Below are 63,446 nucleotides of genomic sequence, written 5' to 3'. Positions count from 1 at the left end.
CAAAAAAAGAAGTAAACAAACAACCAATTCAAATTAGCAGTAGTAAACAGTCCCAACTTGAGACATTTGGTGTAGTGAGCAAAATTTATGCAAAAAAACAGGTCATGTAGCTTGATATACTTGACATAGACTGTGTAGAACTATATCATGTTGTGTGCATACAAAATATGCCATCAGGTACTGAGTCCACAGCAAAGACAGAAGTGAGGGAAGGATAGCACTGGGAACCTCTTCAGTAAGCAGGATCCCCATGAGGACTGGTAAGTACTAGTGCAAGATCACCACCACAGCCATCCTCTTTTTCCAAACCACAATATGAGAAAAAATGTCCTCAAACTCAGAGTAGCATGGTGGGAACCCAGCCAGGAACACTGGGAATACAACTATTTTCTAATCTTCTGCTCTTTAACCCGGGAAGTCTCCTTAGCGACCTCCTAGTAAAGCCTTTAAGCTGGGGAAATGTGGGGACACAGCACGTGGTGAGGCAGACACGGTCTCAGGCAAAGAGGAAGATTTGCCTGCATTTACTATTCAGATATCCAACTTGAGAATTGTGCTAGATTCTCAACTGCAGAACAGTGATATATAGTTATAGCACATAGGCATCGTTTTTAATCTCTTTCCATTCTCCTTGTGCCTGACCACGCTACTGCAGCACTTTACAGACCCTCCACCTCATAATTTTGTGATTACGTGGAGAGAAAGATTGCTGCTCTGGGTAGTTATGTAGGACACCAGCCCAGCAACACAAGACAGGTCAGTGAGCAAAGAGGTATTTCTTCAACACGGCATTCATGTACATTCTCTACTGATTCCATGAATTTAAGACATTCTTGACCAGCTACTAAGCCTAAATTCCTATTTCTAGAACCTGCCTTTTATTTCCAGGGCTGTACAACATCCCTCCCACCCAGTCCTGCCAGCAGGAGCAGAAGTCAGATCCTGGCTTGATTTGAGGATAGGCTTGCAGGAAAAGCAGTTTCCACAGTCCCTGGAGCAGACAACCTGGGGAGGAAGTAATGCAGGCACTCCCAGCAGCAACAGCAGCTCTCAGCTAGCTACAGCAGCAGGCACAGTGAAGCCCTGGCCTGTGCTCCGAGCAGCCACCAGTGTCAGATGCCTTGCTTTGCTTCTGCAGCTATATAACCATACCTAAGTTGAGACCAAAGCTACCAGTGATGTTTAGGGAGCCTCAGGTTAAACTGGTTCAGGCCATTCCCTGCAAAATCTGAGAAGGAACAGATTTTCTTAGATATGTCTTCTAAACAACCCAAGAAAAATACTGGGAAGCCACCTCCCTGCTACAGGCACCTGCAAAGACCACGCCTCCCTCTTACACTGACAGATACTTAAGAGAGGCCTAATGTTTGAAACAAGGATCTAGAACAGTTTAAGGTTTTAGCACGTGTCACTAATCAACTCTAAGTTTTGCAAATTTCTTAATATATGGAAGGTTATTGATTACACTATTAGTTTGACTTCAGTATAGAATTCTTTAGCCTAATAACTATGTGATTATGTTTAACGGGCCTACTCTCATAGTCCTTAGGCTGTATTTCCTCAATGCTAACGTTGTAACTATGTGTAAACGGTTAATCACGAGGAAAGCAGGCCTCATGAAAATTAAAACAAAGAAGAGGTAAGAGCAAGGACTGAGAGATTAAAGAGAACAGAGAAGATATCTTAACCTTGAGTGTAGGGACAGACTGGCAGGAATGCTCTAACAAGGATGATAAGAAGGAACCGCTTGGCTGGACAACAGACCGGGCAAACATCCAAGGAGAAGAAATTATCCTCGAGACCCGTGACCATAAACGGGAAAAAGGAGTAGGGGGCTAACTCCCCAAACGACCACCGATGACCACCCGAAACCCCCGTGCATGCGTAGTGTAGTTTTGCAATGCCAGCATTATGTAAATGTATCAGATAAGCAAGGAGGCAGTGATTTCTTGGAAAATGTGTGAATATTTGTGTCTTTAAGGTATATAAAGGATGAACTTTTGTTTCAGCGCACGCATGTTAGGAGGAGATATCCCCCACGCGTCCAGCGCTGCCATAAAGATGTCTGCTTAGTAACACTTTGATGTTATTGAGTTTAAATTTCTTAAGTTTGGATTTCTTTGAATCATGTTAAAATTCACTTAAAAAGCTTTAATTTTAAAAAAATGACTGTTTGGCACCATAGGCGGTGTCAGTTTTTCCTCTGCTCAGGGGGATCCACAACTCAGAGCATTTCCCGTGGTTGTGGCCAGCGGTTAGCTCCTGTCATGCCCCACACCCCACCTGTTAACCCGCTTCAGGGGCTATGGCTGCGGCCTTTCTAAAAAAGCCCCTTCATCATGAAACGCTGGGAAACTCAAAAATCTCGTGGCCAGCAGCACCGCGCCACGAATGCTGTGATTTTACTAAAGCTTAAGGGCAGGAGAAGAACAAAGCAGAAGCCACACCTGCTCAGCAGGCTAAAGCCCCTCAGACCCGTTCTCCTCGGGGGTGACTGGAAACCGGCATCGGTCTCCCTTGAGGCAAGCCGCCACCGACCGACCAACTGCTCCCCTCCTCTCAACGGCCGCTCCCAAAGGCCGCAACCGCTGCCAGCAACGCCCCGCCACGCGCGCGCAGCTCCCTCCCTCTCTTTCAGGGGCCGCCCCCGCCCGGCATGTTCCGGTCTGTGCCGGGGCGGGCAGCGGGAGTGGCGGTACCCGGCCATGTCGGGAGAGGGTGAGGAGGATCTACCGGCCTTCGTGGCCCTGCACGGGGCCGCGCTTCGCGCATCGAGGGTCCCGGCGCGTTACTGGGAGAGCTTGTGCCGCAAACTGCGTGGTGAGGTGGGTGGCCGTGGGCCGTTGCCGGGGGGAACGGCGCTGAGGGAAGCCCCTTCGGCGGGAAACACCGGGGTACCCCCACGCCCCCGGCCCCGCGCGGCGTTTCCCGACGAAGAGTCTTCCCTCAGCGAGGACACGGTGGCGAAGCGTGGGGTCCCTTCTTCTCCCTTCCCCAGCTGTGTATGAAGCAGCCCTTCCCCTCGCCCGCCCCGCGACTGTGGGGGGAGCGTGGGGGACAGGCTCTCCTCACGCGAGGCGTGGTGTGGGAGCGCGTCCCCCCCTTTCCCAGCCGGGGTGAAGAAGAGAGAGAGCCAAGAGGTTGCTCGGTAGGGGAGGGTGGGAAAAGTTTCGTGTCGGTTGTGTTACCGATGCTGCAGCTTGGGACTGTGAAAGAGATTCGGTATATTGTGCGTATCTGATTTCGTCTTATTGTTGTCAGCATAAAGCTTGGAAGTGTTTGGGGATCCTGGTAACTGGATATCCAGTGTTGGAGAGTGGTGATGAATACGTCTTAAAGTCTTCAGCCTGTTTTGCCGAAGAGGAATTTAGTAAAGCAGCAGTGGTATTATTAAACTCAGGACATTTATCATATGTTAATGCATTACGGTTTAGGTTGGCTTTTATCAGATTTTTTTTTTTTTTGTCCCATTTTGCTTCCACGCTGCTCTACCCTGGTCTCGGTCATTTATAACTGTGCAGAGCTACTCAGCTCGTCTTGTGTATGCATGAGTTACCTGTCTCGGGCTGTTTTCTGGAGTGGTTTTGGCTTGTTGGTTTGTTCATTTATTCCTGATCTGAGTCAAAGCTGTTCAGCTCTTGCAGAGAACAGGGATAGTGGTACAAGAATGTTCTGGCAATGGTTAAAACAATAACAATGCAAAAAACACTTTGTAGAGCACATCAGAGCTGTGTGACTTTTTATCAGGCCAAATTTTGGGCAAGTTGTAAGCCTTTGTAAAGTCGCCACTTGTAGATGCAATGACATAAATCTCGGGATGTTGCCCTTTTTGTGCCTTTTTGAGTCAGCATAGAGACCATCCCTTTGCAGGGGCTGGGTATGTTTCAGCTGAGGCTGAAAGGAGTTGATACCAGGAGTCTCTGGACCTGGCCCTGAACTAAAGGGAGTGTGGTCACACAAGCACACTCCATGACGAGGAATCCCTTTTCACCTATGTTTTTAACAACCATCCACTTACTCCCTGGAGCTTTGTGATGAGAAAGGGAAGAGAAACAAAGTCAAGAAAAAGAGCAAATTTGGGTAAAGAGCTTGTAAAGACACAGGTTGAATTCAGAAAACTTGTTTGTTTCTTACATATGCAGCCAGCCTCAGTGGCGAGGAAAGCTGTCTTGGATTTGTTGCAGTAAAGGAACAAGGAACTGAGGCAGGAAAGAGACACAACCTGAAACTAGTTGTCTGGAGACTTGAGAGCGCTCCAGGGAGTCTAGAGTCGTCTACCTGGAGAAGGAAGTAAGAATGAGGTGAACTTTCAGGCCTGGAGAGAGAAAGAGATCTCATGGGAACCTCAAGGTATGGGGAGAGAAGGGGACTAGCGGTGGGGCGCAGGAGGTCCTGATGAGCAGTGGAGAAACAAGCGAGATGGGAGGTGGTGTAGGGCAGTGGGGAAGGAGAGGGGACTGTAGTGTAACACACATGTGCAAGTGAACTAATTTCTAATTACTTGAACGCTTCTTTTCCCCATCTCAACTTTAAAGTTGGGACAGGAGGGAAGCATAGCATATCTTTATATAAACTGAGTGTTTATAGCACTTCTAGTCAGGAAGGATCTGAATATGTTCCTGCTGTTTTCTAACTGTTGTGTGTCTGGTACTGCTAATAACAAGAATACATGTGTATTACAGAGAAAATAAATCTGCATTAACTCAAGCATATGCCCAGTCACAAACTTCCTGTTGTATTCTACCTCTCTCAATAAGCATACATGCGAGTGACTTGGAGCAGGGAATATCTACTGCTGTGCTTAAAGAGGAAGGTATGAGAAGGAATGTACTGGAACAGGATTACATGGAAGGCAGTATAAAGCTGGTAAGGAAACCCAGAGCTGCAAGCTGTTGCATTGTCATATGCCAGTATTATGAAGCTGGAGGTAGCTGGCAGACTTTGGAATTGTGCTGTGGCATAAAACAGGCTTAAGACTTGTGTCTTGTGCCTGAAATCCTTGCATGTTACCAACTTTGGGGGTGTGTGAAATTTAGAAGATAAAAGAATAGAGTAAGGAGACCCGTAGTCCTGATCCTTTTACAGAGGCTGGGATGGAGAAAAGCAGGACAAAGAAAGCATATGCCCTAAGGTGGCAGGCTTCTCCTTCCGTTTCATTTTGCTTGCAGTGGTGTCTGAGCATGTTCTTTTGTACTAAGTGTTCGAGTGTGTGTGGAGAGAGGGATTTAATGATTTCAGTGTGCTTAGGAAGATAAATTAGGCTGCTGATGGTGCCTGACTCTACTGTTGCAGCTGCTGGGTTTTATACAGAAGAAGGGTAAGAGGATATGGAGAAGACTGGGATGTCCAAGGAAAATCACTACGAGGAGTGCTGTGGACGGGGATGAGCTTTTGAGGAGGTAGTGACAGAGCTACAATACCTTAGCTAGAACTGGATCATGCAGAGTGTCTGGAAGAGCAGCAGTAAAGAAAGCAAAGGAGGTGAAGGGAAAGGGTGAAAATGTTTTGTGAGTTCAGGTAATAAAGAATAACTGGGAAAAAAAAGTCAGTGCAACATGGAGCATAGGATGAGTTTCCTTGTTTCATGTGTGAAGGTGGGAGGAATTTTAAATTTGTCCTAACCTGTTGCAAAGATTAAAACTTTCTAGCATTGAACTTGGAAAATTTGCATCCATAACACAGATAAAAATCTCTTACATCAGTACCTCTAGAACCCAGCCCAGGCAGCCGTTTTCCAATACACACACGTGCTTCAACATACAGAGTGAATGCATCCTCCCTCTTATGTGTACATTAAAGCCTACAAAAGAAGTGGAGGGTTTTGTTTGGGGTTTTTTTTTTCATTTACTTTGAGATCTGCTGGAGCAGGTTTCCTTTTGAGAGTATTATGTAACTGTGAATTGAACTGGATTGCTCATTCAAAACATTGTATATCTGCTAGATCAAGAAACCTGCTTTTCTTTATTTATTTTGCATTTAGCATTCGGTGTCTGTTGGGAAGCAAACTTTTCTGTGTTTCTGGCAGAAACTTGAAAAACAAAACATATGCATATGTAATAATCTATTATAAACCCTAAAATTCTATTTCCAATATAGTGGTTATTTCTTATGGTACTGGAGAAACTGTGTATAGTCTGGTTATAAGCCTGGGAAATACAGTGCCTGCATCTAATTTTAGTCATAATTTTTTTTTTTTTCCTATTCCAACCATATGCTAAGTTATGTGGCAGACTTCTGTGTATTACACCCAGATTTTTCTGGCCTTGAGGTGTCGCTGGCAAAGGACTGCTTGGAGTTTCATCCCAGTTAGAAATGGAGGCTTTTAATTAATTACTAGGAGGAATGCAGCATGATCAATACTACTAGGCTTTATTTTCCAGAGCAGGGGAGGGCAGGCTGTTGCTCAGAGGCTACCTGTAGCCTTCAAAGCAGTTTGTGTTGTGCCTAAAAGGAATTTTCTGAAGGTGCCTGTGCATGGTAACTGTCACAACGTGCCTGCTTTGTTATCACATTCTCTGGTTCATTGGGTTTGTTAGGTTGGAACTGCACCTGAATATGAAGAGGGAGTAATTTTGCCTAAGCATGTTTTGCTTGTAAATAGTTGTGCCACCAAAATGTTTGGCTCCCCCTTTGCTGTCTTCTAGAGATTATTACTTTACTCTGGCAGAGTACTTCATGCGAGTTGTCCTTATTCTGCTTTGAGCATAAGGTTGTACTTTTCAAATTGGTGGCATGATCTTGACCAATTGTTTTTTGCTGAAGTAGCTTAAGATTCCTTTAATGGAACTGCTGTGTTAGTAGGTTCAGAGTGTGACAGACCCTCTGAAAGGGAAGGAGGAAGAGAGGACAGCAGTGTCGTCCACCCGCTCAACAGGCTGTGTGGCTGCACTGCCAACCAGGCACTTCTGCCAAACCAGTCAGTTCACTACTGAACTGTTTGCATTATCAATTATGAATTTAAAAAAATCAACAAAAACCTCACAAAAAGCCACTGATTAAGGTGGTCTTGAGCTGCTGCTCCAAGAAGTGTGAATTTATTCAGATGAGGAATACACCTAATTTGCTTTTTAAGGTTATAAATTCTCAAGGAGAAATGTTTTTTAAGTACAATTCTGCTGAAAAGGTATTAAAAGTGGAGAGTTTTTTCTAACTGCTACAATCTCACGCAACTGATGCTCTGTTGGAAGGAGAGGTCAAAACTTTGGCTTAGAAGATTTGGAGTCCCTTAATTTTTAAGTCTTGAGTTGATATTTAATAAAATACAAAGCCGATAGCTTCCCTTAGTTGTAAAAGGACTTGTTAACATTCATCATGGGTGTTTGGTGAATGGGTGGAGTCTGTGGCGAGCAAAGGCTAATCTCTGAGTCAGCAGCTGGCTCACCTCATGTCGCTGCTCTTACAAACTCCTTAAGACGAAATTTCAAGTGTAGAAAGCATACGTAGTGCCACACGGTAGCAGGTGTCAAGTGGACTCCAGTGAATGACACTTGCAGTTTTAATTTGTTAATGACTGCCAGTCATTTAGCTGCTGTTTCTTCCGCTAGCTAATTACCTTGGTGAGGACAGCTCTTGATCCAGCAGCAGGAGCAGCGAAGCATCACTTCAAGCAGGAGTGGAACATGTATGCCCTGGTGCACTTTTTTGCTGCCTGTCACGGGCCAGGGTTAGCACTTGTGCGGTGAGCCAGATAGGGGAGCTGATCCAGCTGGGGGGTAACCTGACAAAACTAAACTGTGAACACCATTGATGGCCACACAAGGAAGGACTCTTCCTTTTGCTCTGACCTGCCTGTGGTTACCTCAGCTTAGAATGGCTACAAATCGTACAGGCAACTGAGCAGAGACTTAATGAAACATTAGTGGCTACTATTGTGACAGCAAGAGGCCATGATATTGCTAACTACTGAGTAATGTTGTCCTCTTCTAGCAAAACTGGAAAGCTAGGAATAAATTAGAATTGCTAGCTGTTTTGATGCCTGCTGAAGCAGATGATACTAAGTCAGTTTCTAATTTTTAAAAAATAGATGTATTTTTAACCTCCAGTGACATTGTTGACAAAGTAATTTTCTTTACCTTAAGAAAAATGTGTGCATGGAGTTAGCCAACACATTGTTGGCTTCTTATTTTTCTTTCCCCCAGCCCAATGGAAAATGCCATCCCCTGATCTTCAGAAAGGAATTTCAGGTGCTCCACTTGTATCTGGTCTATGATACCATGCTGTGGCTTGCAATCTGAAGTAGGTGCTGTTTCCCCACTGCCTTCCTCCCTTGGTATCTGTCTTTGGACAGCTATCTGCTTTGTATAGGTAGCCTTGCTTTACAGGTGTGGAGTTGATTTCTTCCTCTCCTTATTGGGGTTTAGCAGAAATAATTATCCTAAAGGAACTCTTGAACAAATAAAAGCTTGTCACTGCCCCTGGAATTTTATAGCTAGTACATTATCAATGTCTAGAAGTAGCAACTTCTAATAATGTGGCATCAGAGGCTAGGTGTACCTGGGTTTGACATGTTAAACCAGTAACTCTAGAGGTCACACTTCTAGGTCTTTCTTGCTCCCTGCTACTTTCTAGTGAGACTAGATTGAGACAAATAATTTGCTCCTGCCTGGTTTGTTGTGAGTGACTTAACAAAATAACTGCCTCTGAAAGGATTTGAAAAGTCGTCTGAGATTTCACATGCTTTTTTTCTTTTTAAAAGCACATGTTCACTTTGAAATCATGAAAGTTGTCAGCAGAGTTGTGGTTCTGCAAAAGATATGCAAGCCCACCATTTGGCAAGATTTTCTCAGAAGGGAAACTTGTGCAGTGACCTGCTTAATTTATGTAGGTTCTAGATCAAGATGTTATGTCTGGAGTAGGCAAGAATGCAAACAAGGCCCTTTCAGCACATCAGCAGAGGTGAGTGTATAGACCTTAACTGGCAGCAGTACAAGGAATCTCCCAACTCATCCAGAGGTGAGTGAGCACAGGCAGTTCCTTGTGTAGGAAAAGAAGAGCGGGGGGGGAAACATGCTGAGATTCCTTAACTGGTTTAGAATACGAATGGTAAAAGCCCTTTTTCTTCAGGGCTGTTAATGCACTTTAGTGTGGTTGTGAGGCCTGCATAATACCTGGTTTTGCAGGTCTTAAATTGTTGATTTTAGCAAAGTTGAGAAAAAATAGTGTTTTCAGCTTCTAGAATTCTTTATGAGGAGATAAACTAATAGACAATCATCAGTAGACCTATTGGTAGCAAAGAAACCAACAAAGCTTCCTGCCAACGTTAACTAAAGAAACTTGGCCAAACAGCTCTATTAAAATGTGAAAGAATAAATGCTGTTGGTTATTTATCTGTTAAGTTAAAAATGCTATTTTTTATCAGATTGCAGGCCAAAATTGTCTACAATTGCCTTTAAGTGTTGCATTGTGCATGTCACGGTACTGCCTCAACTAACTGCTTGATATTTTGTGCACTTTCAATCTCAGGTATTTGATGCTGGTGACTACTTTGGTATAATGCAAGTAGAAGAAGTGGATGAGGAGGAAGAAGGTGATGAAGAAATGGAAGAAGAATTAAAAAAGAAACCAAATCCTGGAAATGAACCTTGTTTCAAAGTTATCGTAACAAATGAGAACGGGCTTCAAGCCTCCAGTCCCAATAGGTGAGTAGTGATTTCAGAACTAGTGTTCAGTCTTTGAATAGTCTTAAACCCTAAAATGATACAGACAGTTTGCTTTAAAACTTGTTGGATCCTATTCAGAAATTCTCTTTTCTTACAAGAAGACATAGCTACCTATTTGAGGAAAGGTACATGCTATGAGGCACATCTTGCAAAGAGTACTAGGAGTGCAAGTATCTTAACATCATGCAGGAAGATGCTTAGAAATCAGTTTTAGTAAACTGAGGGAGAAAATAGGGAAAAGGCAACTTTGAAATGAATTCTACAGAAAGAAGACAAAAACTTTATATCTGCAAGACTCTGTGCCCTTGGGAAAAAAAAATGAAGAAATAATTGTGACCTTCACAAATCTCAGGCCAAAGAGGCACTAAGCAGCTTCAAAGAAATGATCCATGGACTATTAAATTTCCCCTAGTTGGCTAAAATACAATTCAAGAGTGTGATCATGTGATTGCATGCTATGCATGCATATATAATTGAATACATCAAGTAACTGTTGGCTTTCTTCAGAATCAGCTTATCTGTCATGAATACGAGACTAGTATGCAGCTGTAAAACTACAAAAAAGTTGCATAAGAAACAACTTAATGCTACAACACAGCTTTTTGTGTTCTTATTGATTTCAAATGTAGAACAGGCTATTTGTTGTATATTTCTAAGTGGCAGTGAGGTGAAGTCAACTCTGCTGCAAATCTAAACACAGTTTTGCTCAGCTCTATAAAACTTCTTCTTTTGCCAGAACTTTCATACTTTTTAGGTCTTGCGTAAACATACAAAGTCTAAAAATCCAAATTTAGCCTTGGTGAGTAAAAACAACATAGAGCATAGGTATCTGCCTTTACATGCCCGCTTTAACCTAAGTCATTGCCTTTCTAAATCTGAGAACAGAGTTAAATTATAAAGTACAAAACAGCTCCTGTGATAATCTTAGGCTTCCTGCAACATTCAGATGTGTGGGAATATAGGAGCAGAACACCAGCACACTTATTTGCTAACAGATTTCCAAAGAGCTTGACCTTAGCATTCTCTGGAGTCTTTAATTTTAAAATTAAATGAGATTTCTTCTGTATGTGGAATCTGAGATACAGTAATTGTTCAAGGTTACTTGGTGTACGTGACAGCTGACATGTTTTTTAAATTTCTGAAATATGGGTGGTGGGGTGGTTTTGTTTGGGGGGATGTTGGGTTGGTTTGTTTGTTTGTTGGTGTGGTTTTCTAGCAAATAGAATTCAGATTCTTCTCTGACTTGTTTCAGTAAGAGGACATAACCAAAATGTGCAGAACCCTTCTGTTTGAATAACTATGTCCTTTTTTTAAAAATCATGCAGCCTAAACAAAGGTTAAACTTGTCAAGGGAAGCTGTGCCAGTTGTGTATGATTTTGTTTTGGTTTAGATTGGTAATTCTTTTAAAATAATGCATTTTGTTAAAAACAATTGGGAAAAAAAAGGTTAAAACAATCCTTTTTTTTAATAGCAAATGGTACAAGCTTTTGATCAGATCTCTCCACCTAGTTTTACAGATGATGGTAAATGTCACAGCTATCAAGATTCTCGAATCCTTTTGCAAAATAATGTATTGTTTTCCTTCTTCAGGAAGGAATATCAGGTTGATGCAGTGGAGTTAATAATGATCAAAAGGGAAGAAACTCTTGTGTTCCCCACCTTTAAAAGGAACTGGGCTTACAGACTGAGTGCCCTGTTCTGTGTTTCCTCTTCATTTTCATTGAAATACTAACTAATGCACAATAAGCTTTCTAGAACAAAACTAGAGTGCAAGGTACTGCTGGAAAGTTGTTCCTAACCTGTAATGTCACAACAGGTACTCTGGGAGTGACTTTGCGGGGCAAGAGAAGACTTTGTTACCAAATCATCTACAAAGAAATGTAGCTCTTATTCACAGGACATTTTGCTATATATGTGTAAAAATGTACCGTTGTAATGTTACCAAAATTCTCTTTAAGCATTTTCCTCATCGACCACGCCTGGACCTACCGTGTTGAACACGCCCGCCAACAGCTGCTTCACGTGCCTGGTTTACTGCACAGAATGACAAATCTCATGGGAATCGACTTCCACGGAGAGATCCCAGATGAGGGCAGTATTGAGCAAGTGTTGCAGGAAATGTGGAAGTACAATCAGACCTACCAGCTTTCTCAAGGGGTAAGTCTCTAAAGCCTCATTAGGATGCTAAAAAGTTCTGGCAATCCTGAGTGAAGACATTTCAATATATGGCTATTAACAAAGATATGTTTTCAATATAAAAAAGGTCCTTTATGGGCATTTCAGAATAAACTTCTACTTGGAAGGAGGGCAAATGCCATGTAGGGCTAAAATGCACAGTGGCTTGCTACCAGCTTTCCCATGAGAACTTTGAGGATGGTTTTCTAGAGAGGGGAAGAGTTTGCTGCAAAAGAAAGGGGGCTAGAAGGGGGAGATCTGCTGGTATGTTATGTGGGCTTTTTCTACTCAAACTTTCTCATAGTGAAGGCATGAATCTGTCATGAATCAACTGTCTCACGTACAAGTGTGTGTTTTGGCTATGCTTGCAGTTTTCCTCACCTGTACAGTGCTTTACATACCAGGGATGTAGCTACACTGTCAAATAACTGAGCTTCCTGGTTTGTATTTGGCAGATGATTGTTTGTACTGTGTAAATGTTAGCTCACCCTCAGGTGAGAACTAGCTAGCTTCAAGAGGGGAGCCTAAATGTTTCTGGGTACAGCTTACTCCAAGGGCTGCTACTTTTAGGTAGTGTGGATAAGACCACACCAGGTTTGGTCCCTACGTAGTCCCTCAGCACTGTACCAGCAGGTGTTGAGCCCTCAAACACCCTCAAGTACATACATGGTATTTCTGAGGGAATACAACCCTCGGGGTCAGTTAAAAACTCTTGTGTAGGGGCCGCAACATACCTCCTAGGCTATTGTGAGTATTTTGGATTAAAGAGGAGAAAAGCAAATTCTTCGGGCGAAGCTCTATATAGAATGGGCAATCTACATAGAACAGTGTAAGCATGAGCAGCTCGCATCCCTACCTGCACAGGGGCTTGAGGTTGTTCCCTGGAGTGCTCACCTTTATCATTTAAGGTATCAGCTTAGCTCACAGTAGTATCAGGCCTGAAAAATCCCTGAGAAAGGGATTAGTTGTGACTGCTTTCTTTTTTCCTTGGGTGTTTTTTTTCTTTAAATAAAAGGAAGATCTGAACAGTATCTCTCAATCTTTCTACCCTTTGTTTCCTATCTTGTTATCATGGAATAGCTTGTGAGTCAGGTGGAATTATTTGTGTTACCACTTGAAAAGTGCTTTCCTGGAAGACAATTAATTCAACCTGTAGCTGAATTTGTCTTCTCCTTCCCTTTCTGATATGGGACTGCTTAAATATATTGAGTCAAATCTCTGTGCATCCATTTCTGCATCTGTAAAAGGGCAACAGTAGTGCTACCAAGCAATTTAAAGTTTATTCATTTAGGATTTTATAATAAAGTTTATGTATCCATTTATTCATTCAGGATTTTATAATGACAATTGTTGCACCATCAAACATGGTTTGATGATGCAGCCTCAACACTCTTACAGACAGCTGCTGTTGCAGGGGGCAGTTCTGCTCTCATTCACTCTTAAGCTGTAAACTTCCAACTTGTCCTTGTAGTGAACTGGTTCTGATATGAACTGCAGGCAAACTAACCCTACCAGGAAAACCAAACAGCCTTCTGCTGATTTAGTTCCCTGAACTGGCTCGTTTGGTAGAGGGGAAGTAGGTCTGGTAAGCAAGAGGTCTAGCATAAGAAAGAGGATGGGACTCTGCAGCTGAGATGGGAACAGGCTGTTCTCAGCAGCAGCTGGATGCTAGGCTGCCTTAGCCTCAGAGTTGCAGGGATGGGAGTGTTACTCTGTACTTTGCATCTCTTCGCATTTTTGGCTAGAGTAGGAAACAGAGAAATGGTGTAGGGGGTGCTGCAAGTGCCTTCTGTCTTGCAGTGCTTTTCTAGCAGTTGATATGTGCAGGATGTCTCACTCTCTTTGATTGTACAGACTGCCGAGGAGAAGGTTCCTGTCTGGTACATTATGGATGAATTTGGATCACGCATTCAGCATTCAGATCAGCCTAGCTTTGCAACAGCACCTCTGTTTTATATGCCTCAACAAATTGCTTATACTGTTCTCTGGCCTTTGAGAGACCTTGAAACTGGTGGTAAGTGTGTGTCTGTAAAGTGTGGGTTGTTGTTTTTTTTTTTATTTATGCCTGCAACAGAAGATGCACCATATTCTTACAAATCACTGAGCACTTCACAGCAGAATAAATATTTCAAGACCAAAAAGACTCCATATTTGCAGTGCAATCGAATTTAAAAGTTCTCTGTCCAATATTTCTAGCATCATAATTAATGTGAGATAAAGGCCTTCATCCATCAAAAAATGTTGTTAATGTTTTATTGGCAGAGAACTTAAATCTTGCATCATTGTCTTAGTGAAACTACTGGTTCAGTCATCTGAGAGTTTAAAAAAAAATTCCTTAAAAGTCCATATGTTTGTAGCTTTGAGTCACAAAGTCAAATACTTGAAGTTGGGAAATGCCAGGGCAGCCATTTGCTCCTGTAATCCTCATTGGGGGCCACCTTATGCTCCTGTCATGTAGAGGAGATAAGTGCCAAGCTGTCTGACTAAACTGACATAAGTCAGATTGTTTTGGACTAATTTTTGCATCTTAAATAATACCCTTTTTAATGTAGTTCTTTAATTATCTCTAGTTTTGCATTTAAATAAAAAAAAACTGTGGTATTATTAACTGTTAAGCTGTCATTGGTGTGATGTGACATGAGGAAGATTTTCAGTGGAGAATGAAGGACAGTTCCTAGAAGGTTCTCCTTGTTTTGCTGCAGATGAAGTGACTCGTGATTATGCTTATGGGGAAACAGATCGCTTGATCAGGAAGTGTGTTTTGTTACCATGGGTGCCTAATGAAGTGTTGGATGTCAACTGTTTTACGCCAGAGCCATCAGATGAGCATTACCAGGTATAACTTTAACAAATCTCATATTTTATCTCTTAAGAAGAGGTAGTGTGTAAAAACATTGCAGGAATTCTGATTTTGCTTCCTTTGAGACTTAAAGATTGATTTAGAGTATAGCTGTTAACTAAAAAAAGAAAAACTAAATCATTTCAAAGAAAGCATGTTGAGACAAAAAATGTCTTACGCATGATATTTAACTGTTTAAAAACTGAAGCAACACAAATTACTTCTGATATGTTGCTTTGGTACTGTATAACTTGTTTTATATGCATGCTACAAGGTATTTCATATGAGGTACCCACCTTCCAGTTAGATATTTGAGACACTGTCTAATAGGCTTACCAATCAGATTTATTATTTTGGCACTTACAGTCAGTTGTGAATTACAGAAAGATTTATTTTAGTATTGTAGGTTATATTTTTTCAATAGATTTAATGTCGTGGTTTAGAATCATTAAATATTGGAGCTGAGAAGTCCTTAGTTTGATGGCACTGTTACAATGTACTCTTTTGTTTTGAGCTCTCCTTTCTGCTAAAGGTTTGTGATATTTTAAGGATTTGAAATTATTGTTGTTTGGAATCTCCTTTTCATGAACCAGATCTACATGAGGTTCTTTTTTAAGAAAAATGAAGGAACCTGATGGCTATGAGGACACTGTACTGGCCACTAACAGCATCCAAAGGGCAGCTTCTAAAGAGGAATCTATATTCTACTCCAACTTACGATAGAGGATAGGCAGAAAATCCTGGATCCAGTGTGTTATTAACAATATCTAGTCAGAAATTAAGTTTCTGTCAAAGAAAGATAAACATTGAAAATAGCTAGGCTGTCTTGTAACCTAGGATCAGTTGGTTGGGATTTTGCATTTTTGGAAGAGGGATAGATGTACTTTGCATCCACAGGTTAGGAACAACAATGAGCCCATAGTTCATGTCTTACAGGTGTTCTCTCAGCAAAAGTGCCTGGATCTCAGAAGGCAGTTTTTTGCATGTGTGTTAATTCTGTTTTGGGATCATCAGGTCAAGTTAAAGAACTGTGTGTGGCAAATGGGAAAACAGTATCCTCCTTTACCACCCCACCTTAAAAACATCTTTGCAAACATCCTTTTTTTCTTTACTGTGTCTCTGCCACTCAACTATCCAGAAGCGGTAACAGCAAGATATTGATGCTAGAACCAACCAACACAGCTTTCTTTTACTCTAGAATGTTCTGGTGACAGACCAGTGAAGAATAACTTAGGGCATAGCACATCCTTAAAAGTGAGATGGCTAGAAAGAGATACCTTGTTGTTGACACTTCCAATTCCCCTATTTTCACATAAGCAGAGCTACATGTGCAAAAAAGTACAGGCAAGTTCAGAGATCTCTTTACAGGATTAATATGTGAGCCAGCAGTTCTGCAGGGAAATACAATGGTGTGAAAATGTTTCAAAATGTTTATGCAAGTCATAAAGTTTCAAAATTGTTTGCTGCTATCACTGTACAATTTCTGCAACTGCTTTACTGCTATGTGCAAATAATCATTTGTTGGTAAATGGGCTGTGCTGTTGGTTTTTACTATAGCTAACGTTGTTATATTTCTTATTCTAATTTTCCTTTAAATAAACCTGAAGGCTTCAGTATTCTATTTGAATGAATCGCAGAGTTGTTACAGCAATGTTGTGGCTTAACTTTTACCTGGTTTTTCTTCTGCTACCAAATTCTGGTCTCCAACACAGACTACAAAGGCTGTAACTTAAATGGTACTATGGGTAATGATTGGGCAATGACTGTAGAAACTAGTGTCAGGGTAGGTGGCTTCTAATGAAGTGTCTGGGATGCAAGAAGTATCTCTTGCGGGAAGAGATTCTTTGCTGTTTTGCAGCAGCTCCCTGCATTTGAGTTGCAGAAAAGCCAGTAATGAATCTGCTGGTACTGGTCTGAGAACTGTAGTCTTTCAAAAGTACAGGCTCACTTCCTATTCTTAGGTGACTGCAGGAATTATTTTGTATTTGTACTGTCCAATCTATTTTAGAAGGTGATAACCTAAGATCTTTGATTACATGGTGGGTTTTTTTATGCTTTCCAGTTCTGTATGACTGTATTTCCTGTAACAGCCTTAAAGGTAAAGAGGTATGTCTATGGCTGGACAGACATTTCACCATTGCAACTTATGAGGACAGCCTGCAGCAGCTGGAACTTTGGGAGCTGTTGCGGAAGAGCAGCTACTTTGGTTTCTCAAGATGCACTTCTCCCATCCCAGAGTTTCTGTGAGCTGCTTCCTTTGGCAGGGTATCAGCAATGATCCAAATGTGTATTTCCTTTTATCGGTCAAAGGTGTTGTAAAAGATGGAGTGAGATTTTCAAGCATGTTTACTGCTGAAGACTGAAAAAAGCCTTTTGCTCATTTTTACAGGAGCAGAATTAGGTTCCAGCCTCCTACAATTTTTTTTAGTTATTTGTAATAAAACATCATGGCTAAGTGGTCAATCTTCTGTTTTGTTGGAAATACAGTAACCTTATCTTTTACTGCATATGATCATCTGTGATTTGATATTTTGTTTAATGCTTAGGAGAAACAAGAATTTCTTGGGGTGCTTCAACAGTGTTGATAAGCCCTGGTCTTGAAGCCTTATTTCTTCTTTCTTTTTTTACTGATAGCCTCTTACTTCTGTTCCCTTCCACCTCTGCTCTTCTGCTGATTTTTTTTCTGCGCAGCATATTACGCAACATAACACGTTTCTTAAAATGCAGCTTTGGTGGAATTCACTAGCACTGAAGACAACAGATTGATGAGGCATGCAGATGGACTGTGGATTTTTGCTGTGACTACAAATGCACCTGTATACATGTATTTAAATATTTGTTTTGAAATACGGAATTGCAGAAAATTATCTGTGAAGGTTTACAATTTGAGAAAATTTCAGCAGGCTAAACTTCAACATGCTATTGCTAATAAAACACTAGGATGAACATGCAGTTATACAGAATATTTTACCTGTAGCTTCTTAAAGATTATGTTGGTTTTTAATCACTTCTTTTATAAACCTGATTATGCACACTTTAAAATTCAGTTTGATCTAAGCTGCTGTTCATATCCGCCGAATATTGTGGAGTTTGACCTAAGGCTGCTCGTTTATTCTGCCTAGTATTAACTTTTTATGTTTGGGGGGTTTTTTGTTTGGTTTTTTAGGCTATTTTAGCAGAAAACAAGGAAAAGCTGCCCATAGCAATAAACCCACCAGCTTACGACAAAGACAAAGTTTTCAAGTACGTATCTGCAAACAAAATCCTTTCTTGACAAGATTAAGTATAATAATTGCAGTGTGCTGAGGCTGAAGAACCTTTTCAGCTTTGACAGAGGCAAGTTGAAGGTGTGTTTATACGTAGCCACTTGCATAAGATACTGACTTACTAGTTGTTCTTGTTGGATTTTTCACAGTAAATGGATTGTCACTTACAGGATTTCTAAAAATTAACTTAGATTTTTTTTTTTTTTTCCATAAGTACCACCTTCTGGGTGAAACAGAAGTTGCATAATGTTGTAACTTTTCACTAAGGAGTATAACTAAAGTATGTAAGAAAGACTAAAGACTTCTCTTCTGTATTATAGCATATACATCTATGTATGCTCTGTGTGCTCTGTGAACGTAACAGACTATTTGCCTTCAGGTGAGATTGCCAAACAGGAATCTTATCAAAACGTGGAATATTTTGAATTGGATATGTGCCTTGCTACAAAAAGGGAGTGTATAGTGTGAAGCTATTTCAGAAGAAAGCTGGAAGAACACTGCAAAGATAAGGGGTTTTTGTGAGCAAAAGCAGTGGCCCTGGATGGCTAGACTGCCTTATTACTAGTCTTATACCAGAAAAACATACTATTACATAGCATGTGCTATGAGTTGCACTCCAGGGTGTTTGTAGTCTGACACTGGGATCCAGGTTCTTGCTTGCAACATTTTGCTTAAGGGTGGAGGTTAGGCTAAAATATATTTGTTAGGTATACTCACACCCCTGCTTCTTGCGTTGCGGAGATTTGTTACTCAATAGGTCAACTTTACTTGAGAACAACTACTGAAAATCAAAGTCACTTTGAGTTGAGAGGCATTTGTTAACTTCCTCAGAGATAGATTTCATTATGCAGTTGGAATGTCTGGTTACAAGACTCTGAGGATAAGCAAAAGCTATTTTTTCATCTCGTGTACTTGCCTGTATTTCAGATAAGGGAGTCCAAGGTAGATGCATTCTAATAGAGAAGGAATGAAACAGTGAGGATGTTGGGAAATGTAGACTTATTTTTCACTGCTACCTCTTTATTTTGCATGTCATATTTCAGGTGAATGGCATTCACATCAAGGAGGCAGGGAGGGAAGGTGGGGGGAAACACATGCCAAATCCTTCCTGCTCTGCTTCTAAGGAATGTGATTAACACCCTGTCCATTTACTCCTAAGGGTTTTCCTCTCTTCTTTTTTATCCAGTTCCTGTCTGGAGAGGAGAAAGGAGAGCAACCTGGCCTCCACAGGAGACCAGAAGGTCCTCCTTGTGTTCTGAATTTTATCTACTAAAGTTCCTCCAGGAGCAGGGTAGCATCTCAGGGTCCAGATGACCTAGTGGGAGTTGCAGTCTTCCAGTACTCTTTGCCTCTTTCAAAGCATTGAAGGTTTTAAGGCTGTCACCATGGACAGGCAGATGGGAACGTGTGAAGCTGGGTGGATGTGTGTAGCCTGTTAATGTATATGCTCTGCCTTGTGTGTTGCCACTGTTTTAAGGGATTTGGAAGAAATTCAATGCATGAGGTTGCGAAGTTTAGAATGTGTGACAAATTCTTAGTCATCTTGTTTCCAGGTAGAGCTAAGACAGAGAATGAGAAGGTGAAATAAACATTTAACCTGAATCCTGAAAAGCCAGGGAGCAAGTACATCTAATTTGATACAGCGAACTTAAAGGTTTAAGTAGGTCTTGTAGCATTGATAATAACTGCTGCCCTAGGGAGATTGTTCTGTCCAGCTGTGCTGATTGCTGGCTTGAAAAAAAGGTGGATAAAACAACTAAATGTTTCAAAGGCAAAATGCATATGAAAAGTCTTTCCAGTTTGTGTTGGGCTTCATCATCTCTTTTTGTCTTTTTCTCTTCAGCTACATCAGTCATTTTTTAAAGATGCCCAAAGAGCTGTTAGGAGACGACAACTCTTTGTTTTGATCAGTCTTGTCAGCTGTGTGCTTTGGGAGTTGATTTTTCATAACTGCTTCTTAGCTCTAAATGCTGTGTGTAAATTAAGTGACACTTAGCATGTTTTATCTTATTTGCACAATTATTCTGAATACTATCTTCTTTAATCCCAGACTTTATAGCATTCTGTGGTGGGTTGACCCTGGCTGGACACCAAGTGCCCACCAAGCTGCTCTATCACTACCCCCTCAACTGTACAGGGGGGAGAAAATATATCGAAAAGCTTGTGGGTCGAGATAAGGACAAAGAGAAATCATTCAGCAATTACCATCATGGGCAAAACAGACTTCACGTGGGGAAATTAGTTAAATTTATTACCAATCAAATCACAGTAGGGTAATAAGAAATAAAACCAAATCTTAAAACACCTTCCTCTGACCTCTCCCTTCTTCCTGGGTTTAACTTTATTCTTGAGTTCTCTACCTCCTGCACTCAAGTGGCATAGGGGACAGGGAATGGGGGCTGTGATCAGTTCATTGCACATTCTCTGCCAATCCTTCCACCTCAGGTGGAGGACTCCTCACACTCTTCCACTGCTCCAGTGTGGGGTCCCTCCCATGGGAGACAGTCCTCCACGAACTTCTCCAGTGTGGGTCCTTCCCACAGGTTACAGTTCTTCACAGACTGCTCCAGTGTAGGTCCCCCACAGGGTCACAAGTCCTGCCAGCAAACCTGTTCCAGTGTGGGCTCCTCTCTCCACGGGTCCACAGGTCCTGCCAGAAGCCTTCTCCAGCCCAGGCTTCCCAATGGGGTCACAGCCTCCTTTGGGCATATCTACCTGCTCTGGCATGGGGTCCTCTATGGGCTGCAGGTGGTTACCTGCTCGAGCGTGGAGCGCCATGGGCTGCCGGGGAACTGCCTGTCTCACCATGGTCTTCACCGTGGGCTGCAGGGGAATCTCTGCTCTGGTGCCTGGAGCACCTCCTCCCCCTCCTTCACCAACCTTGGTGTCTGCAGAGCTGTTTCTTTCACACATTCTCACTCCTCTCTCTAGCTGCAATTGGTCAGGTGTTTGGGGTTTTTTCCCCTTCTTAAATGTGTTATCAGAGAGGTGCTACCACTGTCATTGATGGGCTCAGCCGTGGTCCATCTTGGAGCCAGCTGGTATGGACTATTGGACGTTGGGGAGGCTTCTAGCAGCTTCTTACAGAAGCCACCCCTGTAGCCCCCCCTGCTTCCAAGACCTTGCCACACAAACCCAATACACATCCCTACTGGGACTTCTGTATGACAAGAGGGGGGAAAAAAAAAAATTCAAGAAGTATGCTTAGCTGGCTTCAGTATTTCAGTGTCTTTGATACCAGCATGAAAGGTCCAAAATAGGTTGGCTAATACCACAGTATTGCAGTGTAGAGGTTCTGTCATCTATCAAACCCAGAATAGGACTTGGTTTCCTATCTGTCTGTATTTTTACATATATGTGAGGACGTGTATTACCAGAGTAGACATTGGAATGTGTACCAACTTATTTAACTAAAACCAAGGGAATACCACAGAAGATCCTATGTGCTCCTTAGATAACAACAAAAGAATTGCCCAGTAGTTGTCAGGTGCCTGCCCTTTATAGTCTGTGCTCTTCAGTGCAGAGGTCAGATTTTTTTCAAGTGTATGCATTAATACCGGATATACTAAAGTACCTAGGGGAATGTGACTGTAAACTCAGTGATACGTGTTGGCAGTGAAATACATTAATTTTATCTGGTGTTTTTATGAAATCTTCATTCTTGAAATTAAATCATGTGCCATCCAAAGCCTTTGACTGTCCCAAGACTTTTATGATAAGAGGACTACGTATAGAATGGATGGAATAACTTAAAAACTTGGAACAGCTGTAATGGCTTTATTTTCCCTCTAAATTTAACCTCCATCAGCTTATTTCAGTGGTCTTCCTGCACTTAGCAAAGATAGATTGAGCTCTTCTGTTTCTTCTGTGCTGCATTTTTGTGTTCTATAAGCAAGTCTTAGGATACATAATCCAGAGTGCTCTGGCACATGGATTTCTTAGCAAGACTTCAAGATTAAGAAAGCAGACTTTATTGCTAATGTGATAGCACCTCTGTGAAATCTTGTGTATAGCTGTAAGCTGCTGGAAGAAAAAAGCCTCTCTAATGGTCATTGATAGTGGTATCTTCTATAACGTACCGTTATCTTCTGCATGTCTATAAAGGCAGCTCAGTGTTGTAGTGGGAAATTTTGGAAGAGAAGTATTAGTTTTTTAGGAAGGGGGTTCTTTGTTTTTAATACTTAATTGGCGGCGGGGGGGGAAGAGAGTACCAGAATTTTTCTTTAAGCCTGCTGTTCAGAGTGACTGAATGCAGGTCACTACTTGCATTTCTGTGTGGTGTAGAGCATTTAAGTGAATTAATACTGGGGGGAAATGTGTTTTTGGATCTGCAAGAGGCGGTGACCCATCTCAGCTGAATCCCCAATTTGTATAAAGAACACCCTGCTCTTCAGCTGACAAAAGTAGCTGGTCCCCAGCCAGCAGTGGGAGTTTATTACTAAATTATGTATTTGGAAACATGGAATAAAGGGGGTGGGCTCTGACTGATTAAATTATGTCTAGGGCATAATGTGTGATAAGCTTTATTAGAGTTACCAGATGCTGACAGGCTCTCTAGGTGTCCTTCCATGCTGTGTAAGGCTAAATGCCTTGACCTTAGGCCTTTGTTACTAGCAGCATTTTTCATACCATTGCCTCTTTCTGACTGGAATAACAGAGCTTGCCACAGGGGTTGTGTTTTTGTTTGGCTTTGAGCACTGATTAATCCATTTTAATACCTTAGGTTGTAGTTCAGCCTCACTGAGTGAGGAAGAATTGTGAGAACCATCATCAGGTGTTGATGAACCAGAGGTTTCAAAGGTATTTGCTGTAACTGCAAATGGAGGGGAAAGGAAGCCTTATTCTTTTGACTCGCAAAGATCCCACACTGAGTTGCTTCCACTAATTTCAGTAAAAACCTTTACCTATAAGTGTGTTCAAGGTCTCTGGTAGTTCATATGCAAAGGAGTCCTATAGAATCATAGACTGGTTTGGGTTGGAAGGGACCTTTAAAGGTCATCTAGTTCCAACTCCCCTGCCATGGGCAGGGACACTTTCCACTAGACCAGGTTGCTCAGATCCCCATCCAGCCTGTCCTTGAACACTTCTAGGAATGGAGCATCCACAACTTCTCTGGGCAACCTGTTCCAGTGCCTCACCATCCTCATAGTGAAGAACTTGTTCTTTATATCTAATCTAAATGTAGCCTCTTTTAAGTTTAAAACCATTACCCCTTTGTCCTATCACTACATGCCCTTGTAAAAAGTCCCTCTCCAGCTTTCTTATAAGCCCCCTTTAAGTACTGAAAGGCTCCAGTAAGGTCTTCCCTAGAGCCTTCTCTTCTCCGGGCTGAACAACCCCAACTCTCTCCAGCCTGTCCTCATAGGAGAGGTGTTCCATCCCTCCGATCATTTTTGTGGCCCTCCTCTGGACCTGCTCCAACAGGTCCATGTCTTTCCTGTGCTGAGGGCTCCAGAGCTGGACACAGGACTCCAGGTGGGGTCTCACCAGAGCAGAGTAGAGGGACAGAATCACCTCCCTTGACCTGCTGGCCATGCTGCTTTGGATGCAGCCCAGGATAGGGTTAGCTTTCTGGGCTGCAAGCGCACATTGCCAGGTCATGTTGAGCTGCTCATCAGCAATACCCCCAGCTCCTCAGGGCTGCTTTCAGTTCTTTTTCCTTCCAGCCTGTATTGATACCAGTGTTGCCTCGGCCTAGGTGCAGGACCCTGCACTTGGCCTTGTTAAACTTCACGAGGTTTGTACAGGCCCATCTCTTAAGTCTCTCATGGTCCATCTGGATGGCATCCCTTCCCTCCAGCATGTCAGCCACACCACACAGCTTGGTGTCGTGCAAACTTTCTGAGGGTTCACTCAATCCCACTGTCCAATGTCACTGACAAAGATGTTAAACAGCACCAGTTCCAATACTGAGCCCTGAGGAATGTCATTTGTCACTGGTCTCCACTTGGACATTGAGCTGTTGACTGCAACTCTTTGAGAGTGACCATCCAGCCGATTCCTTATCCACTGAGTGGTCCATCCATCAAATCCATGTGCCTCCAATTTACAAACAAGGTTGTCGTGCGGGACGGTGTCAAATGCTTTGCACAAGTCCAGGTAGATGATGTCAGTCGCTCTTCCCTTATTCACCAATGCAGTAACCCCATTGTAGAAGGCCACCAAACTTGTCAGGCATGATCTGCCCTTACTGAAGCTATGTTGTCTGTCACCAGTCACCTCCTTATCTTCCATGTGCCTTAGCATAGTTTCTAGGAGGATCTGTTCTACCTGTGACTCTTCATAGCTCTAGCGTAACATTAATTTTGAACTGAGGTTTCACTTCTGTCCTGGAGAAAGCAACTGTAACTGGGCTGTTTTGCCAGATAACTAACCAAATGATTGTAAAGCCTTAGTGCAACTCTAACCATGGCTCTACTCCAAATACATAACATTATACAAGTTTTATTCAACCACATAGGTTTTCAGAATGAGCATACCAAACTCTATACTTGACTATACTTTGACCCTTTTTCCTGAGCTGGAAACCAGACACTGCTCACACAGTCTGGAGTGGAAACTGGGGGATAGCATTCCAGCGCTCTGCCAGAAAAAATTGTACAATATGTTGGCAAAATATTTCCATACCATGCTGACAGGACTTAATCACGAGAAGGAAAAAAAAAATCAACTATTGCTGCACCCATTTATTGAGTGGTTCTAACAAGCAGAATAGGTCTGTTGTGTAGATCTGATGATCTTCTTGCTACTAAGGCCTGTTAGGTAGGTTTGGATCCAGCTACACAGGACCAGTGTCTTTGTGGGATGATAACTTGTATTGTAGAGTGTGTTTGTAAGGGACTGATTTGGGACTGTATGAGCAACTTAAATTCTAGTATTTCTCGTGTTGTATATGTTGTTTTGTGTGGGGATGTTGGATGCTTCAAGACTTTGTTACAGCATTATAAGACCTTTTATCTTCAGAACACCACTTAGAATCCCTTTTGCTTCAGCAACAACTAAAAGTTGCTCCAAACCAGTGCATACTTGGATAGCTTGTACATGGTTTGGTGGAACTTGTACTGGGTTCTGTATCAAATTTGCCATTGTACTTTTCCCCTAGTGTGCAGACTTAAACGGAGAAGCTGAGAAGCCACATGTTGCAGAAAGAAATGCAGTGGGGCTGTGTGAAGATGCTAACTTTGCTCTGTTGCAACAGCGGGGAAAGACTGGTGACTTCTTTCAATGGGGATGCCAGGCTGACTCTCTTCATCTACAGTGAAGTCACCTCTCTTAGTCTTAGGCTCCAGCATAAATAGTATAACTGTCGTAGTATGTCACGCATGGAGCTATGCAAAACGTCTTACATGCTTTTCTTTTTAAAGAATATATTTCCCCCTGTGAGTGGGCTGTTTTTACAGTTCACCGTTCCACAGAAGTCTCTCTCAGGGGAGTATATCTTCCAATTGGCTAGTAGCAGAGGAGGAGAGGAAAGTTTCACAACTGCTAAGAATAGGTCTGGAGAGGAGAAAGAACATAGTGGTTTCTCATTAAAAAAAATAGCGGTTACTTAGTCTGTTTAAATGTTCACTTACTGTGAGAACTGTTTTTCTATGTCAGCCACTCTTTCTGAGTCATCATGCTGAATTGTGAATTAAGTGACCTCACCTTAAGCTGTAAAAGAATGAAATTACACTATATTGCTATCTGCTTATTTTAGCATGTCAGATAGTCAAGTCACTTACTGAAGCGCAAGCTGGTTTTATTTGAGATGTTTTATTTAGGGTAAAATCCTAAGATATGCAACGTCTTGCCTCAGTCAGTGTTCTGTAATGTGCATCAGATTTGTATTGGTTTTTTGGTGTGTTTTTTTGTGGAGTGGGAAGGGATTTATATTAACCCTGAAGTTGCATGTATTCCCTGCACACACATAGTGTACATACTTTCATATGTTTTGATTGTTTGGAAATGTCTGTGTGTGTAAAGTTTTGAACAAATTAAAATAGTCTTCTGAAGCCTCTGAGTTAAACTGACCACATTTCCTGTGAATTTCTTTCTTGTGGATTGGCAGCAGGTTGATTTTTAGGGCTCTTCCAGCAACGGAGGCATTTACAAGGTTTCTCTTGCTCAGGGACTCTTTCATGTAGGATATTGAATTCATGTTAGTGCCTCACTGTCAGGGCCTTGTCACCGTCTTCTGAAATGCTATTTTTGTGAAAGTTGTAGGAGCTAAATTATCTTTAAGATTTCTGTCTCAAAACACTTTTTTTTTAAAAAAATCTATCCCTTTTCAATTTAGAACTTTTTGTCGGTTGAGAAGAGATTGTCACAGATAGTGTGTATTGGTAAAGCATAATTCTTGTAGGAAATCAAGCTTTTAAAACTCTTTTTTTGTGTTTAAGCAAGAGTTGATTGGTTTCAGAAACCAAACTGACATTTTTCTTCATATGCCTTTTTCTTCTTCTAGGGTTTTCACAGATATTCAGCAAGTCCTCAACAACCTGACACATCCCCGTTTTGTATTCACAGACAACGAGGGAGAAGCAGACATCCTCTACAACTTCTCACACTTCAAAGATTATAGGTTGCAATTGTTCCGCTGATAATATAAATTGTTTTGTTGCTATAAAGACTGTTCCCAAAGGCCTCCCCAACCTTCCTCCTTCACTCAACAAAAACTCTGTTTTGTAGGAAGCTAAGTGAGGAAAGGCCTGAGGTAATGCTGAATCAGTTCCCATGTGAAAACCTCCTGACTGTCAAAGACTGCCTGGCGTCCATCTCTAGACGAGCTGGAGGACCAGATGGGCCAAGATGGTTGCCTCGTACTTTTAACCTCCAAACAGAATTGCCTCAGTTCATCAGCTACTTTCAGCAACGCGACAGAAGGTGGCTTGTGTTTCTGCTTCCTTATGTTTTGTGCTTTCTTGATACCACTTTCCTCAAAGACCAATAGCCTGCATTTTGGGCTGCAGCTGTTACACCACCATGATTTGCTCTTGCTGCGTTCATGTTCAAGTGAATTTCACTTGGAAAGTATGAACTTTTTAGGTATTTTCTTTAATGAAAGAGTAGTTAAGGAGTGCATTTTGAAACACAGAAACTTTGCCATGATTTGAATATGGATTTGAAGCTCTTGCTTTTTGTCTAGTCAAGATCTTACCTCTTATGATTAACAGATATGCAAAGAATCAAGATGGGTTTGCAACAAATTTTGGGTTTTTTTTCCGGGGGACCAGTAGCAGTTGTTCTTGCACTTAAGCCAGAGTGGAGAATGTTTAAAGTGCTTTGGTTCTCTAAGGTTGTGAAAGTAAAATTCAGTTTTAGTGTTAGCCTAAAGCAGTTGTGGAGCTTTTGGGTTTTAAATCCACACTCCTACTGCTGCTGCATCTGCCTTGGAGTGGATGGAAACTAAGATTTTCTTTTGGAAAGAGAGCATTAGGTATTGCTAGTGGAATAACTTCCTATGCCTGGCATGGAGTCTTGTGGTTGAAAGGTGGCTGCTTTGGTGATGCTTGCTTATGGGGCCACCTGCCAGGCATTCCATTCGGCCATTCTTTGCTCTGTATAGTCTGTTATTGACTGGCATAACCAGGAGAGAGCACTCCTTTCATGTATCCCTAACTGTTTGGTTTTTTAATTCCTTTTTAATACCAAGGATTGACCATGAATGCAGTGTGTATATAGGGAATGGGAAGGAGGGGAAAGGAAGTTTCAAACAAACAAAACATTCCCTTTTAAGTTAACACCACTAACTGCAGCTCAGTTTATGCCGTTTATCATGAAGCTCAAGAAGTTTCTCAGGATGCTTTAATAGATTGAGGAAGAGAGGACATCAAGTCTTCTTACCCTGCCCTTACTCAGAAAGATGCATTGAAAGACTAGCATGTTGCCTATTTTCCTCAAAGATATTTCAAAGAATTTTGCCCCTTGTGGTGACTAGTTACTAGAAAGCAAGAAGGTGGTGGTGTGCTTTCATTTTCTTGCGATATGAACTGTTGAGATATTGTGTGATTTCTTCCCAAAGAGACAAGTTATGGTGTCATTTAATGTGAATGATTTGGGGGTATTGTTAGGGAATCAACTTAGAAAATTGCATGATACCCTGCCAGAATGTTCTCGGACTCCTGGCAGATGATTTCGCACCATGACCTGTTCTGTCCTGTAGCTGTGGTGTTTTCCCCTTTTGAAGCAGTCAGATGTAGAAGAAGGAAATAAACAGTGAGAGGATGCTAGGCCCTAACTGAAAAGATCAGTGAAAGCTACCGCTGCCTTTTCTCTCCTTTATGTCTAAGGCCTACTGCTCCCAGCAATAGTCAAAAGTCCTTGGTTCTTGCACTGTAGCCCACAGCTCTATGAAGTATTTATACAGGGGAGTACATAGATTGGATCAAGTGGATGTTCAGACAGATGAATGGGGTTGATACTTACAGGCGTTGGCTTCTCTCTCTCCCTCTCCCTCCCTCCCTCCCTCCCTCCCTCCCTCCCTCCCTCCCTCTCTCTCTCTCAGAGGAGAAGACAATCACTGGATATGCAAACCATGGAACTTGGCCAGAAGCCTGGATACCCACATCACCAAGAGCCTTAACAACATCATCAGGCATAGGGAAAGCAGCCCAAAGGTTAGACAGCATGGTTTTGAATGTGATTTAAAGGCGAGAGCTGAAAAAACTGCTTTGTAGAAGGAGGTCTAAAATACAAAGAAGGAAATTTATTTTCTTCAAAATTCATATGCTGGCCATAAGCATACAGTTTCAATCAATTCAGAATTGATTGCGATTCAGATTGTTCAGCTCCATTTGTTGCAGTGATTAACTCAAAGAGTCTGGTGTTTTTTTATTTAAAAAATAAAACTTGCCTTGACAGTAATGAATACTGCAGTGTGGTGCTGGTTTAATGCTGATCCCCAGACTGGCAGATGAACACACACTAGCTATAGTTAACATTGGTCATAAATTTTGGAAGATTATTGCTTCTGTCCCCTGGTTGATCGTTATTGCTGATCCTCAGCTCTGCTCAGTGGCACAAAGTACCATGTTTGCCAACAATAGATGAATCATGGAGCTTTTTACAGGGAGTCTGCAATATCGGTCATATGTCAGTGTCACTTCAGCTTTATTTCTGTTGCTGTGTGGACTGCATCTATTTTCTGGAATGCAGAAGTGCACAAAGAATTGCTTCACATTTCTAGTTCAAAACAAGAAGGTCACTGAAATTATAAATAAAAATAATTTTGTTATTTTTAAAAATGAGTACATTCTGGCCTCCCACTTTCCCCACCCGGATGTCAAAGAGTTTGGTAACAGGTACCTATTTGCATAACAACATTGTGTATCAGTGCACATTTCTAAAGAAAAACTGAAATCCATACAAGGATACCTTAAATCATTGAGATCACAAAGAGTGATACTTTGGTTTCATTTCAGTTGAATTATATTTACTGTGAGCATGTTTGCTTTGTTGCAGGTAGTGTGCAAATATATTGAGAATCCAGTTTTGTTTCACCGAGAAGATGTGGGGATGGTTAAATTTGACATCCGTTATGTTGTATTGCTGCGGTCCATAAAGCCACTCAAGCTGTATATCTATGATGTATTCTGGCTGCGCTTTTCAAATCGGTAATTACGTTCTCATTAATGTGGAGGGGCTTAGAATTAAATCTGATACCTTGGAAACTAAGGAATTGTTTTATTCCCTAGGGCGTTTTCGCTTGATGACTTGGATGACTATGAGAAGCATTTCACAGTCATGAATTATGCCCCCGGTGTAACATTAAAACAAGTAAGCAAACAGTCCAAAACATTCCCTCGCCTTTCCGTTGATAGAAAATCTTCCAATGTCTCCTTTGTGACTGTTGCCAAATAACCTATTTCATGTCCACTTAAAGAAACAGTGTGTTGAAAGTACCCTAAGTCCTAAGCAATTATTTTCCTAGCCTCTTCCTCCTCCTCCCCCCTAATCATCTGTGAATCAGTAGAAGAGTTATTAAAATGGCAGCTAATCGTTGTCAAAGACGTTGGTGTAATATTTTGTAGCAACAAATACTGCAACAAGGAAGGTGTTCAGGAACTGTCTAATTTGTTAGTTCTCTACCTGGGTTTGTATGAATGGCAAAAAGTATTTGATGTTCCATTCTCTTGTTACCTGACTGCTCATTCATTCCCAACCAAAACAGTCTTTGATGTTGCTAAACTGTTTTAGGTACACTGTGAAGAATTTATTCCTCTGTTTGAAAAACAATATCCTGAATATCCTTGGACAACAGTACAAGTAAGTCAGCAATTCTTCTTTCTCATGTAAACGTTCATGGATCTTTTTTCACTCAGCAAACTAGCTTTCCCAAAAGTGTGGGGTTTTTTTCTCCTAAGACATGCTTCATGTGTATCAGTTCCACAAAGGACAACAAATGTTAACCTTTATTTTAGAAGCATTTATTAACTTAGCAAAATTCCCCCTCACATTTTGTTGTTAGCATTTGAGAATTTTATTTCGTGCTTACACGATGACAATTCGTTATATTAGACTAGTAATAGAGCCAGCCCTGACTACCCTCAGGATCCTGGGAACAGGATCTTTTTTCTTGTAGGTTTTATCTTTTTTGCAGAAGGTTGCCAGCAATCTAAGCCCATGGTTGTGAAGACTTAATATTTCATGCAAAAAGGCAGGGAAGTCCAGAATATAGTGTGCTAATCACTACAGATGTTGCTCACGTGACTGTGGAAATGTTGTTTTCAAAGCCTTCACTACTCTTCAGTAGAATATTAACTCTGATCCTGAAAAGTTGAACCATTGAAGTATTCAGGCTCTGGCTTCCTTTGTTCCAAAAGGCTTTACAAGATAAGGAGCTGTCAGGACAAGTAGGGAATGAACATGAACAGGGAATTACAGTAATTTCAATGAAATGGCATCACAGGTTTTGATTTATCTATTTTAAGTAGAGCTGTAGGTCTGAAGGTCTCCCCATACACATTCATGTTTGCTTCCTGTGCAGCGCACTGAAGTTTACTCATAAGATAAGGATGTGCCTGGCTGTGCCCAAGTGGCTGATAGAAATACGCACTGCCCCTGCTCCAGGGGTACTGTGCTTGAAGGTTACACTGCCAAATTGGATGGTGCAGAGGCTGCATTTGTATTCTGGAACATATTTAAAAGAAAACAAGTTAGGTTGGTCTTCTCTTTTTTTCCTCAAAGATCTCTCCTCCACCAATATATCATCTCTGAGCTAGTAAGTTAGAACCCCTCCTTGTTAAATAAAATCTTGCCTTTGAGACTGCAGTGCAGAATTGCCAGCTGCTGCCCCAGCTTTTCTGTGTTAGCGAGCTGGCCAGAGCACTGTCTCTGGTCATTGCATTAATGACTTTTCACAAGAAAACAGATGGTTCCCTAATACTGGGCCATCTTTTATCTGTGAAGAGGAAGCTCCAAATACTATAGTTCCATAAAACACGGAGGAAGGCAGATGAGGGCCGCCTTATTGATTTTTTTGCCTGTAATTCATGCTTGAAAGAAAAAGCTGAATTGTGAAGAGATGCACAAAACGTGCACAAAACTGAATTGTTGCATTCTTCTATATTTATCAGGAGCTAGAAGATGCAGAATGAACCGTAGCTGAGGATTGATATGTGCATATGCTTTCAAAAGTGAATAAATTATCGAACTGTGGGTTGATTTCCATACATGAATTTACATCAGTTTTAATTAGAACCTCATATGCCATCAGTGGCAGAGTATGACAGGTTTTGCAGCGTTAATTTTAAAGTAGTCTGGAAGAGACTACAAGGAGTGAAAAGAGAGACGTCAGAATACATATTGTAGGTTTTGTAGGTTACCCAAAGTAGTACTGCGTGCAGAATAGGAAGTATTACACTGTCTTTTCATTTGCAGAAGGAATGGTTCACTGCAGTATAAACTCAATGCTAAAATTCACATCTGTATGTTCTTTCAGTTTTACTTCACTTTCACATTGGTTATATGGTTGTTCCTCAAAATACCGGTGTAGTATGTACTTAAAATGTCCATGTCCCCACGACCCTTTTTAGAGGAGTGTAAGTGGGTACAAGATTTTTCATTGCAGAACAAAACAAAATGAAGCTAGAATACAACTTAATAGGCAGGAAAAAGTCAGAACTTCACAGCTGTACTGCTGGTGTTCACAGAACTCTCCTGGGTTTTCTTTTTCCTCTCTACATGAGTGCAATAATGCCTGAGAAATTTGTTAACTCTTATATTATATACCCTATTTTCAGGATTTCCGTAGCACTGTTTTACTCCCCAGAAAAGTCCATGGATAGTGCCTGGTGCTCAGTGCTTTCATTGTGTTGTCATTATGTCTAAATGCACATTTTGAAGCTAATACTGTGCAGATTTTCATCTGTTGGCTAGTGTAATTTATACAAACCCTTTAAAAAGCTGTATGAAATAAGTGATTAAAAACATGTTTATTGTTTTTATGGAACCCCACTTCTCATTCAGAGACCTTTTTCTGTTATTAGGCAACTATTTTTAAGGCATTTGCTGAATTGTTCCAAGTCGCTTCAGCTAAACCTGCACCTCTTGGCATCTGTGATTATCCATCATCAAGAGCGATATATGCCATTGACTTGATGCTGAAATGGGATACCAGCAGAGATGGTGAGGAGCTAAATCCTTTGTATGTTGAATTCTCCGTATTTGTGGACCTTTTCAGAAATTTATTTCTTCTGTCTGAACTCTTACTGTTTTTCAAGCAGTGTGAGCTGCACGCTCTATGCCTCCCACTGACATCAAAGCATATCTGGAGTTCCTGATCTGTGGGATTAGGATCTGCCATGCTGGTTAACAGTAACGATGGGGGAGCTGTTAACTGTGCTTGGCTGAGTCCTTGCTTCCCTTGTGCCCCTGCTACTGCCATTCTCTTAAAAAAACAAAAACCCAACAAACAAACAAAAAAACCCAAACAAAAACCACACACACAAAAAACCAACTGTACACTAATCTAGTCACTCTGACAGCAGCAAGGTTTTGTTCCAATTTATAGTGAGAGAATGTCTGAAATACCTGTCTCTTTATGAAAACCTTAGAGTCATCTTACTATGTGTGGCTTCTGGGCTTGGTCCAGTGCCTTAATGCACAGTTACATATTAAAGCAGGGAAGGGACCACATGCACCATTTCAGTGCTATTGATGTCCTCAGGACCGTCACTCAGTTGTTGCCAAGTCTGCAAGAACATGTATGTGAAGCTGCTTCATGTGACTAGCAGCATGGCTAATGACTACTTGGAGCCTTTCTTCCAGCCAGTTTGTGGAGGACTGGTAGCAAAATTTGCCAAACAGAATGAATTCTTTATTATCTCACCAGGAGGCTCAAAAATGTTCTGTAAGCATGCACAACCTAGACACATGTCTCTTCTAGGTAGAAAAGCAGCAGAGGCACCAACACAAAAAAGACTGCTGGGGGAGTATTAAACATAACTCAGTGTACTCTTGTCTTGTGACATTGTGGTCCCCGGGACACAGGAAAGATTCACTGCTTGTGCCCAGGTTTGCTGGAGAAGTGATTAGATGCTGTATGTTGGGTGGGTGCTCCTAGCCCAGTTCTGCAGTGGCTGATTCTGTAAATATTGAATCATTTTCATGGGGTGAGATGCTTGAGCAACAGGAGGTGCACAATTGAACCTTTCCTGTTCAGATCAGGTGGAGCAAGGGGACATGAATACGTCCATGTTGAATGCTCTTTCAGCTGTCCCAGAGTTGTCTTGAATGGGAGAAGCAAAGCAACTCACTGTTATTACTAGCTCAAGCAAAACTACTGTAGTGAAGGGACCAACCTCACATTACAGCCCCGGCTGAACTGCATAGGTCCCTAGCCTTTTGAAGATGTGGGTGTGGATGTGAAAGTCATGGCTGCAATGCTGTAGGCAGCCTGTGGACAAATGGTTTAGCTGCTTCTGTGCAGAGCAGAGATGATGCCTATGCATCAGAAGCTTGTACCCTCACTTACGTTCTCAACATCAGGTAGGAAATAAAATCCTTTGTTTCTCTTTACACAGAATGTATTTGATTCTGAACTGTACTGATGAAGTTTTAAGAGAAAATTAAACTTCCTGACTTCCTTCTAGGAGTGAGGTGAAGTGGCAGGTGGGAGTGGCTGGAGCATAAAGGAACGGGACTGCTAGAACTAGAAAGGTAGATACCTAAGAGCTTTAAGAACAGAAGGTTTGTACCGAAACATGAAAGGAGAAGCAGAGTTTTCTGGAAGATGTTTCAGACTCTCAAGCAAGACAGCTGTATCAGGGAGATCCTATTAAATTGCTGCAAGTTCTCATTCTAAATGAAGCATTGGATTAGCACAGTGATTGCAGACTGTTGGATAATCATCCTCTGGATAATGATGATAGTACAGACCTCTGTCCCTCCAAAAAAAAACCCCAAACCCACTGAAATAAAAGCATCCTGCCAGCTTGGGTCATAAAAGATAGCTTTTTCCAGTCATTTTCTATAATGTCTGGTTTAAAGACAGGTAGTGATTCAGGATCTCTGTAGAGCTTATATTAAAAGGCAATGTTTGTGTTCTGCTTTACAGGGAAAAGAATTATGCAGCCTCAGATCCTGGAGGTGAACTTTAATCCTGATTGTGATAGAGCCTGCAAATACCACCCTACCTTTTTTAATGATGTCTTCAGTACCCTATTTCTGGATGAAACAGAGAGCTGCCATGTGACATGCATTGTCTAGCCACAGGAGGCTTGACTATTGATTTCCTTCCCAGATATGCTTAACAGCAAGATTTATATTTCAGTTCTATGAGCTGCTGATGCAACTATTTTCCTATACTGGTAACCCAGAAAAAAAATCCGTATCAGAAGAGTATGCATATACCATATACTGTGTTGATAATAATTTTGTCTGCATTTTCCTTGTCTTGCTTAGTTCTATAAATCATCAGTTTGTGTTGACCAAATGTCTTGTTTATTGAATATGGGAGACCTCAAAATAGGACAGTAACTGGAGGAATTTACTTGTTTTTCAGGTAGCCTGCTTGCTTGCTTGCTGGGAAACATTGCACAGGTTCCCCATGTCAACATTAAAACTATAATTTACTGAAAAATGTTGGAGTTTGTATATCTCTTTCTTCTCCCTATGTTATTTAAAGACCTAAAATGTTCTGGTGGGAAAATAATATGGCACTTCAGTGCCATAAATACTAGGGTAGCGAGTCTAAAGATTTGATGGCTTTTCCCATTTTTCTTACTTAAAAAAGACAAACATAAAATACAAGCCTGAACTGTTGGCTGTCATCCTTAGCCTGCCCCTTAAAGAAACTAGATTTTTTGAGAAGGTGCCATGCAGAAAGTGAGAAGGATGCGATGTCTAGAGTAGCACAGGAAAGCAGAAGAAGCCTGAAGGAATAAAAGGGATCTGGGAAACTCTGCTAGAAGCCCAAGCAGTCTTTGGACTTCTAAGTTTAGGGCCTCAGATAGAGGTATTTGAGAGTGAGGTGTCAGTTTGAAATAAATCATTGCTAATCTCTCCTCTCCCCTCACATCAGGGTCACTGGCTGAAATTTAGCAATTTTAGGCTGTATTTATGTTGCTTTGTATGTATATACAAGTTGCAAAAATTCTGCTGTCCATCATGAAGCATATATTATGTGGGTAGTGGGTTTTTTAAGCTAGTTGCAGCAATCAAGATCTACTTGAGAGCCGCGTACAGTTATAAAATTGTATCAATGTTCTAAACTTTGCTTCAAGCTTTGCAAATACACAACTTGTTATCCCTCATGATCAGGGAGGGAGAGGGATATGTTAGGCTATTTCAGGCTCGTCTGCAGAAACCTACTTCTTTCCATTGACTGGAACATAGGCTGGAGAAATAAACCATCTGTGTCTTATGAAAATTCAGTCACTGCACAGGCGGGGCAGAAGGGAGAGCTGGATTGCACAGCCAGAAGTGGTGCCGATAGCCGTATCGGTCTCCTGCTCATGAGTCAGAACTTTTTTGGACTCCTTACTTAAATGTGATCGAAGAAACATGGTGAAGTGCTTAACATAGATGGTGTGACTACTTCCGATGCCGGGAAAAAGTTTGTCTGTGATACAGAATATAGTAACGAGTGCTTGAGACTGGACATAAGGGGACGTGCAGTGCTGCTCAGCAGATGTATTCTGTCACTTGTAGGAGAGCAAAAGGCACTTTCTGCCTTCAAAGTACCTGAAAACATGTAACAAAGTACTGTGGATCTAGAGTAAAGGGGAAGCTTTCCCTCATCACAAGGGAAACGTGATGTCACACTTAGCAAACCAGAAGAATTACTTTAAAAAAGGGGTAAGATTTGTGCAGTGGGACCACAAGCTGTGGGCAAAAATAGGCTGTTAGTGTGCTCTAGAGAAAAAGAGATGTTTTTATCTTATAGGAAGCAACTGGTTGAACTAGGCATCCCAGACCTTACTATGTCAGCTACCATAACCTTGAAGAGGAGAAACCCTTTTTCCTGTTTCTGAGCTAAAGTGAGAAGGTGCAGGTAGGAGACACTAGTAGCTACGGTGTATGTTCTGCCCTTCTGGGCAACAGACCCACCCGGGGCCTAGCTGCTGGCTCCACTGTCAAGGTCTAGTGGTTAACTGGCATCATGCTGAGGTTCCAGGTGGTGTATGTTAGTGCTGTTTGGCCAGTGCAGCTGGTCATGCCTCAGAGGTGTGTGCAGGGAGGCTGATGAATATTTGGGTCCTCTCAGCTTCTGTCCAGGTGCTCTGAATTTCCTGTTTTGTCTTGGCTATTGCAGTGGTGAGAAGAGATGAAGGGGCTGTGTTTGAGGCTATTATCATCCTGTTGCCTTCAGTATTTTTCTCCTCGAAACCATTTAAACCCAATAAAAACAGAGGAACAAGGTTGGTGAGTTTACATGTAGTTTAATGCATTTAGCTGACACTAGATTGTACAGTCCTTCAAAGTGTGAAGGCACAAATTGTGAAAAAGCTCTCGTCTTAAACGTTTCCAGAGTACAATGACCAGAAGATAAATCTCTGGCAGCTGTAGTGAGACACATCATAGCGCTAAAGCACTGTGTCTAGAGGTAAACATGAAAGATTCAGGCCATAATCATGCCTGTCACTGTTCAGAGCAGCTTTCTGGAAGCTGTCTATATGGCTGGATTTCTTCCTCTGAACATAATGAAGTCAGAGTTCATGCTTATTCCTAGTAATAGTTAAAATGCTGTTGTCATATAAAATATAATGCTGTAATTTAGAAAACTAGTACTTTTCAATCAGCACTATCTTTTAGTTTGCTATAAAACCCAGTCAGGCGTACACCCCTTTGTGACTTGCCTAGTAAAGGCGTATTTGTTTTAAACAAGTACTGCTTTGTCAACTTGTAATTAGCAAACTAATGGTATAAGTACTTCAGCTAAAATTAAACTAAGGCCATAACTTTATTTAGAAAATTCTTGTGAAAAAAAAAATCTTTTTGGCTGAAAACTTTATTCAGATTATTTCTTGTTGTGATTGTCCTTCCAGATACGGTAATTGAGTGCAGAAGCCATGGTTAGCCAGGCTAAATAAGGAACCATCAAATAAGCTGCTGTTTTGTTGATATTATACCAGGAAGCAGTTGTAGCTGTTGCTGTACCAGTAGTGAGCAGGAGAGTCACCAACCCCTGAAACACAGGAAGGTGGTTAGTGTTGGTTTTACTTGTTGCATTTTCTTGACTAGATGGTCTTTCTTGACTAGAGCTACTTAGCTCTGGCACTTGTTGGATCCCTCTGTGAGTTAATTCCTTCTCAAAAAAAAGCCAGCAAAAAAAGATAGATTTCTGCTGAGTTTTGAGTCAATTCAATTCATAAAATGATAAAACAGTCACAAGAAAGGGAATTGCAGCTGGGAGCAGGAGAGGGAGAATAAAATCCCTCTCGCCCATACCCTCTTTTTTTTGGCAGTGGGAAGTGTTACATTGACTACAAACCCAGTGTGACTTTGAGCAAGTCACTTAGCTAAGTAAACTTATCCACTCTTTTCGTGTCATAGATGCTGCATGAAGAGATGTGGTATGAATGAATCAATGATGGACTGCAAATTCTTCCACTATTACAGCATTTCATGTATATTTAGAGATCCAGGCAAATATTTTTTAGTATTGATTTTTATTTTGGAGGCAAGCTGTTTCTTTTCAGAGTGCAGAAAATTAGTCTTGTCTAAAACAGATGCTGATTACCTGAGTAATGTTATGATAAGCTTCTTAGCACTGCTGTTTGCCAGAGAGACACCCAGGAATTTTAGTAAGGCATAAATGTTTACATTTTCTAGTCACACAAAGCTCTTATCAAAGGGTGGCAGAAGGACTTTCTTGAAATCTAAACATTTAAGGATGTTGTAGATATGTAAATTCTCTCAGGTAGCTTCTGGCATGCATTAAAGAATTTTAGAAAACTTCTGCAAGCCATATTCTGTACTCATAATCTTTTCTCCCTGAAAATGAGCCTAACATACAACTTTTGTCTTGGCACCTTGCAAATGACAGCAGAAGCCTATGGTTAAGAAACTTACTTTTCTACTTACCCATCCCATTTTGTGAGCTCCAAAAAATACTGGAGTCCATGCCCAGTTTAATGCCAGCTGCCCTGCATACAGACCCAGAGGAACCACCGACTTTTCGTTGAAGCCCCCCAATTCCTTCCACACCAGGTAGGAGCCATATCTGGAGAAAGCAAATGGAAGGTATAATTCAGTACTTTGGTTAGAAAGCAACCACACATTCTCACTCAAATGCAGTAACTTCAGTGCTAGGGTCTAGAATTCATTTGGAAAAGTAGATATCCAGGCACTACTTGGCAGAGTAACTGAGAGCGCAGGGTTGATTGATTGCTGCGGATAGCAATATTGAGAGAGAAAAATTCCCTATCCTGCCAGATTTCTCACTTCTAAGTGCAGAGAAGTGCAGGTCTGAAAAGAGAATGCCATGTTGAAATGGAAGCAAGGTTAAGATGCAAAGAATAAAAGGTAACACTCTAAATAGTGAAGAAACTGTTAATTTTGGTACTGGGAGATGGTGACTTTAAAAAAAAAAATTTAAAAAAATAAACAAAACCTTTTAATGTGGATGAAATATAGGAGAAGTAGGAATTGAGGTGGGAATGGACAAAACAAATGGCATCCCAAAGCACAGGTGAGTATGGGTATGGATGGTGTTAGAGCAGGAGCAACCTTATAGTCACATTTCAGAAGGGAGGAGTGGATGGGACAAAGATGGAGAGAACAAAGATTTTAGGACTTGTGTGGGAAGAGTTAGCCACAAGAAGCATCCAGCACACCATTCTTGTCTGTGGGATCCTGGCTATTGAAAGATCTTCCAAAAATATTTTGAAGATTTTGAACAGATCTTCTTAATACCATGGAGAAACAGTTCATTTGAGGGATCCCAGAATGTAAGTTGCTAAAGACAGGAATTCTCAGGATCTGTGAACTTTACTAACGTAAAGTTTATTTTTACACTGAAGGACCCTGACCATTCATCACCTAAGACTATTTCTTTTGCTCTTGTTTGACTTTCCCTTTAGACATTAGCTCGATTTCAATCCAGATGCCTGCACAGCCATTCCAAGTGACTACAGTAGAATCCCCTGGATAAAATGCCAACATTTGGAATTATATCTTTGTTTCAGAATTAGTAACTGAATACCGATTCCATCCTGATAGGAATGTGAACTGGACTGTGCACTATGCTGGACAGCAAAGGGCTCATATGTATTTCTGCTTGGCAGTGGAGCAAAGATGGGGACCAGCTTGTAAGCATTACTCTTTTTAGGAGCAGACAAACATCCATAGGAGTAATTGCAAGGAGTTTGTCTTCATTGCAGGTCATACAAGAAGGATTTTTTTTTTTTTTTACAGTTTAACTCAGTTGGTGACCCAAGCTTGCTTGCTTGCTTATTACTTTCATAGGGACTGAACAATGCATTTTGGTATCTTGGCAGTTTGACTGCAGACAGTATTTAAGAAAAGGAAGAGGTGGGTGGGGTAAGCACTAGAAACTCAACAGTTTATCTTCATAACAGGCAAATCTGTTCCTAAGTGATTTACAGAGCCACACTGTGGACTTAAGAGTTGTTCATGCATCTAACTTTGACTTCAGATCAAGATCTTGATGTACATACCTGCTAGGAAGCTAAATGTCAAGAAAGGCGTGTAAGCTTATTAAGTCTTGCTTTTAGTTATTTCTTGCTTCTAAAATATTCAAGAGATTCTAAAGGAATGAGATGTTTTGATCATTCAAGGAATGTGTGCATGATGGATTACAGAAAAAAAGGCCTGGTAATAAATACGATATTTTCACTGAGCTAGATGTATAGTAGATAACTGGGACCATCCACCTCAGAATATACTGATTCTGATATTATCAAAGTAAGTGATAAGCTGTCACAATTTGAATTTTTAAAATATTTAACTTGATATCCAGGTTTATGATGAGGAATCCAGAAACAGGGTGACAAATTGTGCAGTCAACTTGAAGGAAGCTCTTCACAGCAAAGCAACTCAGCTCTGACCTCTTTGATAAAAGGCATTTTTTTTTTATTCACAGGATAGGATAGTAGTGATCTGATTCAAATGCTAACTCTTGGAATATACAAGAGTAGAGAGCAGTTTTTAAAAGTACACTCTAGGAGGAGAAAGGAAAGAGAATACTGACGGGAAAGGAGGGGCTATAAAAATTACAAAGCTTTTCTGGAAAGAAACTGAAACCAAAATGACAGAATGTGTTAGTGCCAATTTAGCATTCAGATACAGTTTCAGACATTGCATCATTACTGTATTTTGCAAGAGGTGGTGTGGTATTGAAGCTAACCTGCAGGATGACTATGTAATGTTAACTTGGAAAAGCTTTGGTCTCTCTGAAACTTTCTATAGTTAAGCCAGTGCTATATACAAACTACAAATCACTTAAAATGTACTGTGATGATGGAAGAAATGGGAGGCATAAGCCATAAAAGGCATATTGCAGCCTAAAAACTATTACTATTGTATTAGCAACAATGTGTATTTGATAGCTAGGGAAAAACATGCTGAATCTTGGTACGTAGCTAGTTCTTGATGACCAAGTGCGGAAGAGAGACAAAGCTTCACTCTGTTCTTGGGAGTTGCACTGACCACTGTTGAGGCTCTAGGAGCAGTGCTACCCCTCCTCTGTGGCACGGCTCACCAGAGTTAACATAAAAGCACATAATGTTGGGTGAAGAGCTTCTAGAGCAATCTGTGAGGAGTATCAAAACTGCCCAAACAATCTCCTGAGACAACCTGCGTCTATAAATATATTTTGCTATATCTTGTTAAAAGTAATAGCTGCCAAAATATGGTATTATTAAACTTTTAAGGTTCCTACAGGAGTGGTATTTGGCCTTGTGATTCTTTGTTCATTTGACAGTAATTGCTGTGCTGTCAAGTATTTAAAACTAGTTAAATAAGGAGGTAGTAGATAGTTTCAAACATTTACAGTTTAACAGCCTGGCAGTTTTTTTTGAAAGGACATGTGTGTTTTGATTTTGGTCTCTTTTAATTGAGCTCTGTTAGAACAGTTCTATCTTAATTCTCCCCCCTGCCCCCCTCCCACCTTTTTTTTTTTTTATTTTCCTAAACCTACTGAAGGACGTACATAGAGGAAATCCCAGCACTGCCTTGCTCCATCGCTGCCAGCTTGGCAGGTCTTCCCCTCAGAATGAATGAGGAAAGCAAATTAATGGCAGCTTTTCAAACTCCTGCTTTTGATGTGGATACTTGTGCATACAAAATGTCCTATCAAACCCACACACAACTCCCAAAACATGTTTTTACCTGTTAAACGGGCAGCTTGACACAGTTTCTTACAAACACAGCCACAGGACTACAATAATAGTTCTTTGGCCCAGCATTATACAATGAGCAACTTTGAGATCAGATAAATGCCTTAGCACAATGTGAAAAACATACCCCATAGTTGTATAGAGAGTTCCCCAAACAGGAGCAAACACCCAGTTAGGTGGACACCAGGATGGCTTCTGTAGAGACTCATACCACACTGGGATTTCCTTTTTGGTTATCTTGCTTCCTAAAAGTCCTCCTGCATGGGGTAGGAGTGTGAAACCCACTGCTGGGGCCCAGGCTGGTACCACTTCCATTGAGACAGTGAATCTGAAACAAACCCAAACATGTTGATTGGCAGAGCAATTTTAAAATGCAGCTACAAATTTTTTTCCATTTTTAGCCGATTTTAAAAATATCCACATGTGTAGGATGTGATCCACAGCCTAGTTTTGTCACTGAGAAAGACTGCAGCTGAAATTAGTAGCTTTTGTACCAGGTTCACTGGACAATAGTCACATCCATAAAGGAACCTATCAGTTACATGGCAGGTGGGAACTGAGGCCTTTACTTCCCTCTCAGCTTTGTGCACTAAGATTACTGAATTTTACCTACATAAATATCCTCACCCATAAGTATGCCAGAGAAATAAAGCAGTTGGGTATTACATGAACTGCACTTGGGGAAAAAAAAAATGCACTAAGAAATGTTTATCTCTGTATTCACCAAAAAGCCCATTCACTCAATGAAATTGCATAGTCAAGAGTAAGAAAAAAGTGTGTGCTTTCCTGTGCTCAAGCAAAATAATTGTATATGTTGTGTTGCATTTTTAGCCTCAAAAGGGGAATGAGGATGCTCAGTGGCTCATAAGAATGATGTGAATTAGTAGCAGACACTTGAGAAGCTGCCTCAGAAAACAAACACCAGGGAGGACAATAAGAAGATAAGTACTTAAATGATGTTTTGCTAAACAAGGAAGGAGATCTCAGTGGATAAATGGAGAGTACACCTGTGGCTTCTTCATGAAGCATTCAATCAGTTGCAGCAATCTTAGCTGCCAAGCCCATAAAGCGTACTGGATTAAATTTGTTTATAGAAGTAAGACTAAGTAATGCCTTGTTCTGGTAGGCTGTGCAGCTTTAGTTAGAGTGCAGACAGTAGTAAAAAAAGTAAGCAGGAAAATGCTTCCTTGCAGATCTTCTGGCCAAAAGCCAAATGCTACAGAAGAGCTGTGTTTAGCTGCTAAAATGTAAACAGATGAGAGATGATAACAAAGGGCAGAACCGAAACGCATTATTTTTTTCAAATATACAGTAGGCAAATACACCCAATTCCTGTTCATCTGTTATGCAGGAGCGGGAGACAGTAGGAAGGAATCATAAGAGAGATTGCAGCAGCAGGGACAGAGCAACTGCGGAAGCCTGGGGAGAGAACGTAAAGTTTTAGAGCAACCAGCATTTCAGAGGCTTTTCAAAGAAAAAAAGTGCCTTATTGTTGTCTTGGTCCATGTTTAAAAGTTTTTATTGCTATAGTTATGACTATGCTGGGATGAAGAGGCAGGGAGTGGGGAAGAGGAAATCCCACTTGTAACAGATGTGCTGAAACTGGTAGGAAATGGCGCACAGATGACGTTGCATTGTCGCAGTTCTGCTGGTACAGGGGACTTCTGTTTGGACAACAGGTATAAGCTTGGCCAGCAAGGGAGCTCTCTCGCGTTACGGTTTTTGTCCCTGTACTCGGGTCTGCCCATACAGTTACACAGATGTAACGAAGAGATTTCAGTGGCTGGGACCACAATCCAGATCGCATGGGATCAAGAAAAATCCTGGTGATAGAAGCAGAGCAGAATTTTGAAGGCAAAACAGAGAGTGTGGAGGAACTGGTAAAGCATGCAGGATTAACAAGTGTGTAAGGAGTAAACAAGAAGGGGCATGTAGGCTGCTGGGCTGTGGGCGTGCCTTAGGGGAGAGTTACGGGAGGGCAATGAATAAACAGAACAAAAGAATGAATGAGTGAAAGAAAAACTAAGCAGGAAAGAATTCAGAACTAAGGTTGGGGAGAAGTGGGAGAACATCTGCTAGTCTCCTGGAATAGTATAGATTAGGTCTTGCGTGGAGGATGAACAAGGAAGGGAGGAAAAAATTGGCATAGCTCAATGTTGCATAGTCATTGCTGCCATACTTCCTGCCTCATGGATTCTACTTGCTGTTTACCAGGGAGCGTCTTAAATGGAGCAGAAGAGTTACTGTGTTCTCCTACGCCTAGATCTGTATTGTTACTTTCCTGAGGGACCAGGCTGTCAGGCACAGTATACGCTGCTTGTCACCCATACTGACAGCATGAAAGGCTCTGCTTTTACTGGGGTATGAAGGAAGTGCTACACACAGGAGCAACAAGGTGTAATGGGAACAAGAGCTCCAAGCACAATGATTCTCTTTGGTTGCCTTCAGATAAGTAATTCCCAAAGGTTAAGTTAAGTTAGAAATGTAAAGATAGTAAGATCTCACGAATTCTTAACCCTGTCGCTCTTGCTTTGCCTACAGAGAGAACACTAGGCTTAGTTCTCTACACATGCTGTGAGGTACTGGACATCTGTGCTGTGCAGCTCCAGTGTGGCTGTCAAATGCTAATTATTTTTTTAAGTGATAAGCAAGGACCCAAAGGGGTTTATGCTTTATTTGGACATAACAATATCAGGGTGGTTTCCTGGACTTTGGCAGGGGTTCTGTCAACTTCCCCCAGGGAAGAAAATCTGAAAGTGTTCTGCAAGCTGAAAGTGCTAAACGCTATCAAATTGGAAAAATACTGCTCTGCTGCATTAGTGAATAAATGATGTAGCTACACATCTGTCCCTCTGCATGTTGGAGGAAGAACGCTGAAATAATTCTTAAGTGACAAGAGAAAGAAAATCAGGCAGGCAAACAGAAATGGGGAAGGCACAAAGCAAAGAAACAGGGAAAGTGAAGCTGTGCATGAGCAGGGAAGGGGAAGAAATAGAAGTGAAGAGATTGAACATACTGGCTTGAATTGAATGTTGGTATCCCAGGCTTTTTACTACTAATTATATACTATGTTTTCCAATAGTAGTTCTCCAGGCTTCCCAAGCATGGCAAAATACTCTCTTGCATAGTACCAAGGAGAGAGAGGAACGAAGCCATGCAGCAATATCCGAATGTGCTGGTAGGCTAAGCCTAGTAGACAACAGCTGTTCATCAGCAGTGGGAATTCCTGTATTTTAATTCTCAAGAAATGAAATACTAGTATCAATTTCCCATAAAAAGCAGTAGCTAACTCAGGGAGCAGCACTAGCTGATTTTGGAAGAAGCCATGTCCATCTTCCTCTGGTTACTTGGTGTAGAGCAAAAGGCAAGGCTGCACTGGAGAGTCGGTACATTTGGTCAGTGCTGTAGCGTTTGTTTGGTTAGGTGTGCAGCACGAGACCCATACGATGTTTATAGAACGCCCTGTACATTTTTTAAAAGTAATGTAATCCCAGAGTATATAAAGGATTATCAGCTCTGACTTCCCTTTAGGGTATAGCTGATAATCCTGAAATTACATGGTGATAATGTACACAGCACAGGCTTGCTAACACAGCCCCTCTGTATTACACAACCTAGAAATAATTACTACTTGCCCAGTCATATCTCAGCTCCACTTCAGGGTGAGATCTGGTTGCACAATATTCTTGCATCCTAATTTTCATACCAAAGAAACCTGGATGTCTGTGGATGATACTTGCTGTGTGCCCAGTGGGTATCTGCCTCTAAGAACCACCAGTTGGAAATCTTTTCTTCCTGCACACACTTAACTTATTTCTGTTTCCACTTCTTATCTCTGCCCTGCAACATTTTCTTCATCATCCTGCCAGTTTTCTGTTTAGCCCTACTGTGACTTCAGACAGCTTCAGCAGTGCAATGAGGGCTTCAGCAGCACAGTGAGGGCTGCAGCAGGCCAGATTTTTGGTTGTGGGTTTTTTTTTCTTTTTTACAAACATGTTAAAATAATTTTTCTAGGTATTCAAAACATCCAACTTGCCCAAAGCTGGTTCCAGCTACGTAAAGTAACAGGAGAAATAAAGCTGGGGGGGCAGGGGAAACAATACTGCAACTTGCTGCCTAAGCAGTGGGGCTTCTAGTAATAGTAGCAAAGGGCTTCTGTCTTTTTGCAGGTTGTTCCTCTATGGTGGTCTAACATGCAGAAGAACAAACAGAAGCTTTCTGTGTCTTCCTCTTCCTGGAAAAAATACTGCGTGCCCAAAAAAAGGGATGGGGTACACTATAGGTGGGACTAGATATATCATGATATAGGAGCTTGTGTGCTTCAGCCTGATGGAAAGTAAACTAAAACTTCTTTGCTTTGAGCAGGTCTCTGAAAGGCAGGTGGGTCCCTTCCCCTTCTCTGGGCACTCCCAGGGTGAGCTCAGCCAGGGGGAAGGAGAAGGAAGGAAAGGACAACTCCTTTCATTGCGTTTTCTTATATCCCTGTGCTGATACATCTCTGATTAATCCCTTTGTTGTGCAACTTAGCACTGGCTACCCAATCACATGGGGCTTAAATTATAGCTATCACATTAAAAACACGAAGGAAAATCTCTCAGCAGGGCTAAATCACCCACGCAGTTCTGGGGTTTCTAGTCCCGTCTGTTTTGAGGTAGTCTGACAAAGCTGTGAAAATACTGCAGGTCGGGGGGGTCCCCCAAGACATATACTCTCCCTCTCATCCTCCACAGTATGTTTTTTTGAGGGCAGATAAGGTGCTACCCAGATCCATGAGGCAGCATGCAAATTTTCCCTGGGGAAAAGGCTTCTTCCCGACATAGCTGTCTGAAGAATTAAGGGGTACTTACTTAATTTATACTGATAAACTATGTCTGCTGTGGCTTTAACTCCTGCCAAACCGCAACACTAAAAACAAAGTTATGTCACAGTCTGTGACACAGGCTACAGCTACCACAAAAAAGCAGTCTTATCTTCATTATCTAATCACAAGTAATAGAGAAACTTAAAACTATATTATATAACATAAATGCAATGTAAGTATCTAACAAGTAAGTGTATATAGTATGTTTATAATATGTATTTATAACTAAAAATTAAAATTACTGTATTTATTTAAGGATGTAGGTGTACTTATTGGGTTTAGAGACAACAAGTCTCACAGCCCAGGTTACACTTCCTTTAAAATGGCAGAGCACAAGTTGTGCAAAGAAATCTATGATTTATTGAAGATTCACATACTGTGAACTAAAACGCACGCTAGAACAAATCTTGCCAGGTGATAAGTTGCCATTTACTGCTCAATCTCTTCTCATTTTCCCTATGTATGTTTGGGTAAAATCCTCTGCACACAGCATACTTTAAAGACAAAACATCCCTTTGACAACCTTCCCTCCAAACAGCTACCCGAAGTCCGGTTGTAGGTTTTTCTTCATCTTCTCCCACCCACTTGGAAAGCATCATCCACTTTAACTTTAAAAAGTTAAGTTTCTCTTGGGTATTTCTAGTGTAAGCGCTGCCTAGGCCTGACTCTTTCCAGATCACCAGGTATTCTTTCGAGGCGATAAAACGTATCAGGTGCCACATCCAAGCAGTGATGGGCTTTAACAGCAGTGGGACATTCATGGGGCATCACCCCCTGCTAAGTCTCCAGTGCTTTACAAGTGGTCTGCGCCCTTGACAGCAAGCCCAAGATAAAATGGTCGTGCTGGGGCGCAGCCGCAGCGTTACTACCTGGGCCGCTGTGGCCGTCTGCAGGAATGGGCTCTGCCCAGGGCTTTGCCTCTGAAAGCAAAGGTGAAGGTCACAACCGTGAGTCTTCCCAGGGCTTGACGGGCATCTGGTAGGGTGAACTCCAGTCTGATGGCCAAGTGCAAAAGGGGTGCCACTTGCTGCCGGGGGCTGGTGGGGCAGCTGGTGGTAAGAGCACCTAGAAGCTCCAGCACACCAGATGAACGGCGACGAGAGCAGCAGTTACCCTCCGAGTTTTCGCTGCAGTGCTGCCTCAGCTGATGGCTTGCCACACAGCATCTCCTCTCAGCTTGGCACAAGAGGTGTTACCACTCACGTTACTCATAGAGGCAGACACGGAGTGGGATGTAGTCAAGCATACATCATGTATAGCCTATGTTACTGCCCATATGTTTCAGCTAAGTTGAGAAGCTCACTGGCTTTTCCAGCTATTTTACCTAGAGGCTGACAAAAACAGAGGAAACCATCTATCTCACAAAGTAGCACAGGAGAGAGATTGGAAAAGTGAGCAAAATCGGCTCTCTGTGACCTTTTTGAATCAGCCCGCATAAAAAGTCAGCAGCATTTCTTCCTATTCTGCTCCCTGTTCCTTCGGCCCAGTTAAACTAACACAATCTCTCTTATTCAGCTGCTCTGCCAAGAAGTCCCACTCACTGCTTGATACTGTTTCATAACCAAAAGTGATGCAAAGTCGTTGCACAACTGCAACTTTGGCAACTTTCACTTTTTTTTTTTTAATCAATCCTGCCGTTGAATGCTCAAATTAGTAAAAGTGCGTTTTGTGCTTTTTTATAAGCATTACTTGGAAATTCAGAAGGGAAAAAAAAAAAAAGCCCTTTCGCCCTTAAAGAAACGTCCAATTCAAAGCAAACCAGGCCCCGGGGGATGGCGGCCGCGGCACCGCCGGGTCTGACGGACAGCTGCGGAGCCGCCTGCTTCCACAGCTGTGAACCACTAGGACGCTCGTGCGCAAAACCGTAATTAATCATAAGCTTCCTGCTTTAGGTCCCTTTTTTTAAGGAGAAAAAAAAAGGGGAAAGCCCTTTCTACGCCGGACACCGGCACGGCAACGCCCGCGGGCGGCGGCAGCGGCTGCCCGCGCCCCAGCCCGCCCCAGCTGGCCCGGGCGCGCAGGGTGGTCGCTAGAGGCTTCGCGCTCGCCACAGCCCGCCCCCCCCGCCAAGCCCCTCCGCCAGCCCCCGCCCCGCCGCCCTCCCGGCCCTGGAAAGGCGAGGGTCGCCCGGGGCCGCGGCGGGATCCCGGCGGCGGCGGTACCGCTCTGGGAGCCGCCGGGACCCACGCAGGGGCTGCCCGGCGTGAGGCGGAGACGGGCGGCCCTGGCAGGACCGGCGGGTCCCGGCCCCGGCCGGCGGGCAGGGGGGCGCGGGGCAGCCCCAGGGTTACCTCCGCTCCCGTGCTGCCGCCGCCGCCCGCCGCGCCTCCTCTGCCGCGAAGCCGCGGCGCCCGCCCCCGCGGCCGCCCGGGCCCCTCCCGCCGGCGGGGCCCGCCCCCAGGAGGGACCTCCAGCGCTGGGCGGGAGGAGCGGCACGGGCTAGGCCTAGGGCGGCAGGCGCGGCTGAGGGCGGCGAGCAGCAGAACCGGCCAGCCTCCCTTTTCCCCCTCCCGGCGCCCGGTGGGCGGGGGGGCGGTTGTTGGCGCGGGGGTGAGGGGGGTGCCGCCCGGTTCCCGTGGCAACGCGGGGCGCGGCGGCGTAGGCGGCCGGGCGGCGGCCATGGGCAGCTGGGCCGCGGCGACATGGCGGCTTGGTGGCTGCAGCGGGCCCGGCGGCCTCCGCGGCGCACCGCGGCGGTGGGGCAGCTCCCTCCCCGGCGGTGGGGACCGGGCGGCGATCCTGAGCGACCTGCTGCAGAGTTCGGTGGGGGCCGAGGAGCCGGGCGCGGCGGCGGCGGCAGTGGCGGCGGCGAGGCGGGAGCGGCGGTGCCCCCGGGAGGGCACGGTGCTGCTCTTCCCCGGGCAGGGCAGCCAGTTCGTGGGGATGGGCCGCGGGCTGCTGCAGTACCCCGGCGTGCGGGACATGTACCGCCTGGCCGAGAAGGTGCTGGGCTACGACCTGCTCTCCCTCTGCCTGGAGGGGCCGCGGGACGAGCTGGACCGCACCCGGCACTGCCAGCCCGCCGTGTTCGTCGCCTCCCTGGCCGCCGTGGAGAGGCTCAACCACCAGCGGCCTAAAGTGAGGGGCGCGCTGCGGCGGGGCTGGGGGGGCTGAGGCCGGGCCCCGCCTCGGGCTTCGGGGGCCCGCGGGGAGTGGGGACGCGGGGCAGGACTGGGCGCCCCCCGCCGCGGGGCTGTGGGGCGTCCCACGCGGGAGCGGGCTGATGTTTGGCCTCGGGTTTGTCTCCGTGCAGGTGGTGGAGAGCTGCGTGGCGGCGGCGGGGTACAGCGTGGGGGAGTTCGCGGCGCTGGTCTTCGCTGGAGCCCTGGGCTTTGCCGAAGGTGCCCGGGGAACGTGGTGACCCCCTCCCCCCCAGTAGGATCCCCACCCCCGCGCTTCTGCCGGAGCGTCGCCTGTTACCGCTGCTGCCCTCCCGCCTCTTTTTTTTTTTCTTTTAATTAGAGGATAAATTTTACTTTCTACTTCCACTGTTCACTTTCATACGCGTAACACGGCATTAAAAGCATTGGTATTTCATGACAGTAAACAGCCACCCCTTTTTTTTGAGTGCAAGATGCGCCTGTAATGGTGTTTTCTCGGGGCTTATATTTACCGAGCATCTCTGTTTTTCTCCTTAGCGCTGTACGCGGTGAAGGTGCGTGCCGAAGCCATGCAAAAGGCGTCGGAAGCTGTCCCCAGTGGAATGCTATCGGTTGTCGGTCGACGAGAGGCAAATTACAAATTTGCCTGCTTGGAAGCCCGTAAACACTGTGAATCGCTGGGTATAGAAAACCCCGTGTGTGAAATTTCAAACTATTTGTTTCCAGACAGCAGAGTCATTGCAGGACACTTACAGGTATTGCTTCAGAATAACTACCGCTTTAGTTGAATTTACCATTTCTTTTTTTTAAAACTTTTACTTTGCACTTCCGTGTGGAGGTTAACCTGTACGGCCTTAGTTTGTTCAAACAAAAGTATTTGATCTGTGGGGTTTGTTTGGGTTTTTTTTTCCCACACACACTGTGTGTGCTCAGTTGTTGGGTAGGGAAAGGAGACCCTTTGTCACGATAAGTCTGATGAGGTGGTTCTTGTGGGGTGACTGAGTAAACCTTTGCCATGCCAGACTCTCACTTCTCTCTCTCTTTTATAGGCTTTGGAGTTTTTGCAGGAGAATGCCCGAAAATATTATTTTACGCGTACAAAAATGCTTCCAGTCAGTGGGGCTTTTCATACCAGACTTATGGAACCAGCAGTAGAGCCACTGGCTGAAGTCCTAAATTCGATTGAGATTCAGAAACCACTGGTCTGTGTGTATTCCAATGTTGATGGCAAAAAGTACATGCACACAAAGCACATTCAGAAGCTGTTAGCGAAGCAGGTGGTTTCACCTGTTATGTGGGAACAGACCATGCATTCTGTATATGAGAGAAAGCAAGGAACAGAATTTCCTTACACATACGAAGTGGGGCCTGGGAAGCAGCTAGGAGCCGTTCTCAAAAAATGTAATTTAAAGGCCTGGAAACAATATAACCATGTAGATGCTCTGGAAGATGAGGAAGCAGCAGAGACCTAAGTAGCCTTTTGAGAGAAATCCACGCAACTTGTTTTTTCTGACTAGTTTAAAAATAGCATCGTGCTCCCAAAAGAGGAAGTCTTAAACATTCATGGCTTCTCATGATGAAAAGAGCACCGTGCGCGTAATCGCAGTGAACGTTTCCCTTCCCTGCGTGCCTCGGGCATGGAAGGGGAGAGCAAAGTCTGGCTCTTCCATCTGTTTCGGGACTGCAAAGCTGCCAATAAACACGCCAAATAGCCTTCTGTTTGGCCTCAATCCTGCAAGCAACTTCCCCTCTCTCCTTTTTTTTTTTTTTTTCTTTTTAAAAAATTTTTATGGGGGTGTGGATTCAGGTTAAAGTCAGTAGCTTGGGCAGCCTGATGCAGGTGTCTTCTGCATGGATACAGGGGTAGAACAAGGCTGCTGGCTCCGGGTTACAGAGGGCTCTGCACTGGGCTCGAGGGCACGTTTGGAGAAGCCGTCTGGTCGGTACAGCTTCCGGTACATTGGTGATCCCGTTTTCTAACTCGACTGACTTGTGGGACGTTCCTCTTGTGTAAAATTCTTCTATTTTGTGTCCGTGTTGCCAGGTGGCAGCTGGGTAAGGCAGAAGATGTTGTTAGGAACGTGATTTTCTTGAGGTTAAACTATAAATGAACTATAAAGCTTTTCTTGGTATTTTTAATGCTGTGGGGCACATCATTACCGGCCTGTAGTCCATACATGGATGGAAGTAATTTTCCCTCCGGTTGTCCAGTGCTGCGTTGGTTGTCCTAAGTTATGCAAGAGATGTTTCACTGAAAGAAAAAGCTTACTGAAATTCCCCACCTCCCCAGAGGTGCAGGGCTTTTGTCGTCCCTGACCGAGCCTCTGCGGCCGCGTAGGCTGAACTGGCCCTTCAGATGACTTTTCTTGGCAGAGCAGAAAACAGCAGCGCCGGAAACTTTGCGGAAAGATCATTTCACGGGCACCTTCGGACAGGGTGAATCCTGTGGTAACAGGGTGCCAGGGCGGAGGATTTGAATGCTGATATTTTGGTTGTCTCTCCATTTTTGGCTGTGTTTTGCCAGCTTGTCCGTTTTCCAAGAGCAGGAGATGAGCTGGAGAGTAGCAGGTTGTCCTGAGCTCTCCTGGAAAGAGCTTCCCAGTTCCCTTGTTGGCACCAACTGTTGTTGGATGGGTGAGGGCTGGTGGCCGGTCCCTGGGCTGGCCGGCCAGCCGCGGGTAGCACGCCTGCTGCCTGCAGCACCTTCCTCGGGGCCTGTGGTGCTCCAGGTGGAACGGCTTTAGCACAGAGTCCCTGGGTTTGGGGTCTGTAAACCAACCCCTTGGTTTATTAAAATAGGTGCTGCCTGCGCAAGATACCTGCAGGGTGCGCGGAAAACGTCTGCTCACTTTGTTTGCCCTTTGCCTCTAAGGGGTACTGAAAGCTTTAGGAAATACAGAGAACAGTATTTGCTAGGGGACCATGTAGAAACAAGCAGGAGAAGGTTATATTGTGCATATTATAGCACATTGTGCATATATAGCGTGACCGGAAGCTTCTACTGAACTCTAGCTTTCCCCCTGCCTTTTTTTTTCTTTTTGGTATATTTAATGGTATGTTTAACAGTTATATAGGAAAACAGAGGATACATTACTTAAATGACCAACGTCTTCAACAATTTATTACGAAATGCAGAATAAATTGCAATTGCAGTATTAATCATTTCATAATATCACATTTCTGAAAGGGAAAGTGAATTTTAAAATACTAGCCTCAATTATGACTGCTTAGTGAAGTGTATTATTAAACAGCTCTTGTGTGAACTGAAATTGGCAGCTGAGCCTACCTTTACAGTACAAATTCCACTTTTGGCATGTGTAAACATTAACTATTAGTAAAACAGAGAAGAATTTGTCAGCGTAATCCCTGGACTATTAGAGGCTGTCAATTAGGGGTTGGGATTACTGTAAAGAAAATTTCAGTGAAGGCTGCTACGCTACAGGTAAGGTGTTAATTATTCAATAAAACGTACCAAAGTCATCACTAGATGGTTAGAATATCTCCGCTAAGTCCCATTCATATTTTTAAATGCTGAATTATGTGCTGTGTTATAAGTCTCTGACTACATCTTGTAAGACCAAATGCAACGTTAGTGACTTGGGAACCAGCTTTTATGATAGTTGGAACTGAGCATGGCATGTTGGTGGCACTGAATTTGGTTTTAGTATAGTGCTTTATAGTTTCTGGACTTTTAAAAAAATACTTAACTTTTTTTCTGTGGAAATTTTGAAGACCTGTTTTCTGTTTGTACTGTTCTTACCATAAATATATATTTCTTTTTTTTTTGGCCTCATTTCACTTTATTGTACTCTTTGCCTGGAATGAAAGCTCTCTGGGAGAAACATGCTAAAAACCTCTGTTTGCAAATGCAGGATACCAGATAACCTTTGCACCTTTAGCAGACGCAGGGTGCTGAAGGGGGAAGTCTGTGTCCTAAGAGTGTCGCACTCTTGTGGACCCTGTTTCATTAGTGGGAAGAAGGAGCCGTAGCCACTGCGTGAGTGTTGGCTCTCCTCCTGGGCAGCGTTTGAGCCGAAGCCGAGGCAGCAAGCCCTGCGTTGCCGAGGGTGCTCCTCAGCTCCTCGGTGAGCCTCGTGTCTTCAAAACCAGGAGCCGAGTGGTATCGTACTTTTCTGTCGATGTTGCGGTTTGTATCGGGTAAAAAAGCGTGGTGGACATCTTCATACCTCTGTATGGACAGCATTCAGGGCTTGCTTTCGTGTAGTGCCTGGCAGCATGACGTCACGTTCGGTGTATGGCTGTAAATGAGCAGAGGGGTGTCTCGTGTGTTGTAAAACTTGTCTGTGGCCAGGCGGGAGAGCGGCATGCGGAGCAATTAAGAATCCTGGATCTTAGCACTGTTACCTGCATTCCTTTTACGTGCTTACTCATCTATCCCTTCTGCTTCTGGAAACTGAACGCTTAAGACGTGAACAGTCGGCGCGGTTCCTTCACCTAGGAACAAGCGGAAACAGGATGTGGAAAAAAAACCCAAAGTGCTGTAAGCTCTGTCACATGAGGAAGTGTGCAGTTAAAAAAAAAAAAAAAAAGAGAGAGAATTAAATTTGGGTCTCCTGAGTCACAGCACGGAGCCTTAACTAAGAGGCTCTTTGCTTAGCTCCGCAGGTGAGAAGAGCGTCTGGATATTACTGCTCGCTGAGGGATCCCTGTTTCTGCTAATTCTTGCTGTGGATGCTGTTCCCTTTGTGTTTCACTTGCTTTACTGGTGTGATTGCATTTTATATTCCTTGAGACTGTGTTTTCCTCGGTACATGCTGGATGCTGAACTTACCCTCTCTTGTGATTCAAAACGTTACGTTATTGATTGCAAGAGCATGAAAAAGCGGAGTCATCCCATGCAGCTCTTGGACAGAAGAGGCAGTGTGGCAGTCTCCCAGTTATCATTGCTCCCCTGTGCATAAGGATTATTTATCTAGAAATAACTGAAATTATTTTCTGGTGTCAATTCACAGCAGTCAATTCACTAATGAAACTTTGGTCTGTTTTTTGGTTATATGGGCAATTCAGCTGGCCAGCTTCTGGCCTGAGTGAGACTAAGGTTCCAGATGTGCTAACCGTGCTTTTTGAGGGAAAACTTGCCTTCCTGCTGCTGAAAGGGCAAAGTGGCTCGAGGGCATTTTGAAAAAAGGTGACGCTAGAATATGCGCTGCTGCTGCTGCTTGAACTTTCAGGGTACGTTGGAGCCATCACCCTCTACATACCTTCTTTGCGTGCCTTCTTTTTGCTCTGCATTTCAAGTCGACCAAAGATATCTCAAAGTCCTTTAACATTAAATGGTCAAATGAAATATTCTAGTTGAACCTTTCTTTTTTTCCCCAGAAGAATTTTTCAAGATGAGCAGTTAGGATCATAATGGGATTTGGGCACCATTCATAAAAGAGAGGAAATACATTCCTCAACCTGCTTAAACTTGACTGGGTTTGGCATTTGTCTCCGCTTAAGAAAAGAGTGGTTCAAATTCTTTGTCTGATTTAAAGCAGGGACTCGAACTTGAAACTCCAGCCCCTCAGATGAATGCTTAAATCTCTAGGCCATTAAATATTGCATTTTCCTGTTTCAAAAGCACGCTAACCGTAGTAGTCGCTTGACTAGGCAGGAAGCAGGTATCCCCTCTGCTGAGGGGAATACCCAAACCACAGAGATGCACTTTCATTTTTCTCTTGCCAAGGGAGAGTCTATAACTGTATACAGTGAAACGCAGCTTCAACAGTAGGGAAGATGCACTCAGATATAGAGAGTAACTCGGTATGGTTGGGGCATGTTGTTGAGAGAGGAGAGACCCAGCTGTGTCCGCTGCCAGTGGGTTATGTGAGGGTGACACCTACACCATCTCCATCCTCTAAGCTGTGCTCAAGTTTTCCTTAGTTATCTATTTCCCCCTTAAGCACATGCCTTCCAAAAAGACGTATCATCAAAAAAAACCCTTTTCCAAATTCAGTCAAATTCTCGGTGTTTTTCTGGGCAACTCAGAGTTTTTCTTGCAGTAAGGAGGCAGAAGGAGGTAAAATCTATTAGTAGATTTCTGAAAAGTTCTGAAGAATAGCTTGGCTTGAGTGGCCCTCAGGTACCAACCCCACCAGCTTAGCTTGCTAGCTCATCTGAACTGCACTTTTTCCAATAAACTATCATTTCATATGCTAATTTTACTACATAAAAATCAACTAAAGCCTGTCCTGTGGTCTTAGATAACAAAATGTACGAGAGAAGTTACTATTACTAATGTGTGATAGCACAATCTTGGAAAAGAAAGTAGATACTACTGCAAAACATTTGAAGCAACAATTTAATTTTAAAAAAGTATCATGGTTTTAATCTTCACTATTGTTTTTACAGTGTTAAAATTTAAAGGATGTCCAGCATGCCTTCAGTCTTCCCCACATCCAGAATCTCTTCAAGAAACTCGTTTATATGAAATAGACACTTTATATTGCATTAAAACAAACACAAAAAGGACAGACCTTCTAATCGCCTCAAGTCACATTTCAAAACTAGCAAGTCAGGCAGTTATCCAGCAACAACCTTCTTATTTTAAACGTTTTTCTTTTTTAAAAAAGGTATGAAACAGCAGTGACCCAGCACTAGCCTAGGTTTTAAATATAAAAGAGATTTTTATCAGTGTAAATTTGAAAAACAAACCAACTGCCACCACCTGGGTGTTAATGATATTGGTCAGAGTCCAGCAATGACCTCCTATTGTAATCCTCTGTGTTAATTCTGCAGTCCATAATTCATGGCCCACCAAAAGGCAACAACAAGCAAGGCTGCAGGCACCAGCTTCTGGCAGATGCACCTGAAAGGAAGCCTGCAAATCTGCGGGAAGAAAAGGGAAGGTAATTAGAAAAAACAAGCAGCAAAAGGGTGGTGCAGAAAAGCTAATGAGAGCGCCTGCGTGCGAGGTCAGTGTGAAACTGGGAATACAGTCCAGTTCTGTGTCGGGGTCTAGTTTTGCTGGTGGCTACTGCGACTGCTGCGGTGGCAGGGTCATATCCAGCCTCTAAATAACCCTCCTCTCTCCTCCAGGGTAAACACAGGCCAAAAGGCTGCCAGTAGCAGTCCTGCTTATCTCCCCCAGGGTAGACCCTTCCAGCGTCTTGCGGTGGGAGGAGCCCTCCCTCTGCATGGAGCCCCCGTGAGCTGTGTGGGGCTTGGGCAGCTGTTTGAGTCTGTTTGCAGACATCCGGCATACTCTGTCTAAAAATTAGAAATTTCAGCCGAAAAAGAAAAAACAAACTAAGGAATAAACCCAAACCTAGAGTCACATTATATGCTTTACTCATTGATGCTTACATGGGAGTTAGGCATTGCTGTTACCTACTTGTCGACAAAAAGGTGGGAGAAAAGGGAGAGAGCATACCCAGCTTCCATAACCAATGATCCTCTTTGCCCAGTTGTTGTTCAAAATATTTCCAAAGCTTTTTGTAACACTTTTTATAACATTCCATGTCTGGAAAACACTGATAGCAACCCTGATGATTTAAAAAAAAAAAATTAAAAAAGCACATGGGGATAGAAAATTTATTCTCAAAATTGGCAAATCAAATACCAAGGTTTAGAAAACTACAAAAAGACACCCAAAACTCCAGTATGCTCCTTCCTGAAAGTCTATGTGTACATGTATATTTCTCTATTTAGGAAGAAGACCTGGCAACTTAGGCTTTGAAAGCTAAAGATAATTTGGTTTCGGAATTAATTGATCACTAACATCACACAAGGAAACATGCAGCAGAGCTCCTGAACAGCAATCTTGTGCCTTTGCTCTTGTTTCAAACGTGGAACAGCGCAACCCAACGAGAGCTGTTGATCTCTAATGCATCAGAGTTCGGGGCAGCAATACAGGACAGACACAGCAAAACCCGCAGGGTCTCCCTGCGGCGTGAATCCAGCTTTACTGAGGTAGAAGTTACGCAACTATATGCTATGTCCAGGAACACGGATGTAATTGAATTGTATTCTCTGTAAAGCTGCAGTAAGTGACCTTCCTCTCCCTGAAGCAAGGGGAAAAGAGGTGAACCGCACGCGAGTACTTGGGGGTTCAGACACAGATTATGTATCTCATGTTAGGACGTAACTGCATGTCAGTTAATCTGCTGTTAATAGCTATCCATGACAACCCTGTCAGTTTACAGCAGATAAAAGGCAATTCAAACTAGCCTAGCCACGTTTTATTGTATGTGGATGGGTGGGTTATTTGACATGCAGTAACATGTTAATCCCTGAAGCATCACACTTACTAGGCTGGAGACCTCTCATTGCTCAGTTGTGCTTAGATACTGTCTAACCTAGAAAACTACTGTAAAATTTTAAATACCAAGAAACTATTTAATCTTTTGACTGTAAATGGTTATAGTCTATGAAAACAATTTACACTATAAAGCTCTTCCTTGTAAAACAAGCCGCAGTATCTGTTTTATTTTTTTTAGGTTCTGTATGAAGCAGCAGTAGTAGTGATAAAATTTTTTACCTTGTGTACAGAAATGTTACTGTTTATCTAACAAAACATTACTGTTTATCTATCTATCTAACATGCTTTTCAAAAGGATCTGAAGACTGACAGTGCCAGGAACATGACTTACCCATGTGCCAGGTGAAGCAGTGTATCTTCAAACTTCCTGTGGTACGTCCTGTTAAATTCATCGCCGATCAGGGCCAGCTGATGGCCAACCTGGGTTGCTGAGCTGTAAAGCATTCGGGACGTGCATGTTAGAGGAGAACAAGCAACAGCAGCCGCAGTTCTCTAAAAAGCAGTCTGCAAGTGTGAGGCACAGTTATACCCTTGACAGTTGGACTAAGCTGGGCACGTAAAAGCAAAGTGTTAAGGCGGGGTTTTTTTCCCTGTTATTTATGGTTTCATTGATTAGACATCTTAAGCCGGTATTTATAGGCATAAAAAAGTGCTTTGATGCTTTCATTAAAAGCTGCATATTTGGCACTTTTGAAGAAACACGTTGATTTTTGTAGGTGCCCAATTTCTTTACACAAGGCAATGGAATTCTAGTTTTGGGGGAGGTTCTCAAGATATTGAAACGGCCTTCACTTCAGCCATCTCATAATATTTCGTATTACGTAACTGCTGTCTTTTTGTCATCCAACAGGTTTACTCCAACGGTTTCTATGACGCAGTGCGGGTCTCCAGCTAACGGGTGGTGCCAGGGTATGACCTGACCAAAACCTAAAGGCTGTTAGGGAGGTCCTGGGGCATGCAGATCCTTGAACTACAACGTCCGTGGCACATGTTGATGCCAAAAAATGGTGACGCTTTACTGATTAAAATTTCCAATTAAATTTAGCTTCATTTAGGCACGCATCCTTTTTTTTTTTTTTGGTAGAAAAAATAATATGACTATACATTTTTATTTTGACTTGTATTTCTGCTGAGATCTGTTTATGAGATCTGCTGAACAGTAAGTGGGCTTAAGAGCTTAATTCTAGAGATCTGCTTAAAAAAACTTGGCATTGGCTTGGTCAGGCCAACAAAAAAACCCACACAGAAAGGAATTTTCACAGATGGGGGGAAAGGCAGTCCCTGACTCTTGAACTGGAAAAAATGTATGTACAGGATTAAGAAAAACCCAAAGCAGCACTATCAGTTTGTTGTGACAGGCGCCTAGAGAATTATGTAAAAATGGCTTCCTCAGCTGCCTGCTATAACAGGTGGGTTTCTAATGAAGAGCCACATCTGTGTCCCTGTGCAGGATAAAAACTTACAGACATTTAATTCAGCGTAATCTTGCATGGTCAGTGTTAAGCACTACAGGTTATCTACACTTGCATCTATGTCATTTCCAATAGAATCCACTATGATTATTTGGCTTAGCAAAAGTCCTCTTGAAAGTCTGAGGGTTTGTATTTGGGGGGGGAGGACAGAAGGAGTATTAATGTGGCATGATACCTGATATTAAACTCCATTTGCTCTGTGGTGTCTGGAATTGTTCGGAGGTTACTGTAGGTTTCGTCTTCTGGTGCTCCATTGGGGTAGCTGGAGAGCACAAAGTGCCTGGGGATTCTCCTCGTTTGAGACATCTTATTCTGCAAAGAGTCATGAAAAACACCACCATGGCTTCTTGTAACTCATATCTTTTCAGTTTAGAAAGAAATTGTTTAAAGTGTTCTCAAAGTTACCCTTCTTACTTCCCCAGTCAGAAGGCGAGCGTTGCTAAGATAACTATTTTGAGAGTAGTCAAAGGCAAGTTTCAGTGACCCAACAGATGTACAGCAATTCAAACATGCAGCATTTAGGTGGCTGCTGCTTCATATTGGCTCAAAACAGCCTAGAAGTTGGAAAATCTAGATAAATATAGCTAGAGTCGATAAATATAGTTTCTCAGTAGTTTCACTTAGTACAAGATGCTTTCCTGTGCTGTTTGCAATGACCTGCCTGGCATTAAATCACTCCAACAGATGGAGATCCCCAGGCAGCAAAGTACCTAAAACACACAACTTCAACAGGTTTTCCTAGGTCTTTCATTTAGGTCTGAGTTTATGCATCTTCTTCAGCTGGAGCCTGTCACTATGGAAATTACAAGCAGCTCACCATAGAGCTAGAATATAGCTGACTTAAACAGATTAATAGCTTTCCAAATGGAAGAGTGGATGGTAGGAACCACTAAAATCAGTGGAGCTGCCTCCCTGCGCAATGGAAAAGTTACTCACAACCAGTAGCCAGGCTGTAGCACATAAGCACCTCATCAGAGCTGGTCCTCTTCTCAGCGAAAAAAATGGCAAAACTTAACGGGTTTCAGCGCAAGTGGCGTGTCTCTAATATCGCCGGTATTTGGATAACACTTCCCTGGAAGCACTAAAGAGGTGCAGTTCACCAGCAGCAGAGCTTAGAGCGGAGCTGATGTTTTTGTAAGTAGTTACGATTGTTTTATTTGGCTTGTCTAAAGAAATGACATCAGAGCTATGCAAAGGGCTTATTTCAAGCCACACGCACGCCCTTGGGCAGGTAACGGTCCTTCTGCCCCTTGGAGACTTGCTGCAGCGGGAGGCTCTGCCTGTTGTCTCAAGGGTCCCTGATAATAAACTTAATGACAGTCCTCTGGAGATGCTCCATTTTTATCTGGCATGGTTTTGGCCAGCTCTTTTACCACCTCTTTGCTTCCCAGCGCTGTCATTACAGAACTAACCCCCTTGTTGATGGAGTGATCTTGGACAGCAACGAAGGGGATTTCCCCCCAGCTGGATTCCTTTCTCCTTTTAAGCACGTTCTCTGCAGGTCAGATGAATAAAACTCACATAAAATATTCTCAGAGATGGAGCTAAACCACACAAAAGCTCTCTGTCGTAATGCTGCTCGGTGGGGATTTGGTTTGCCATGTTTTTGCAGTCCTGTAAACTCTTTTTAACTTTTACACTCAAAGCGAGGTTGGGGCCTTTGTGCCCTGAGGGAACCTTCCTCTTCTTTCAATATTTAGATGAAATTTACATTTTCCACAAAGCAAAATTATTAATAATTAACGTGTATACATTATTGCATAAGCAAACACACAGAAACGTGACACTAAAGAAAGGAAAATGTACTCGGTTCTACAGAGGTGAAGGCTCCTCTTACTGATGTTCAATGTGGCTGGGGAAAAGCACGTTAAGGACTAGTTTCTGCTGAGTAGGTATTAGCATGTGTCTTACAGTTTATAGTTTAATATTCTGGTTTTTCCCTTTTATTTGTAGCATTTCTGCTTTACTTGTAGAGATATTTATAATCTAGGATTTTAAATATATCCAGATTTCTGAAGAGCTGTGTAATTCAGCAGTGACAAAGAGGAGCTGGGGTCAGGCCTTCTGAATTTTATTGCAACCACTGTGAGGCAGTTGCGTGACCTGACTCTGTTCCCGAGGGGAAATACCACAGTCCTTTCTTCCCAGGGGGCACCTATGGATTCTTATGTAAGAGCTGCAGAATCTGAACATATTTTACAGGTAAGTTAAAATTAAAAAAGGTCATTGTTTTAAAAAGAGTGAGAGATGGTAGTTTCAGGTGCTGTTACTTGCTTCAAGAGAACCACTGTCCTGTTTTAAGCACTTCTTTTATGCATTGCTGTATGTCTCTCTCCCCAGTCCAAGCAAAAATCGGGAAAAAAAGGGTAATGTCCATAAAGGGAGTTTCGGCATTCCAGCACCATCCCCAATTTCCAGATACCCAGTCACCCCGAGGAGTTTGTAGCTCTGAGTCAGGTGCCAAGGCTCCCTATGTACCCCATAGCAAAGCTGTTCCGCTTTAAATAAATCCATATTCACTGGAGCCGGCACTTGAACTGACTCTTCCATCTCCCGGGGGGACATCTAGACCAGTGGGTTCCCAGGTGTCGTGGTGATCAACAGCTGATCGCATTCCCACAAGTGCATCCCTGTCTGTTTTTTGTCCAACATCTGAGGCAACGTGTACGCTACTGCAGTATGGACTGGATGACCCAGGGCAGCTCCTGGTTTGAGAACTCCACCAGAGCTCAGGCAGGAACTCCAAGGGGTCCTGAAGGTCAACAAATGAGAAATTGGGAATGGCTGAGCAAGATCTGGAGGACCCTAGGGATGCTGAAGTACTCACCTGGACATCCAAAGATGAGTTCTCTGGATGCAGTTAAGTCTCAGAGGACTGCATGGAAAAACAGTCAAACCACAGAGTGTTGAATTTTTTGAAGTTAAACAACCCAACTGTATGCTCACACGTACAACGTAAACAACTAGGTATGTAGTGAGGTAATTCTGTAGCTTGTGGGTACCACAGGGAGATTCAAACAAATGGAAATATGTTAATTGTGTTTGTTCACAGCTTATAAAGTCGTTAAAGGTTTCTAGTAAAACAAGTACTATAGTGGATAAAATGTATTAAAACCCCACATAAAAAGTCAGCTGTCTATTGCACATGTATACTAACTATTCTTGGCCTTTACAACCGTGCACTGTGAAAAGAAATCTAAAAAAAGGTATTTTCTTTTTCTCTTTGGGGTTGTTTTTTGTTTGGGGTTTGTTTTTTTTTTTTTCATTTCTAGCCTAGATGCTAGTTTCACATTCACGGGGCCATACAATGGAAATGTCTATATCTGTGAGAGATGAAAACTGTGTTCTGAAAAAGACCTATAATAAGCCAATGCACGACAGAACTCGGACATGTAAACAAACCATACAATACCAGGACAAAAGCCCAAAGCACAACATATGCTACCTCACACCTGTTACGATAATACCTTCCTCCCACAGGCTAAAAAAGAAACTGTTGTAGCTGTTGGGTCATGCTCTCTACAGCTCAGCTGCACCCTGGTATGCTGGCTCTGCTCACCAATTTGTCTCAACATTCGAGTAAGGGTAGTCCAACAAAGAGGGGATTTATAATATATTTTATGGGATGGACAGTGTTGGGGCAAAGGCAGCCTGGTAGGGCTACTGTCTTGAAGATGTACAAGATGGGTCTAATTTAGTTTCAAAGCAAAGCTTAGCAATTGCCATCTTGGCAAGGAAGGAACAAATTGAGGCTGTTTACTGATTTCTCTCATATTTTTTTAAATCTAGGTATGCAGTATATATAGACAGGCACGTGAAAGCTGCATTAATAAGGACCTGTTTCATTCCTTAGGTTTGGATCTGTACAGAGCTGGGCGAGAGGAGGAGGGTATATTAGGCTCCACAGGCCTTCCTGGTTCTCCAAAGCAGGATGTGTTGATCTTCTGCCACCCATCTCACGCTTCCCTTCCTTCTCTCATTTATACAGAAAAGAAAGGCAAACTGCTTTTGGTTTACAGAAACCAA

General features: G+C 42.7%; 4 protein-coding genes across 4 annotated transcripts; 2 read left to right on the top strand and 2 right to left on the bottom strand.

Annotated features, from left to right (window-relative positions):
• Nucleotides 1-2,705: 2,705 nt before the first annotated feature.
• On the top strand, nt 2,706-34,629 carry TTLL12 (tubulin tyrosine ligase like 12; the record flags this gene model as incomplete). Its single annotated transcript, XM_082002211.1, has 14 exons — nt 2,706-2,825; nt 9,463-9,638; nt 11,619-11,817; nt 13,690-13,849; nt 14,538-14,671; nt 17,841-17,917; nt 26,387-26,503; nt 26,611-26,805; nt 28,427-28,538; nt 29,383-29,534; nt 29,616-29,697; nt 30,118-30,186; nt 32,409-32,547; nt 34,478-34,629. 14 exons carry the CDS (start codon nt 2,706-2,708, stop codon nt 34,627-34,629), a joined length of 1,884 nt encoding a protein of 627 aa, XP_081858337.1.
• A 2,752-nt stretch (nt 34,630-37,381) lies between these two features.
• Nucleotides 37,382-42,038, bottom strand: TSPO (translocator protein; the record flags this gene model as incomplete). The annotated part of the gene is made up of 3 exons (XM_081996604.1): nt 37,382-37,549; nt 38,449-38,587; nt 41,851-42,038. The coding sequence occupies 3 exons, from the start codon at nt 42,036-42,038 to the stop codon at nt 37,382-37,384; spliced, it is 495 nt and encodes a 164-aa protein (XP_081852730.1).
• Nucleotides 42,039-49,203: 7,165 nt separating this feature from the next.
• MCAT (malonyl-CoA-acyl carrier protein transacylase) lies at nt 49,204-51,880 on the top strand (the record flags this gene model as incomplete). Its single annotated transcript, XM_082007925.1, has 4 exons — nt 49,204-49,662; nt 49,838-49,925; nt 50,223-50,440; nt 50,735-51,880. 4 exons carry the CDS (start codon nt 49,204-49,206, stop codon nt 51,155-51,157), a joined length of 1,188 nt encoding a protein of 395 aa, XP_081864051.1. The 3' UTR covers nt 51,158-51,880.
• A 4,534-nt stretch (nt 51,881-56,414) lies between these two features.
• LOC309404857 (uncharacterized protein) lies at nt 56,415-59,726 on the bottom strand (the record flags this gene model as incomplete). The annotated part of the gene is made up of 4 exons (XM_081999482.1): nt 56,415-56,516; nt 57,061-57,172; nt 58,280-58,381; nt 59,596-59,726. 4 exons carry the CDS (start codon nt 59,724-59,726, stop codon nt 56,415-56,417), a joined length of 447 nt encoding a protein of 148 aa, XP_081855608.1.
• Between the last annotated feature and the right edge of the window lie 3,720 nt (nt 59,727-63,446).

Source organism: Phaethon aethereus (assembly GCF_964289735.1).
Source record: "Phaethon aethereus genome assembly, chromosome: 1".
NCBI classification, from domain to species: domain Eukaryota; kingdom Metazoa; phylum Chordata; class Aves; order Phaethontiformes; family Phaethontidae; genus Phaethon; species Phaethon aethereus.
Note: the sequence above shows the minus strand (reverse complement) of the source record. Positions and strands in the feature narration are given on the sequence as shown.